The sequence below is a fragment of the Schistocerca piceifrons genome, chromosome 3 (assembly GCF_021461385.2).
Source record: "Schistocerca piceifrons isolate TAMUIC-IGC-003096 chromosome 3, iqSchPice1.1, whole genome shotgun sequence".
Taxonomy (NCBI): Eukaryota; Metazoa; Arthropoda; class Insecta; order Orthoptera; family Acrididae; genus Schistocerca; species Schistocerca piceifrons.
Window position 1 is genome coordinate 887,435,980 of NC_060140.1, and position 72,089 is coordinate 887,508,068.

The 72,089-nt window shown below is 42.0% G+C and overlaps 1 protein-coding gene across 1 annotated transcript; it reads right to left on the reverse strand.

Annotated features, from left to right (window-relative positions):
• Positions 1 to 16,609: 16,609 nt before the first annotated feature.
• Positions 16,610 to 49,667, reverse strand: LOC124787867 (putative inhibitor of apoptosis). Its single transcript, XM_047254835.1, has 2 exons — positions 49,470 to 49,667; positions 16,610 to 21,573 (listed from the first exon to the last, which is right to left on the reverse strand). The coding sequence occupies exons 1-2, from the start codon at positions 49,650 to 49,652 to the stop codon at positions 20,743 to 20,745; spliced, it is 1,014 nt and encodes a 337-aa protein (XP_047110791.1). The 5' UTR covers positions 49,653 to 49,667; the 3' UTR covers positions 16,610 to 20,742.
• Between the last annotated feature and the right edge of the window lie 22,422 nt (positions 49,668 to 72,089).

Below are 72,089 nucleotides of genomic sequence, written 5' to 3' on the forward strand. Positions count from 1 at the left end.
TCATGAACAAATAAAGCGAGTTGGGTCCCACACGATCGCTGTTTCCGGAATCCATATTGATTCCTACAGAGTAGATTCTGGGTTTCTAGAAACGACATGATACGCGAGCAAAAAACATGTTCTGAAATTCTACGACAGATCGATGTCAGAGATATAGGCCTATAGTTTTGCGCATCTGCTCGACGACCCGTCTTGAAAACTGCGCCTATCTGTGCTCTTTTCCAATCATTTGGAACCTTCCGTTCCTTTAGAGACTTGCGGTACACGGCTGTTAGAAGGGGGGCAAGTTCTTTCGCGTACTCTGTGTAAAATCGAATTGGTATCCTGTCAGGTCCAGTGGACTTTCCTACCTCTAAATGCTTCGTTCTCATGCTACCCTTCTGTCTGACAGTCGACATTCTTTCATCTCTTACTCATCATGTATCTCTTTTAATCAGTCAACACATCAGTCTCTTCTTTTTACTTTATGCAACTATCTATCTGGCTTTATAGATTCATGCGCGATACTCATTTTCCATTGATCTTTGTCTATATTTTAACAATTCACCAAATCAACGTTTTATATTTTAACTGACGATCGCTCCGTTTATTGTACAAAACATTTATCTATGACAACCACCTTGCCCAGCTCTTATGTCATGTTTTTTAAAATCTTCCTCTCAGGTGGCTGAAGAGTGGCAAATTGTATCCACCGAAAGCCCACCTCTTGCTAGTATGTGGCTGGGGGATGAAATAACAACAAAGAAAAAAATTACTGATGAAATAAACAAGAGCCCTTCCTCCAAGCGCACACATCGCGCCCACGCAATCCATCTGGCAAACTTGATCGTACAAACCGGATCTCAACCATCTGTATAGAAACCAACAAAATGTCACTCAGTGCCAGTGACTCGCAACATATACTCACGATTGATGTTGTCTTGTTACATCCGCAACATTGCTTCTTAATGAAACTTTAAGGAGATGACTTGTGTGCTATGTTGATGATGGGACCAAGACATCTAAGTGTTTGGTGCTCACACATCCTGAGGAATGAAGGAATCGTCAATTTAGTAATGAAGGGAAGTGTGGAGGGTAAGAATTTTTTACTACAGTAAGCAGGTTGAGATGGGTGCGTGTTGCAGCAGGCATGAGAGGTGAAAAGGCTTGCACATAATACACTACCGTAGAAAAACTGCATCGGACTAGTCTTCCGAGTAAAGACCACAAAAACAACAACAACTCTTATTACAACATGACGCATGAAAATGAATGAAGAGTTGCATCACTACACAACAGCGTGTCAGTAAGCGTCACGATGTAATGATGACTTCTTAGTTTTGAGAGCTATCTTGCTATCAGCTACGCAAGTAGCGTACTTGGAACCAGCTACGTCATCCTTAGTTAATCGCTTGACAGCAATGCCATATTTCAGCCTGACGAAATTCTTTGTTATACGCCGAAACTTGAGTGACAAGGAGCTAATCGCTGGGATATCGCGAGGAACAATGCTTGAATACAAGTCTCTTTGTTGAAGGAATAAGGGGGAGAGGAAATGGGGTGAACAAATCCTAGCGAGCTTTTTTTTTTAACTCCATTGTCTTCGTTTACAGTTGGAATTTTTACATACATTTAAGCATTTTTACAATGAAATGTTAACTGGATATCATAACTAGTTCCAGTCTACCGAGCGAGGCGGCGCAGTGGTTAGCATACTGGACTCGCACTCGGGAGGACGACGGTTCAAATCCGCGTGTGGCCATTCAGATTTAGCTTTTCTGTTCAAAAATGGTTCAAATAGCACTGAGCACTTTGGGACTTAACATCCTAGAACTTAGAACTACTTAAATCTAACTAACTTAAGGACGACACACACATCCATGCCCGAGGCAGGATTCGAAACTGCGACCGTAGCTGTCGCGCGATTCCAGACTGAAGCGCCTAGAACCGCTCGGCCATAGGTTTTCCGTTCAAATGGCTCTGAGCACTATGGGACTTAACGTCTGAGGTCATCAGTCCCCTCGAACTTAGAACTACTTAAACCTAACTAACCTAAGGACATCACACCCATCCATGCCCGAGGCAGGATTCGAACCTGCGACCGTAGCGGTCGCGCGGTTCCAGATTGAAGCGCCTAGAACAGCTCGGCCACAACGGCCGGCAGATTTTCCGTGATTTTCCTAAATCGCTCCATACAATTGCCGGCATGGTTCCTTTGGAAGGGCACGGCCGATTTCCTTACCCATCTTTGAAACAATCCGAGCTTGTGCTCATTCTCTAACGACCTGAATGTCGAAGAAACGTTAAACTTCAAACGTCCTTCCTTTACAAGACCGTTTGTAGCAAGGATGCGTGCAAGTTGACGTCCTGTTTGCGTGGAAATTATTAGAAACGAAGAAAACGGTCATTTTTACATGGATGTAGGTTGCCCTACTGTTGTTAACGGAAGCCTCAGGCAATGTAATGAAACGGCGAAAAACCTAAATCGATATGACCTGATGCGATATGAACGCAGAGGCTCCAGACCACGGACTCAGTACTCAAATACTGCGCCAGCTCTCTTGATTACATCTGAGACAGTTTTAATGATGACGTGTAAGTATTTTCCTTTGCTGGAAGTTAGAGATTAAATTTTCTGTGATGTTAGGCTGTATAATAGGTACTTTACACGGTTGCTGGGATCTTCCTCAGGATCTAGCAGTGCCCACAGTTGACGGCTGACTGAATGTTCTCTGCCCAGGACATCGCTAAATCTTGAAGAAGATACCAGCAGAGGGGTCGAAACGTCAACTGTGAAGAAGTAATATGACGCGGTCTAACAACCCAGAAGACTTTGCCTCCAGTGACAGAGCCCACGAAAGCCCACAGACGTACACCAAATCAGTTGTGGATAAATCAGTCAAGGTGCTGTAACAACATACTCAGAGTAGAACAGAGGATGAATTTCGTCAGGAGAAAATTCGTGCTGCCCTCTCCAGATTCTCACCACAGTCATAGTATTTTCAGAGCCTCTTTGGGTCATAGGAGGATGGGATGGAAATATTTCCTGTAAGTAAGTTACATGAAACTGCAACCAGTCACTTTTTTGAATAATTTGTTTTATTCCATGAACCGGTTTTCAAACCTTTTCAGTTTATCTTCAGATGGTTTCTGGAGGTTGCATCATTATTTCTAGCAAAATGCTGGGTGCTGGTTCTGTGACAAGATGATGGAACACGTTTTAATGTATCGCCATGACTTTTGTTTATCTGTCGATACGGATACAAATTTAGTTTTTTATTTACTGCGACAGTATGGGCGGCTTTTTTCCCGTTAGTCTCCATCTGTCTGCTTCCATTTTGATGGCCAGTTGGTATATCACTTGACACACTTTTACACAATCGATATTAATTTACACTCTGACAGCGAAACTTTGCCAGCATCCAGCATATGCTGTACAACTGTTGCTTGTAACAAAGATCTTGACAAAAAAATATGGCATAGGCCTACTTTGCACAGAGATGTGATTTCTTCTTTTTTACATGTATTACAGTCGATATAAGGGCAAATATTTTAATCAGACTGGCGATAACATGAGAGCACAAAATAAAATAAATAAATAAATAAATTACAAGAACAAGCTTCAAATGATCTGATGTATTATTTCTGTCTGTATATTAACGTATAATACATTTAGTTTATAGCAAATATTTTAATCAAGATTGGCGCTGACATATATCCCAGAAGTCAATAATACAGAGTTATTGTATCTGCAATGAGATACTGCTGTTTGTATGACCATGACCTCTATATTTAAATTTTAAATAATAACAAACCTTCAAATGAACTATTAATTTATTTTTGTTCTTACGTTAATGTGATCTGGAATATTAGTAAGAGTAGGTTCTATTTATTTTAGGTAAAGGTAATATGTAGAAAAGTTGTAGCGTTTGTAATGGACTAAAGCTGTTTGTATGACCGTACACTTTATATTCAAAAACCAAGAACATTTCTGTTTATGTGGTCTTCAATCCAAAGACTGGTTTGAACCAGCTCTCCACGCTAATATGTCCTTGTAACCCTCTTCATCTCTGCAACCTACATCAATTCGAACCTGCTTATTGTAGTGAAGCATTGGTCACCCTCAAAAATTTGTGCCCTCTTGCTTTCCTCCAGGGCGACATCATGATGCCTCATAATGTGACCTATCAACTGAACACTTCTCTTAGTTAAATTTTGCCATAAATTTCTTTTCTCCACAGCTCGATGGCCTTAGTTGTCGGATCTACGTCAACTGATCTTCATCATTACTCTGTAGAATTGCATTTCAAAATCTTCTGTTTTCAACTTGTCTTATCTCTTTACCGTCCTTGTTTCACTTTCGTACAAGGTCACACTTCAGACTAATCATCCTAACACTAACAGAAGATGTTACCAAATTTCTGTTTTCCGTAAACGCTTTTCTTGGTATTACCAGTCTACATTTCGTATCCTCTCTACTTCTGCCATTATCACTCATTTTGCTTCCCAAAGAGCAAAACTCATCTACTTCTTTCAGAGCCTCATTTAATAATGTGATTTTCTCAGTATTGCCTGATTTAATTCCACTACTTTCTATTACTCTCGTTTTACTTTTGTTGCTATTCATCTTATAACACCTGTTCAGGACACTGTCTATTCATGTCAACTGATCCCCAAAATTTTGTAGTTTCTGACAGAACTACAGTGTCTTAGGTAAACCTGAAAGTTTTAATTTCCTCTTCCTGCACTTTACTTTCCTTCTCAAACAGTTCCTTAGTTTCGCTTGCTCAATGTACAGACTGAATAACATCGGGGATTAGCTACAAACCTGTTACACTCGTTGTTCAATTACTGCCTCTCTTTCCTGTGCTTAGGGTCTCATAACTACAGTTTGATTTCTCTAAAAGTTGTAGATAACGCTTGACTCCTTGTTTCTTACATCTGCCACCTTTACATCTAAATCTACATCATACTCCGTAAGCCACCTAAAGGTGTGTGGCTGAGGGTATTTGTGGTACTAACTGATTCTCCCTTCCTTGTTCCACTCGCGAATGGCGCTTGGCAATAATGATTGTTGGTAAGCCTCTGTATTAGCTATAATTTCTCGAATTTTCTCGTCGTGATCATATCACGGGAAATGTTGTTGTTGTGGTGGTCTTCATTCCTGAGACCGGTTTGATGCATCTCTCCATGCTACTCTATCCTGTACAAGCTTCTTCGTCTCCCAGTACTTATTGCAACCTACATCCTTCTGAATCTGGTTAGTGTGTTCATCTCTTGGTCTCCCTCTACGATTTTTACCGTCCACGCTGCCCTCCAATGCTAAATTTGTGATCCCTTGATGCCTCAGAACATGTCCTACCAACCGGTCCCTTCTTCTGGTCAAGTTGTGCCACAAACTTCTCTTCTCCCCAATTCTAGTCAATACTTCCTCATTAGTTATGTGATCTACCCATCTAATCTTCTTCTGTAGCACCACATTTCGAAAGCTTCTATTCTCTTCTTGTCCAAACTATTTATCGTCCACGTTTCACTTCCATACGTGGTTACACTCCATACAAATACTTTCAGAAACGACTTCCTGACACTTAAATCTATACTCGATGTTAACAAATTTCTCTTCTTCAGAAACGCTTTCCTTGCCATTGCCAGTCTACATTTTATATCCTCTCTACTTCGACCATCATCAGTTATTTTGCTCCCCAAATAGCAAAACTCCTTTACTACTTTAAGTGTCTCATTTCCTGATCTAATTCCCTCAGAATCACCCGACTTAATTCGACTATATTCCATTATCCTATCACGGGATATACCTGGGAGGAAATAATATGTTGTCTGTCTACTCCCAGAAAGTGCTCTCTCGAAATTTCAGTAGTAAACGTCTTCGTGATGCACAACACTTGTCTTCTATCGTCTGCCTGCGGAGTTTCGCTGAGCATCTCTGTAACGCTCTCGTGCGAACTAAACGATCTTGTGACGAAACGCGCCCCTCTTCTTTGGATTTTCTGTACCTCTTCCATCAGTCCTACCTGATAAAGATCCTAGACTGATGAACTATACTCAAGAACAGTGGCGGATACAGAAAAACCTCAAGGAGGGGGCGCTAAAGATATCTTGAGCTACCTTTACTTTTACCGTAATAAAAAATAATCAAGTCACGTGTAAAGTTTAAGAAAGTATTATTTAAACTGATTATACACATATACAAGACAATGCCATTTCATGATATCAAAAAGTTACAATTGTCGCTCTCTCCCTTAAATTATGAATTCTAGGTGGGTCGATGCAGGGAGCACATAACACCTAACAGAAAACAGCATTAGCATTAGCTTCCGAGTACTAGCCTTTTTTCAAATAATAACATACACATTCAAACACACCACACAGACACCCCAAATGCATACTTCCATGGCCATGGCATTACTCTTCCATCCTAAAAATCATCATATCACAGGTTACAACCATGTCTTTGTACGCCGCAATGTTGAAAAACTTCTTTCTACTGTAGCAATAGATGCAGGTAGAAAAGCAAATATTTTGTACAGCGTGTTCAAAGTAGGATAGTCAATTCTAGTGCAACAGACAACGTTTGCGTAACAGAATCACAATCAACTGACCACTCTCACTCTTGACTAATCTTCATACTTGCACCTTCTACAACAAGGACTTTCTACTTGTTCATCCTTCAGTCTTAATGTTTCTGCTTCTGAATGTAACCTAGCATCCTATTCGGCAAATAATCCGTATGTATAACGCTACGTACCGAAGGTTCTCTGTACAAGAAAACAGTAGAATATTCGCGACTTTTGTCCAACAAATTCCCGACAGAATAACGTATCGAGATAACTAGAATAGCCGCGACTTTTCTCGTAGGTCTGTGTAAGCTATCTACGTACTAGACAGAAACGTATAAATACGATGACGCGGGCGCGCGTGCTACATAGGAAAGTACAATTACTTGATAACTCGCACCCCCACCCGCCCCCCATATGTAAGAATCGCTCAAACAAACGCCTTGTAAGCCATTTCCTTCGTGCACGAGTTACATTTCCGTAAGATTCTCGCTATGAATCTGAGCCTAGCACCTGCTACTATTTGTTTTACATAGTCATTCCACTCAATGTCGTTCTGGACAGTTAGTCTTAGATATTTTACGGCAGATATTGTTTCCAGTTGAGAATTCCAAACTGTGTATTCCAGTTATTTTTAAAAGCTTTTTGTAAATCTACAAGTATTGCTAGTGCCGAACGTTGAACGGAAATCACTGAGCGTATTATCTGCATACCACAGACATATCACCATAAAAATGGAAAATAAAAGAAATGCGTTTCGCACGATGTAACAAGGACAAAGGCGCTCTGTTTCAAACGAGCGCTGTAATCGCGTTTTCTGGGGAATGAGCTGACAAGTCCTCCTTCTAGAAATGAATGTCTGGCTTGTCGTCGATAATGTATTTCGCGGACGATTCTATTTTTTTTTTTTTCGATGTGGCCCCCCATGATTTCTTTTCTTGTGTTAGCGCCAACCTCTCCATCTCGGAGTAGCACTTGTATTTGTTTGGCGTATTCCTATCTCTGTCTTTCCCTACAGTACGTGCTACTACTCCCTCTAGAAACATGAAAACTACTTCCTGATGTCTTAACACAAGTCCCATCATCCAGTCCCTTCTTCAGAGTCAGTGTTTTCCATAATATTCCTTTCTTCGACGATTCTGCAGAGAACCTTCTCATTCGTTGTCTTATCACATCACCTAATTTTCAATATCCTTTTAACATCCCGCTTACAGAAGACAATAGACAGCTGACATGCGATTTGATGCCCAAATTTTTCAGTTATTGCGAAATGTTTGCGCTATAAGTAGGTGCCGTGCACGCCATTTCTATCAGCAGAAGAAATTTAACAACTGCAGATTTATAAAGACCTTTCGATCATTCAGCATAGGCTTTCAAGGCTGGTATTTGCATCCTTACTTATTTTTGCTATAGAATGTGTGTGAAATCTTATGGGACTTAACTGCTAAGGTCATCAGTCCCTAAGCTTACACACTACTTAACCTAAATTATCCTAAGGACAAACACACACACCCATGCCCGAGGGAGGACTCGAATCTCCGCCGGGATCAGCCGCACAGTCCATGACTGCAGCGCCTTTGACCGCTCGGCTAATACCGCGCGGCTTTTGTTGTATGGGTACACTGTCGTGGTCTAAGGGACGTTTGTGTGCCTAATGTTTCGTGTCCTCGTGCTGGAGGCATCATCACAAACTGTAAAGATGCAGTTGAAATTTAAAATTTAAGGAAGATGAGCAGGTAGAATTGCTCTTCCGTGACTGCCAAATGATCCGATCGTGTCGTCATCAGACCGCTACAGTGTGTCTGCGATACATGTTGTGGAACTTGCACTGCTGAAGAGTTGGCGCGGTTTGCTTTATCACTAGAGCCCAAACGTTATATAACTTCAGTTCTTTTTCTTTCATGTTAAAGCTTTTTTTTGTGCTTTTGAATTTCCGCAGAACAAGCCCCATGAAACACTGCGGAGCGACTCCGCGATCATAGACAGCGGTCTGATGACGTCACGACCCCGTTGTTACACGATTACGTACAAACAATTCGGCTTGCTGAGCATCTTTATGTTTGAAAATACTAGTTACGTCATTATAGCGTCTGCTGATGTCACAGACAGTAGGAGACGAAACGTTAAGGTTCCCACATGATCAAAATTATTTGTCAAATTCCGTTTTATCTATTCACGGATTTGTCAAACAAGTTTCTCAATGTAATCTCAGTTTTAAATCAGAGCTGTTCGTGTATGCTGTATTTTACCATTCGTGGGAATGGCAACGAACGCATATAAAGCATTTCGAAGACTGGCTCTAGCACTGTGCTAAAAGAAAGAGAATATGAAGAAGAACACAAGAGGCTGGTCCAGGCAATGGTTTAAAATGAGAGAGAAGTATACACCTTTTAAAGAGAATGTTGTCCTCGGAACCTAACGGTTACATAATTGTCTCTGAATGGAGAGAAACTTTTAATAATTTCTTTAGTTTTACTTCGCCCTCACATTTTTAAAACAAGACACAAGTATGTGAAAATATATTCTCTCTTACTTGGCCCTCTAACGTTGTTGTTGTTGTTGTGGTCTTCAGTCCTGAGACTGGTTTGATGCAGCTCTCCATGATACTCTATCCTGTGCAAGCTTCTTCATCTCCCAGTACCTACCGCAACCTACTTCCATCTGCATCTGCTTAGTGTATTCATCTCTTGGTCTCCCTCTACGATTTTTACCTTCCACGCTGCCCTCCAATACTAAATCGGTGATCCCTTGATGCCTCAGAATATGTCCTACCAACCGATCCCTTCTTCTAGGCAAGTTGTGACACAAACTCCTCTCCTCCCCAACTCTATTCAGTACCTCCTCATTAGTTATGTGATCTACCCATCTAATCTTCAGCATTCTTCTGCAGCACCATATTTCGAAAGCTTGTCTAAACTGTTTATCGTCCATGTATACAAATACTTACAGAAACGACTTCCTGACGCTTAAATCTATACGCGATGTTAACAAATTTCTCTTCTTCAGAAACGCTTTCCTTGCCATTGCCAGTCTACATTTTATATCCTCTCTACTTCGACCATCATCAGTTATTTTGCTCCCCAAATAGCAAAACCCCTTTACTACTTTAAGTGTCTCATTTCCTAATCTAATTCCGCAGCATCACCCGATTTAATTCGACTACATTCCATTATACTCGTTTTGCTTTTGTTGATGTTCATCTTATATCCTCCTTTCAAGACACTGTCCATTCCGCTCAACTGCTCGTCCAGGTCCTTTGCTGTCTCTGACAGAATTACAATGTCATCAGCGAACCTCAAAATTTTTATTTCTTTTGTTTCCTCTACTGTTTGCTCAATATACAGATTGAATAGCATCGGGGAGAAGCTACAACCCTGTCTCACTCCCTTCCCAACCACTGCTTCCCTTTCATGTCCCTCGACTCTTATAACTGCCATCTGCTTTCTGTACAAATTGTAAATAGCCTTTCGCTCCCTGTATTTTACACCTGCCACCTTCAGAATTTGAAAGAGAGTATTCCAGTCAACATTGTCAAAAGCTTTCTCTAAGTCTACAAATGCTAGAAACGTAGGTTTGCCTTTCCTTAAACCTAAGATAAGTCGTAGGATCAGTATTTCCTCACGTGTTCCAATATTTCTGCGGAATCCAAACTGATCTTCCCCGAGGTCGGCTTCTACCAGTTTTTCCATTCGTCTGTCAAGAATTTGCGTCAGTATTTTGCAGCCATGACTTATTAAACTGATAGTTCGGGAATTTTCACATCTGTCAACACCTGCTTTCTTTGGGATTGGAATTATTATATTCTTCTTGAAGTCTGAGGGTATTTTGCCTGTCTCATACATCTTGCTCACCAGATGGTAGAGTTTTGTTCAAAAATGTTCAAATGTGTGTGAAATCTTAAGGGACTTAACTGCTAAGGTCATCAGTCCCTAAGCTTACACACTGCTTAACCTAAATTATCCTAAGCACAAACACATACACCCATGCCCGAGGGAGGACTCGAACCTCCGTCGGGACCAGCCGCACAGTCCATGACTGCAGCGCCTTTGACCGCTCGGCTAATCCCGTGCGGCTAGTGTTTTGTCAGGATTGGCTCTCCCAAGGCTGTCAGTAGTTCTAATGGAATGTTGTCTACTCCCGGGGCCTTGTTTCGACTTGGATCTTTCATAGCTCTGTCAAACTCTTCACACAGTTACCATATCTCCCATTTCATCTTCATCTACATCCTCTTCCATTTTCATAATATTGACCTCAAGTACATCGCCCTTGTATAGACCCTCTATATACTCCTTCCACCTTTCTGCTTTCCCTTCTTTGCTTAGAACTGGGTTTCCTTCTGAGCTTTTGATATTCATACAAGTGGTTCTCTTTTCTCCAAAGGTCTCTTTAATTTTACTGTAGGCAGTATGTATGTTACCCCTAGTGAGATAAGCCTCTACATCCTTACATTTGTCCTCTAGCCATCTCTGCTTAGCCATTTGCACTTCCTGTCGATCTCTTTTTTTAGACGTTTGTATTCCTTTTCGCGTGCTGCATTTACCGCATTTTTATATTTTCTCCTTTCATCAATTAAATCGAATATTTTTTCTGTTACCCAAGGATTTCTACTAGCCCTTGTCTTTCTATCTACTTTATCATTTGCTGTCTTCACTATTTCATCCCTCAAAGCTACCCATTCTTCTTCTACTGTATTTCTTTCATCCATTCCTGTCAATCGTTCTCTAATGCTCTCTCTGAAACTCTCTCCAACCTCTGTTTCTTTCAGTTTATCCAGGTCCCATCTCCTTAAATTCCCATCTTTGTGCTGTTTCTTCAATTTTAATCTACAGTTCATAACCAACAGATTGTGGTCAGAGTCCACATCTGCCCCTGGAAATGTCTTGCAGTTTAAAACCTGGTTCCTAAATCTCTGTATTACCATTGTATAATCTGTCTGAAACCTTCGAGTATCTCCAGGCCTCTTCCATGTATACAACGTTCTTTTATGATTCTTGAACCAAGTGTTAGCTATGATTAAGTTATGCTCTGTGCAAAATTCTACCAGGTGGCTTCCTCTTTCATTTATTACCCCCATTCCATATAGACCCACTACGTTTCCTTCTCTGCCGTTTGCTACTATCGAATTCCAGTCACCCATGACTATCCTCCCGAATGCGAGCCCAAGAGGATGCCATCATCATTTAACCATACAGTAAAGCTGCATGGGAAAATTAGGGCTGTAGTTTCCCCTTGCTTTCAGCCGTTTGCAGTACCAGCACAGAAAGGCTGTTTTGGTTAGTTTTACAAGGCCAGATCAATCAATCATCCAGACTATTGCCCCTGCAACTACTGAAAAGGCTGCTGCCCCTCTTCAGGAACCACACGTTTGTCTGGACTCTCAACAGATACACCTCCGTTGTGGTTGCACCTACGGTACGGCTATCTGTATCGCTGAGGCACGCAAGCCTCCCCACCAACGGCAAGGTCCATGGTTCTTGGTGGGGTGGTTTTTGCTATATCGCTGATTTGTGACAACGACACAAATAAGGAACTTCTGGTGTCTGATCTGATACAAGCAGCTCTGCCATGCCATCGACGTCAGCACCTATTTGGCCTGCCACATAGTCTTGTGATCCACGCCCTCTCCAGGAAGGATGCAGCCTGCACACTGAAGTCTCACACTGGTATTCACACCTGATGCTGCTTGCTTTGATCCTCTGGTCTGGAATTATCATGACGACTCAGCAGTCCACAGATTTCTACCTACAGATTCGATTAAAGCTCTGCAGTTATCAACCAGTGCCAAAAACGCTGTAGCATTCGACTTCCACTTGGCACCACTGATCCCCATGAATGCACCACCAAGATATTATTATATATACAGTAAAGTGTTCACATGGAAATTTCCCTCTATAATGCAAAAATTTGCGTCTCAATAAACATCTGACGAAGCAGAAATAAAACTTTAGCCCCTGCGATGCCACACTTAAACGCAGTCAGTGTTTTATTTCCAGTGGGGTATCATCCCAGATAATTCATTTGATAACAGAATAACTCCTGTTCGGTTTTTGAGCTCCAAACGGATTATGAATCGTTTGGGAATCAATGTACTGATGGCTACTGCGTCCCTGCAAATCACAGCAACTCCTCTTATTGGTGTAATACACGCAATGAAGAACGGTTGTGGGTGGGTATTAAGTCGTATAAAGGTGTTTAGAGCTCATTAGAATGCGATACCTGAAGCATAGTCACAAGCAAATCTAACCAAGAAATTATTCATCTGATGTAATTTAGGGAAACATTTGTTGACAGTAGTAGGGTGCGTCAACATGTTCTACCGAGCTGTACGGAGTCTTAGTAAAGTGAATCTTATTTTTCGCTACAGTGTACTCATAAAATGTTATCACACCAGAAAGATTCTGTATTCACAGCATAGTGTTCTAGTAATATGATAAGAAAACGTAACTAACTGCATTTTCAATGTTTATTGAAGTAAATTATGTTAACCTGTTCCATACAAGGCATATTTTTGTATGTACATAATGCAAGGCAAGATAAAATTGCGTATCTGTTTGCCGAAATGTGAATAACTGCAAGTAGTCCACTGAAGGTTGCTGATGTTTTAGGTGCACCTAGAAAAATAGTTACTTGTCTGATAATGTCATATATGTGTGAACTGCTGCAAAATGTCGTCGACTAACTTTAGTACTCGATGGAAGCGAATCTTCAGAGATGAAGATCACATAAAATTCAAAAGGAATGTCATAAAACTGTTTAATGCAGCAAAAGAGAGAAGTTTTGTTTTTTGCTATCAAACTCAGATGTCAGCAGTACAAACTGCTGGTGAATTACTGGGCAGTAATCTGTGGTCGTTTATGCCAACACATCAGCATGAGTGAAATAATACTGATATAATATTAGGCCAACCAATTACGACTGAAAAATACTAGCACAGTGCACAGTAATCTTAAACCTCCATTTAACAATACATCAGGATGGCGTTTACCCCTACTCTTATACACTAACAGTGAGTGATGCTTCCCTAATATGTCCAACATCCTTTTCCCACTGTCAACGCAACAGTAACACACCGTACCAAGTATTCCATAAGGAGACGAAATATTAATGAGCTGTAGTGATGCACAAATGCTGATTGGCCACCCTCAAGTTCGCAATTTGGTATGACTGGGATCCAAAATATCCATGTCCTAACTATATCATCCCAGATGGGGCTGGTTGGAGTGCCTTCTGTTAACATTGTGGCCAGACAGTACCATAATATGTTTATTCAACCACAGTAACAGACATAGTATTGTGCTGATTGTAGATTACTGACTAGGTGCAACAAGTGAGCATGAGTGCAAATGATCTGACAACAGGACACTGTGCTCCTATAGTTCACATGTGAGAGTGTGAGACACTATGGCACACATAGTAGGGTTACAGTTCTGTTATCTTTCTCATCTTTGATGTAAAAATTGCATTAATTCTACAAATTGTAGTTATTTTAAAAACAGCAGACATTATAATCTGAACAATATTAACAATATTCTTCATTTTAGAGTTTAACATTTTGCTTTTATATAGGTTTTCGTTGGTCTTTCTATATTTAATGATAATGTTTTGATGGTGTGACATGAAGAATAAATAAACTTTTCAATATTTATGTTTGTTGTTTTGATCCATTCCACATAAACAGTCCCCAACCAGGCACACAACAGCAGATCAAAATCGCCACTTGCTGGCATAAACTGTCATTTAACGCAGACTCATGTAACTTTTGATAAAGTGATACCTTGCCATGATTATCATCTGTACTATGACTCAACAGTCTGAGTGATGTTTACCCAAGGCTGGAGAATCAATAGTGGCGTTCCTTCATTCGAGATTAGTCTGCACTGAGTGATGTGTGTCTGGCAGACCTAATTGTGTGGGATGACAACTTCTATAGTTTTTTAATGAAGTGGTGTTTCTGGATAGTAAGAATTGATGTTTATTGAAAGAGCTGCTACTGTGTGACCATCTACACGATATTAAAATCTAGCACAAGCAGTAGCAACTTTGGTCACTGGCTTATTGCTGATGAAGTATGGGTTGTGTAAAGTCCAGTGCCAGCAAGTATTTGTGTTTGAAGTTTGTCATAAATCTAGTCCTAATATCATGTGGTGACTAAATGTGCCACATATCTTATACATGCTATAATCAACTAGTACACTTGCTGACAAGGAACTATTTATAATCTAATGGCTCAGTAGTGACCAGTGGGTATTTACATTGCCCAGCAGCATCCTCACAGGCATTCAGATCTTTCTTCCAATCATATTCGTGTCATTAACATTCCTTAGTAAGCATTTTGACCACACAATCCTTGAGATACACAAACCAGCACACAAATATGTTGAATGGACATCTATTCTTAGTTCAGTATTCTTTGGTGTGAAATTCAACGAAATAGCTGCACTTTTAACTGTAAATCTTTTTCTTCTAAAAAATAGTTTCATAAATCGGTAAGAAGCAATTTGTAATGTATGCAGTTGTCATTGTAGTAATGCCTTGTCTGATAGAAACCATCACAATATTATGTATTTACATACCCAGGATGACTCAGCATGAAAAAGATATTTGTAACCATGTGCAATGGATTGCTTCCTGTAACATACTTTTGGGAACCATATTTTTGCTGATTCTAAATAAAGGTTGAAGGTAATGGAACTAATAAAGTGTTGTATTAATATGAAAATAACCTATGGAAGATGGTTAACAGTTCATGCCTCTTGTAGCTCCTGTAATGTATTTGTGTCGACTAGTTTTGATTGAGAGAATTCTGTGAAAAACACTGTTTACTCTCCTGTATTTATCTACCAAGGCACAGGCAATAGGTGGGGGAGCAAGTTAGGAATTAATCCTTATTGATATAAAAGTGATTAGTCACTCATATTACATAAATTATTCCAAGTTTTGCCAAAACTTCAAATTGTATACTCCCACTTGATTTGCTTCACAACAGCATTCTGTTTACAACTGGACCAACTTAGTAGAAAATATGTGGGACGTTTTACATTTCTTGGAACTCTAATTACATTGACTGTGGTGACACTGGACCTAGAGCTGTCGAAATGTTTCTCTGAGATATTCCATGTGTATTACTCAACTATGTATGACCTCTGGCAAGATACGATCAGAAGCACCAAAATAGCAGTTTAGAAAACCTAGTACACTCCTAACACTATAGACACACTTGATTGGGTGCAATAACATCTAACTCTACTACACTCACATTCAAAGAACATACATTTCTTTCAATAATGAAAGTTATATGAAACACTGATGGAAATATCTGTCATTGTTGTATATCCTTTAAATTGTGTTTTACCTTTTTTGCAATTATAACTCCAAAATATTTTTGTCAATAATATCAAAATTTAAAAAAGAAAAGAAATATCATTTTTTGTTGTATAACTCCTGTATTCACCACATATATAGTTTGCTATTTGTTAGGTTTGCTTCTAATAATAATTCTAATGACAGAATCAGTTCCTCAGCATTCAATGATTTATGTGCAAACTAAATCATCACAATTATAAAAGGCTAACAATAAACATACATTACTTTCTTCCATTTTAAGTTGTCACTTGGTATCCTATAGTTACTTGCAAATTCAAGAAATTCGAGAAGTATTGTAAAATAGTTTTTTTATGTTTTCAATTAAAGATTATTAACCTACATTATATAAGTGGTCATTAAAACGATATTTCATGAATTTCTTCACATCTCAATGATCGGTCTCTGCTTACTGTTTGCCAGTATCTAAGTATGATCTTGCAGAAAAGTGAAAATAATATGAATGTAAGGAAATGTCAACAGATTTGTTTTACCAGTAAGTAACCACAGTACTTTTGAAGAGATAGTCTGAACTCACACAAAGGAAATAGGGAAACAATATGAAATAAAACCTTATGAATTTTAATACAGAATATTTGACAGCTATTCTACAAATTTATTTGTTTATTTTGAAAATTAATTAATAAAATCAGAATTTATTCAGATTTTGAAGGAGAAAAATTATGAAGGTTTGTATATAAGTTCAATATGTTTAATATACAAGACACTAGTACAGAATATTGTAGTTTACTACGGCACTAACTTCCAATCACTCAAAAGTTATGTAGAGACATATTGCTCCTCAATTGAAAATTGTAATGAACTTGAAATTCGCTTCAGTCAGAACAGTTTAAAGCAGCAAATTGTTCCAGTGAGCTGGACTGGATCTATATCAAGAACATTAGCCTACCATGTACGTACCTGAATGTACCTCAGTACATGGCACATGTATCTGAGCTCTTCTGTACATGCTACTATTTAAGCTCTACTGAAATTTGCAAATGTAAGGTTATGTCAAAGCGCCTTTTCTGCTTGAAAGAGTAACTGGTATCTATGAGATTTCTTGCAGATAAATATATTTTTTGTGGGTTTAAACTATATAAAGAAACTGGTATATTGCTGCAATAGAAGCGAATACAGAATGCCTCCTTCATGAACCAATCTAAATAACACCAATTAGTACTTTTGAAAGGTAATATCAAACCATATTTGAAATTGAGCGTGTTGAATTAAAGCACTACAATTTCTTTTCTTTTGTTAAAAAAATATATATTTACATATTTTATTTAACACATGTAAAAAATATTTTACAAGCAGGAGAAAATCCAAATGTATTACATTTCTTGATGCACTGTTATGTGACTATAAAATATAACATAAAACTGTTATACAGTTTAGTGTATTCTTTAACTATAAACTCAGAAAATTGTAAAATTTTCAAAAGGAAATTACTGTTACATTCTTCAAAGTAATAACAGGTATGATGTTTGCGACAATGACAAGAAAGTAAAAATCAAGGCACCCAATAACTAACTATTTCTTGTACTTACATGTAACGTGATAACAGTATCACCAATATTATAGACCCTTTTACTTATCTATTTGTCATTAGAGAAGTATTTAAAGTTGTGTGTGGTTTTGCCCATTTTATATGTGACTGTAAAATAGACAACATACACTATTCAAGAAAAATGAGATACTACAGACATTGTTTTTACTGGTATCCAGTTGTGTCATGTAGTACTGTCAGTAATGTTACTATGTACTATGCTACTTGACAAAAGCCAACAAACCTATCTTATAAAGGTAATATGTTGTGCAAAGCATTTGTCACTTATTGATAGTAAATTATATTTATATTCTGTAGAGTACACAAAAACAGCAAATTATACTTGCATTCTGTGGACTACTGACATCATGCATTTGATACTGCAGCAATGTATTTAATCAAATAGTTGCTGCATATGTGCATGTACAGGTATGTTACAAGTAAGATCATTCATATGTTTCTCTTTACAAAGAAATACAATGATGATCCGACATCATCTCAAGAAAATTATTTAGATTAAATTGGGAATGCAGAATTAATGTTTAATACTGAAGCAATATGGTTATAGGAGATTTATATACACCACAGCAATGACAACAACTATATGTTCAGACCCCACATCAGATAAGTTTCAGAACTACTTCAAGTGTGAAGGTATAGATGTCTATATCAAATAAAGAACATTCATGACTGGGTTAATAACTTTCAAAATTTGATATTTACTGTGAAGAAAGTATTGTGATATTCATCTCAAATTCCGAATTTTCTAGATGCACTTTAGGATAGCACCCACCATGCTCTTATAGGAACTAACGTTAGAAGCATATTTTTTATCAAATAAATAGAAATAAAAAGACAAAGTAAAGTTTTGAGAATTACGTAAAAATATGTTTAATATATGCATTTCAGGTACAATATTCAAATGACCAATAAGACACAAATATAATTTTTTACTGTTGATTTATCATTTACTTTTGCATATTTACCAGTAATCTGTTAGATTCCAAATTGGTCTTCGATTTTTAAATGCATGTTCAGATAAAAATTGATTGCATTAGAATCTTAATGAATTATCAGTCTTCCTACAAGGAAACAATGCTTAATGCCCTGAAAGTTGCTTCATGTCCTGATAAAATATCATAGAATATTGACATGTTTGCATTTCAAGTTATGAATATGATTTTATTTTATCTAGCACCAAATCAATATATAACTAAAAAATCATGAACCTAAATGTTTCTTGTTATTAAGGTAGCTGGAGGTATACTTAATTTAGCTAGTCAAAGCTTACAATTTGCACTGCAGAAGATCACTGTTTACTGAGCTTCAACATATCATTTCGTTTCAGTAGTACACAAAATGCTTTGCTCTCATCTGTCAAAAAATAGTGATATCCTAAGAAGACGTGGGTACTTCTGCTGTAAATTATGAAGTGGAAAGTGTACCCACTATGCTAATGTAAGGAATGCTAGAAACTGTAACGACAGGATCTCTAAATGCATGTAAAGCAGTGTTTCAGACAAGATGAATGATTGTAGGGACAGTATTGCATGCGTCCACCACTATAATTGAGCAGTCAGTGCAGTGAACTGCCATGCAAAGAACCCGGGTTCGATTCCCTGTAATGCCTAGGAATTTCCTTGGCGGAAGGACTCAAACAGGGGCCCTCAGCCTGGTGATGCCAATTGAGGAGCTTCTTGACTGTGTAGTAGTGGCTCCAGGTCACAAAAACTGACAGCAGTCGGGTAAGCAGTATACTGATCCCACGACCCTCTACATTGCATCCAGTGACGTGATTAGGGAGGGTAACATGCTGTTTACTCTGTACTGATAGGCCCACTAAGGCCTATGGACAGAGTTTATGTTTTACATGAAGAGTGTTTTCAGCAATCAAACAGTTTTATTGATTTTTTTGTATGTTTATAAGCTGTGTTTGTGGTCTTTTTCTGCTTGTATGACCGATAATGACTGGAAAAGTAAAAAAAAGAAGGAAATCAGTTCTTTAGAAGTAAAATCGCAATATTTCTTTTGCATTACATAAGGAAAATAGCAACAGGAAACATGTAACAGATATTTTTAAAATATTCCCTGAAGGCAATGAAGTTAAGGGTATCAAATGGAAGGGGAACATCAAATAAGAAGGAGAAGAGGAAGAAGAAGAAGAATGGATATCAATGTGAATGGTAAAGAACTATAAAAATGTAAAAGCGTGAATTTCTGTGGCACAAATTGTGCAGCCTTGGAGCATTATCTTCATATCTGCAGTTCAATAGACACCAAGTACAACAGCTCTTTTGTGATTCTACCTGTCAGAATTTTCATAAGGCGAGGCGATTTTTGCTAGTTTCTAATTACAAGTCGAAATGCTGTACAGAATCTCAAAGATATCTGCCATTTCAAGATGTCTATCAGGCTGCAGATGAAACTGTTAGAAGGCCGGTAGATGGCGCCCTACAGCATAAAAAGGTGTAATAAAAAACCTTTCTTCTCACTGTAGAGAACCTGCTTCTTATTTTCGTAAAGCTCGTGCCTCATAGCTATTAGAAAATATTTGCATGACACCACATGTGGCTGCATTATAAGCTTTTATTTCTCACACTGAAGAAGTGTTTGGGCAAAGTATATTTTCAACAACTGTGGTTATCAAAGGATGGGCTCGAAGTTATATACACATATATGGGAAAATGGAGCGGAAACGAAAAGCTAGGTTTCTTCTGTCGTTCTGCATGTCACGCCTTTCTCAAGGCGAGGAACTAGAAGATGAACGAAAACAGAACGACATAATTTCATTTGATCAGCTCACAACTTCTTGTAAGTTGAGATAACCAGGTTAATGAAGGTTCTCTTACATTTATTTTATCACAAAAACTGCTGAAAATGATTTTGGTCCGAAATGTATTAAGTGTGAGAAATAAACGATTATAGAACAACCCGTAGGTGTCTGAAGATGTTTTCACTCTGACCCTTCTACTTTGCAGCAGTTGGCGCCTCGGAGCAGCCTCGTTGTCACACACTGTGAGACGGAGTTAATGTGTGGACGCCAGCCGTTGACTCTGGGTCGATATCTGGCTGATCGGTAAGGTGAGACCGCGATATTGTAGGTCTCGTTGCTCCCGTTCTTACTGGAGATACTCGGCTTCTCGCTTCGGTTCCACCCACTGCGAGACAGTAGTCGATGTGTAGACGCCAGCAGTCGACTCTCGGTCGATATCTGGCGGGCTGGTAAGCTGAGACCCAGATGTCATGGGTCTCAGTGCTTTTTTCTACTCGTACCGGGGTCCATCACGATAAGTAGACTCTGGCCGTGTTCTGGAAGGGTTGGCGGCAGACGGGACAATCTGCAACTGACAAGGCGCAGTCGACGCAGGCCACGATGTGCCCACAGGGCAGGAATACGACGCCCATTTCCTTTTCGAAGCATATTTTGCAGAGACGCTTCTCTTCGGTGGCACCGTTTTCCGTCTTCTCGACTCGGCTGTCCGGTGTCTCTTGTCGCGGTTGCGACTTGGAGCTTTCGGCCCGCACGACGGTCGCAGTTTGTTGGGGATCCGTTTTGGCGGCGATTAAGTCGTCCCTCTTCCGAGCAATCTCGTTGACGAAGTCGTTGCCGCGGTGCAGCGACACGTGCCAGCAGCCGGGGAACCAGAGCTCGTGCTCCACCCAGGGGTCGTCGTTGGCGTCCCAGTCGCGCAGCCCCCTGCCACAGTAGTAGCAGATGGTGCGGTCGCCGCTGCCCGAGTAGAAGAAGCCCGCCTCGCTGAGCGCCGCGGGCTTCACGGGGATGGCGGGCGGCCAGTCCTTGAACGAAGCCAGCCTCGCCTCGCGCCCACAGTACTGCGGAAAGGCGGGGCGCTTCGCGTGCACCGGCGTCGGTTTCGGCTGCGGCCGCGACTGCAGCGCCGCTGGCGGCCCGAACGGGCTGCACGAGTCGTAGGAGACGGCGTCGGCGCAGCCGCGCCGCGACGGGTTCAGGAACGGGCACCGGGGCGACCACCTGCGGTGCTCCGCCAACGGGTCGTCGCTGGGTTCCCACTTGTTGACGACGACGTCGCAGTAGAAGCACTTCACCGCGTCGTCGCCACGGCGCAGGAAGTAGAATCCGGCAGCCGCCACCTGTAACACACCAACAATGCACAACCTTAGTACACGACCTCAAATAATCCTACACTTATTTTTATTTTACACATAATCACATTTATAATAAGATTATGACTGAAATAGAAGGGATACAAAATGCAGACTCATACACTACTCGCCATTAAAATTGCTACACCACGAAGATTATGTGCTACAGACGCGAAATTTAGCCGACAGGAAGAACATGCTGTGATATGCAAATGATTAGTTTTTCAGAGCATTCACACAAGTTTGGCGCCGGTGGCGACACATACAACGTGCTGACATGAGGAAAGTTTCTAACCGATTTCTCAAACAGTAGTTGACCGTCGTTGCCTAGTGAAACGTTGTTGTGATGCCTCGTGTAAGGAGGAGAAATGCGTACCATCACGTTTCTGACTTCGATAAAGGTCGGATTGTAGCCTATTGCGATTGCGGTTTATCGTATCGCGACATTCCTGCTCGCGTTGGGTTCTAGGCGCTACAGTCTGGAACCGCGCGACCGCTACTGTCGCAGGTTCGAATCCTGCCTCGGGCATGAATGTGTCTGATGTCCTTAGGTTAGTTAGCTTTAAGTAGTTCTAAGATCCAGGGGACTGATGCCCTCAGAAGTTAAATCCCATAGTGCTCAGAGCCATGTGAACCATTTTTTTGCTCGCGTTGGTCGAGATCCAATGACCGTTACCAGAATATGGAATCGGTGGGTTCAGGAGGGTAATTCGGAACGCCGTGCTGGATTCCAACGGCCTGGTATCACTAGCAGTCGAGATGACAGGAATCTTACCCGCATGGCTGTAACGGATCGTGCAGCCACGTCTCGATCCCTGAGTCAACGGATGGGGACATTTGCGAGACAACAACCATCTGCACGAACAGTTCGACGGCGTTTGCAGCGGCACGGACTATCAGCTCGGAAACCATCGCTACGGTTACCCTTGACGGTGCATCACAGACATGAGCCCCTGTGATGGTGTACTCAACGACGAACCTGGGTGTACGAATGGCAAAACGTCATTTTTTCGGATGAATCCAGGTTCTGTTTACAGCATCATAATGGTCGCATCCGTGTTTGGCGACATCGCAGTGAACGCACATTGGAAGCGTGTATTCGTCATCGCCATACTGGTATATCACCTGGCGTGATGGTGTGGGGTGCCATTGGTTACACGACTCGGTCACGTCTTGTTCGCATTGACGGCACTTTCAACAGTGGACGATACATTTCAGATGTGTTACGATCCATGGCTCTACCCTTTATTCGATCCCTGCGAAACCCTACATTTCAGCAGGATAATGCACGACCGCATGTTGCAGGTCCTGTACGGGCCTTTCTGGATACAGAAGATGTTCAACTGCTACCCTGGCCAGCACATTCTCCACATCTCTCACCAATTGAAAACGTCTGGTCAATGGTGGCCGAGCAACTGGCTCGTCACAATACGCCAGTCACTACTATTAATGAACTGTGGTATCGTGTTGAAGCTGCATGCGCAGCTGTACCTGTACACGCGCCATCCAAGCTTTGTATGACTCAATGCACAGGCGTATCAAGGCCGTTATTACGGCCAGAGGTGGTTGTTCTGGGTACTGATTTCGCAGGATCTATGCACCCAAAATGCGTGAAAATGTAATCACATGTCAGTTTTAGTATAATATATTTGCCGAATGAATACTCGTTTATCATCTGCATTTCGTCTTGGTGTAGCAATTTTAATGGCCAGTAGTGTCAAAGCAAGAGGAGTGTTTACGTAAAAGACAAATTTTTGAGATGTATATAAATAAAAAATCAATTGCCGCATATGAAAGATCATCACTTGGGAATGGCTTGACTCGTTTGGCTGATTTTTTTGTTGTGTTTGTAACTGTCAGGACAGGGTCTGTATGAAAGACATTATTTGCAAAATTCAAATCGTAAGTTTGGAGGGCATTTCTGTATGAAAATCTCAATGAAAGAAGTGTGGCGGTCAGTTTGACAGTTCTGCAGTCACATGCTTTCATAACATTTATTCGTGGATGACATTCAGTGGCATCACACATTCACTGATACTTGTTGCGTCTACTGCACATCAAATTCGATCACATTTTGTCATCGTCATTTAAACGTGTTTTCCTTCGAATCTACTCGTTTTACGGAAAAAATACAAAGACAATATAGCTGAAAACATTCTGCATTGAGTGCGTACAACAATAACGAATGCCGAACTTGAATTTTACGGTGAGATTCACAACGCACCACTGATTTCTATAGAGAATTTGTACCTGATGATGGCGGCTGCTGTGGCCGAGCGGTTCTAAGCGCTACAGTTTGGAACCACGCGACCGCTACGGTCGCAGGTTCGAATCCTGCGCCAGGCATGGATGTGTGTGATATCCTTAGGTTAGTTAGGTTTAAGTATTTCTAAGTTCTAGGGGACTGATGAACTCAGATGTTAAGTCCCATAGTGCTCAGAGCCATTTTTTGTACCTGATGATGTCCGGCACGACGTTGCACGAATTCGGAATGCCAACGGCGAATCGCGTCACGCATGATTCATTCGGTCAAGAAATTGACCGAGAACGGGAATACGGTCGAGATGCTTTGAGTCACGAAAACAGCTCCCACTTTTGAATCAGCAACAGAAAACCACGCACAGTAATACATTGATGACAGCAGCCAAACACGGATACGCAGGAATCTTCTTCCTCGATGCACCTGGTGGAACTGGCAAAACGTTCCTAATTTCATTGATTTTAGCTTAGATTCACCACAAAGTGAATCAGCGCTGGGCATAATATCATCTGGGATCGCTGCCACATTGTTCGAAGAAGGACGAACACCTCACCCTGTGCTCAAAGTGCCGCTGAATTTACAATCGATTGGTAAAGCGACGTGCAACATTGGCAAAAATTCAGCAATGGTGAAAGTACTACAGAAGAGGAAAATAACCATTTAGGACGAATGTACGTTTCCGCACAAACGAGCAATGCGGGAACTCGATCGAACATTGAGAGACTGGTGCAGTAATCTGGACCTCTACAAATACGACCACTGTACAACGTTATTAATATTCAACGAAGAGAATTACTTATGAAACATCGTGGAACATCACTGGAGTCCGCAATGGGAGGGGGAGTGGGAGCAAAAGGAGCCACTTGTCCTCTCCTGATATTTGTGGTACACTTTTTATTAATTCCAAAATTCTAAGGTATTTCGCGAAATGATTGTCTCTGTCACTGATCAACATTGTTTGGTGGTCAGGTTGCTCACGGGACATTATACAGTTTGCTTGTCATGGCGGCAGTTTCGACGTCGTTTTTCAACTTAGGTTGGTGTGAACATTTACACAATACTGCCGAAATGGTGTATCTGATATTTTCTCTGACGCTTCTTTGTGCAGCCCTTAATAAGCTACAGAACAGCACACTTAGCCCAGTATAACCATGGCTGCATTATACCCGTCCAACGCTTTTCCCTAATTCCCACAAGGACAGGCCAGTCACTTGCGCACATCTTAATCTCCACAGTAAGTTTACATTTGACCTGTCAAGGTTTTCCGAGTCTTCATTCAGTTTCACGCGGCAGAGTTATTGTACGAGGGGCGTTCTGTAAGTAGTGCAACACATTTTTTATGAATGTAAACACGGTTTACTCAGGATTCCAATGCACCAATTATTCCCCACTCTTTTGGCTAGAAAGCTCTATTTTTCAACATAATCCCCTTTCAATGCGACGGCCTTACCCCATCTTACTGAGAGTGTCTGTATCTCCGCATAGTACCATTCCATTGGTTGGTGTAGGAGCCAAAGTCTTGCTTCATCAATAACCTCCACATCATGCACATACTGCTTTCTGTGGAGTGCAGCCTTCATTGGATCAAACAGATGGAAGTCGGAGGTGCGAGATCCGAGCTGTAGGTTGGATGAGGAAGAGCAGTCCAATGATGTTCCATGACCTGCACGCAGGTGCGTGGAGTTATGTGAGGCCTTGCATTGTAGTGGAAAAGTAGTCCGCTTCTATTTTACTGTCTTCCATTAGGCGGCGAGGAACCCACCTTAGAGTAGCCCAACTGATGGACGAGTGTCAGCATTACCATCAGAGACGTCCAGTTGAACAGCGAGATGTCTGATTGTGATCCGTCAATCACCTCGAATAAGAGTGGCCATATGTTCCAATATTGCTGGAGTCACAACTGTGTGAGGCCGGATGGCGCACGGGAGATAGAACAGGTTATGCCTCGCCCAACGATTAAAGGCCGGTTCCCACTAGGGCTGCCGCGCGACAAAACCGCGCGTCAGCGGCGTGGTTGCCATGGAAACGGCGTCAGCGGCACGCCGCGGCGGGCTCTGCGTCGCGGTTTGACCATGTCGAACCGCTTCCGCTGCTGCGTGCCGCGCTCCAGGTGCGCGCCGCCAATCACAGAACGCGCTGAGCGTGACGTCAGGAACGAAACCCCTGGCCACACGAACTTTCGCCGAACCGCTGGCGCGGACGCGGCGGCAGCAATGAAATACTTATCATCCGATTCCAAGGAAACTATTCGGCAGAAAAATTTGATTCTTGGGTATGTTACAGCCTGATATCTTCTCTCGATAAAGGACCGAATTTCTTTTCGTTATTCGTCGTGGTTACTTGCTGTATCGCATTTACGTAAACCTTTACACGAAATTTTAATGAGTGTGCAGAGGTAAAAACGCATTGCGTGGACTTTGCGTACAGTTCATTTTAGGTAATACATTATTGCGTATGAAATTTAGTCAACATATCGAAAGGAATACAAACGTCTCAAAAATGAGATCGACAGGAAGTGCAAAATGGCTAAGCAGGGATGGCTAGAGGACAAATGTAAGGATGTAGAGGCCTATCTCACTAGGGGTAAGATAGATACCGCCTACAGGAAAATTAAAGAGACCTTTGGAGATAAGAGAACGACTTGTATGAATATCAAGAGCTCAGATGGAAACCCAGTTCTAAGCAAAGAAGGGAAAGCAGAAAGGTGGAAGGAGTATATAGAGGGTCTATACAAGGGCGATGTACTTGAGGACAATATTATGGAACTGGAACGGGATGTAGATGAAGATGAAATGGGAGATATGATACTGCGTGAAGAGTTTGACAGAGCACTGAAAGACCTGAGTCGAAACGAGGCCCCCGGAGTAGACAATATTCCATTGGAACTACTGACGGCCGTGGGAGAGCCAGTCCTGACAAAACTCTACCATCTGGTGAGCAAGATGTATGAAACAGGCGAAATACCCTCAGACTTCAAGAAGAATATAATAATTCCAATCCCAAAGAAAGCAGGTGTTGACAGATGTGAAAATTACCGAACTATCAGCTTAATAAGTCACAGCTGCAAAATACTAACACGAATTCTTTACAGACGAATGGAAAAACTAGTAGAAGCCAACCTCGGGGAAGATCAGTTTGGATTCCGTAAAAACACTGGAACACGTGAGGCAATACTGACCTTACGACTTATCTTAGAAGAAAGATTAAGGAAAGGCAAACCTACGTTTCTAGCATTTGTAGACTTAGAGAAAGCTTTTGACAATGTTGACTGGAATACTCTCTTTCAAATTCTAAAGGTGGCAGGGGTAAAATACAGGGAGCGAAAGGCTATTTACAATTTGTACGGAAACCAGATGGCAGTTATAAGAGTCGAGGGACATGAAAGGGAAGCAGTGGTTGGGAAGGGAGTAAGACAGGGTTGTAGCCTCTCCCCGATGTTGTTCAATCTGTATATGGAGCAAGCAGTAAAGGAAACAAAAGAAAAATTCGGAGTAGGTATTAAAATTCATGGAGAAGAAATAAAAACTTTGAGGTTCGCCGATGACATTGTAATTCTGTCAGAGACAGCAAAGGACTTGGAAGAGCAGTTGAATGGAATGGACAGTGTCTTGAAAGGAGGATATAAGATGAACATCAACAAAAGCAAAACAAGGATAATGGAATGTAGTCTAATTAAGTCGGGTGATGCTGAGGGAATTAGATTAGGAAATGAGGCACTTAAAGTAGTAAAGGAGTTTTGCTATTTGGGGAGCAAAATAACTGATGATGGTCGAAGTAGAGAGGATATAAAATGTAGGCTGGCAATGGCAAGGAAAGCGTTTCTGAAGAAGAGAAATTTGTTAACATCGAGTATAGATTTAAGTGTCAGGAAGTCATTTCTGAAAGTATTCGTATGGAGTGTAGCCATGTATGGAAGTGAAACATGGACGATAAATAGTTTGGACAAGAAGAGAATAGAAGCTTTAGAAATGTGGTGCTACAGAAGAATGCTGAAGATTAGATGGGTAGATCACATAACTAATGAGGAAGTATTGAATAGGATTGGGGAGAAGAGAAGTTTGTGGCACAACTTGACCAGAAGAAGGGATCGGTTGGTGGGACATGTTCTGAGGCATCAAGGGATCACCAATTTAGTATTGGAGGGCAGCGTGGAGGGTAAAAATCGTAGAGGGAGACCAAGAGATGAATACACTAAGCAGATTCAGAAGGATGTAGGTTGCAGTAGGTACTGGGAGATGAAAAAGCTTGCACAGGATAGAGTAGCATGGAGAGCTGCATCAAACCAGTCTCAGGACTGAAGACCACAACAACAACAACAAATCGAAATTGTTTTTAAAGCTGAGAGCAGAACGATAGCTATCACCGTTCTCGAGATATTGTCTGATATGTCGGCGGACGGGCTGTGCGGTGACCGGGCGCGGGTCGCTCGGCGACGCGACCGGTACTTCGTCCTGCTCGTCGTAAACCATGGGGTTGTATCAACCGCAAATTTCGTAAACGGTTCAAGAAATCGAAACGTGTTTTTTTGCAAACGATAACTTGTGAAAAGTCATGTATTTCGTCGCATGATAAATATCCTAAATCTGTTTATCTACCGCGATATGAAAGTAACTACAGTTTTTCAGAAGGGATAGATGAATTTTTTTAAACAGCATTTAATAGCATGTGGAATGAGAAGTTAAACCGAAACTAATTTGCTGGTATGTCATAAGATGTAATTTACTAAATATCTACAGCTATTGATTATTCCCTTTGGTAAGTAAGAAACTTTTTTTTCTTTATCCAGTGTACTTCACTGATTGAAGACGCGTTTCGCCTTTTACTTTAAGGCACCTTCGGTGGAATCTAGAATGATTCAGTTTTGTTTTGATATGTGATACTTGCAGATTATAAAACAGTTCACATCTTTTTTTACGTGAATGACTGATTACTTACAGTGAACCGAGTTTTTGGCGGACAGGCGGACATATACGTTTCCCTTCACCTGGTCACATGCTGGAGGTTGAACTAAAACTTAGATTATGGAACATAAGCACATTTTCATGTTCGCTCTGTTTTTTTCTGTCACTAGCAGTAGACGTTTTACCGAAAACTCTGATTTGAAGTCCTAACTACAGTGTGTTCACCTCATGTCCCTTCCTGTCTGGTTTGTTTAGGTACATGTTGCCATCCTGCAGAATTATATGCTGAAAACTAATGTTTGTTTATTTTTGTTCTCCTTATATCTGTATGTGCGTGTGGCTAGTCAGTGATAGTTATAGAAAGTTGAAACTGAATCCAGTAGTTGTCAGACAGTGGTTGAAAGATTTGGTGTTCAGCTGATTTCAGTTTTGGTTTAAATGTTTTGTGGAGGAGTGCATGGAAGAGTAAATTCACTGCTTACATTAATAGATAAAATAGTAGAATAGCATTTCAACAGATGATTATTATCAGAGTACTATCACCCAACCCCTTTGTCCTCACTCTTTGACGCCTCATAATATGTCCTGTCAACTTACCCCTGTTGTAGTCAAAGTTGTGCCGTAATTTCCTCTTCCTCCTCTATTTAATTCCGTACCTCTTCATTAGTTACACGATCCTCATATCTAATCTTCAGCATTCTTATTGATCACCACGTTTTGAAGCGTCCATTGTCTTCGTGACAGAACTGTTCATCGTCCACGTTTCACTTACATACAAGGCTGCAGTCCACACAAATACCTTTGTAAAATAGTATCCAACCATTATAATTTATATTCGATGTGAACAAATTTTCTTTTTCAGAACGCTTTCTTGCTATTGACAGTCTTCATTTTATGTCATCTCTACTTCTACCTTCTCAATTACTGCTTCCCTTTCAAGTCATTGAAGTCTTAGAAATGCAGTTTGGTTTCTGTACAAGTTGTAGATAATCTTGTGGCCCTGTGTTTTATCGCTGACATCTCCAGAGCTTCAAAGAATGTTTTCATTTAGATTGTAAAAACCTTTCTCTAAACATGCAAATGCTATAAACACAGTTTCGCAGTTCTTCAGTGTGTCTACTTATCTAAGTGGTAGGATCAGTATTGCTTTGCGTGTTCAGACATTTCACAGGAATCTAACATTGTGCTTATGTTAGTTTGCACAACCCCTCCCACTCTCCTACCTACATATTCCTTCCACTTTCTAGCCTTCTCTTATTTGCTTAGTTCTGGCTTGCCAAATGAGTTCTTGACAGTTGCTTCTCCTTTGAGGAAAGTTTTCTTTGTTCTTTCTCATTTTCATTCCCCTATGTTTTCCAAGTGCAAAATCGCGTTGCAATTTTGGACTTTCTGTCGACGTCATGTTTAGACATTTCTGTTTCCCATGGTCTACTTTATTTGCTGCATTTTTATAATTTTTCCTCTTGTCAAATTTAATATCACGTTTTATCAAACGATTTCTACTGTACCTTCTTCCCGTTAACATACTCTGCTGCATTCACCACTTCTTCTCTCAAAGATATCCATTCGTATTCTAGCGGATTCCTTCCTCTGTTTCAGTCAGTCGTTGCATTACGGTAAATAAGATTATCGAATAACTGTGGTTCTTGACTTATTCAAGTTCCATTTCCTTAATTTGCTATCGTTTACTGTATTTTTGGTTGTAAACTGCAGATCGTAACCAATAAAGTATTGTAGGTTTGCGTCTGCACAGGGAAAATGTCTTATAATTTAAAATCTGGTTTCGAAAACTTTGTTCCAAATATGTATTATTCTTTCGTGAGTGTTAAGCAAGGTGCCGGCGATGATTACATTATGCTCTGTGCGAAATTCTACCAGGTGGCTTCCACTTTCATCCCTTTGTGTTCTTACTGTTTTCCTGTACCTGCTACCGTATCAAATTTTAAATTTTTGTCTCGCTTAACTATCTGAATAATCTCTTTTGTCGTACATTGATTGTTTCAATGTGTTTATGGTGAAATGAGAAAACATGAATAATGAAATATGTGAAAGAGTACATTCTACAGAAAATGAAAATTTGGTATTTCTTCACCCAACTTCGTCTTTCGTTCTTGTAGGTGTAAGATATAGTTAATCAAACGCACCGGGCGTTTCAGTGGGTCCCGCCCCGTACCTCAGTGGCTGTCCGTCATTGGCTACCGCTAGCGTCTGCCGCTTCCAGATGGGAACGCCAATTCCGCGAGCCGCCGCGTCAAAGCGGAAAACGCTTGCCGCCGCCGTTGCCGCACGCCGCGCTGCCGCGCTCTAGTGGGAACCGGCCTTAACAGTGCATTTGTTCACTGCCATCTCTTCATAGGCATTCTGCAAGTGAAACTGAATATCTGTGATGCTATTGTTGTCAGCCAAAAGAAACTCAGTGACAGCTCTCTGCTTGGAAAGCACCTCGGTTACAGATGCCATCTTGAAAGCTACATATAGCTCCGCCACCTATCGGAACTTCATGCAGCTATAGGGGCTGAAGCGGAAATATTCCACAATGTCCCACGACAAAGTCCCAGATTCTGTATTCTTTAAACCATAAATCGCCAAGGAAAAAATCTTGTGTTACATATTGCCTGGAACCGCAAGACCGCTACGGTCGCATGTTCGAATCCTGCCTCGGGCATGGATGTTTGTGTTGTCCTTAGGTTAGTTAGGTTTAAATAGTTCTAAGTTCTAGGGGACTAATGACCTCAGCAGTTGAGTCCCATAGTGCTCAGAGCCATTTGACCCATTTTTTTGTGTTACATATTGAATAGCCCTTACTATATTGCATGTGTATTTAGCTATACTTCATCTGCGGCTCCAAACACAGAAAAATAGAAATTTCGGTACCAGGAGAAAGGAAAAATGGATAAAATCAAGGCTGAAAAGATTTTTGGACATTCATAAAATACATGGTTCTTAAATTATATGAGGTGCAAACCTGCATGACATACAGCCATACGAGGGAGATAAAGACTATTTTAGTTGAGGCCTAGCCTGTTAAGAGTTGGTTCTACTGACCAATTTGATGGTTGTTTCTATAGGTTTCCTACAGTCATTCTCTTATTAAGAAAATAAAAAAAAAATGTATTTTAGATATACAAATGAAATATGCTTACATTTAAGGTATAGGAGAATCGACCTTGAAAAAAATATTGACTCGATAACTATCCAGAGTTTAAGATACAATAATATTTGTGTACTTCAAATACATCTTCACTTAAGCAAATACATCTCTGCTAGCAACTCATTTTTATCCATAGTCGATATCAGAAAGAAAACTAAAATTGTTTGATCTTCTTGTTATGATAGCAGTCATAACTAGTGGATGCATTCAGAAGTGCACCCAGGTTTTGGATCTGATTTTTCCCAGTGTTTGGACAGTTGATAAGAAATTCGTGTTGCCTTCGTTATTTCAAGACCAATACTTTTAATGATATTTATGTCTCAAGCAAGAAGCAGAAATGAAGTGTGATGAGCACATTTCAGATTTGAAAAGATTGGAGATTTGAGGTTTTGACAGATACTTCTTTGTTACATTATAGACTGTATTATGAAATTTGCAAAACAATACTTTTTCTGGTTTTGTCTCATTAGTTTTAAAATAGGACAAGGAGTTTCTAATTACCTTTAGTATTACTGGATAAGCATTTGAACAGTACTAAAGTTAATTATTCATTACTTATCTCATTTAAAAAGTAAATAAAAGTACATAAAAATGAAAACTGAAATAACGCTGTATAACTAAAGTAATGGGTAAACTGCACAATATACCATGAGCCACACTGTAAATTTTGTTTGTACATAAAATGTCTATGCTCCTCATGTATGTATTATTTTAGCTCTTTAAGTGTTTATTATCTTAGTAGTTACAAAATCTTTGGCATGCTCAGTCCACTCAATTGTAAACAACCTTATGACATAGTGTGGAGTGGTAGTGTAGTTTGTGTACTTGTGCTGTGTGTGCCAGATAAGGATACATTTCCAAACATGAAAGTAAAAATATCCCTCAGATTATTTAGATTTAAACCACAGAGAATGGTAAACACTGACACATATTAATTTTTCTGGGCAGGGCCAACAATACTTCAGAACATTACATTACTGGCACACCCAGCAGCAAAACATTTCACATCACTCTAAATCTTAATGAGTTAAACACTAAGCTGAACCGGTAATTATTTGGATGAAATGTATTCGCAATTGCATATATGGACAACCATCAGCTGTATAATGGAATGAAAATTTCTGCTGTACCGGGACTCCAACCCAGATTTTCCACTTGTCACTAGCAGTCAACTTATCATTAGGCTATCCAAGCATGACTCACAGCCAGACTCATACATACATCTTCAACTATGTGTCCACAACCTGTACTTGCACAAGCATTATGTATATTACTGTACAGACGAGGTATTTAATTTCAGAGTCACTTGCCTGGTGTCAATAAATAAATACGATATTACAGTGCTCACGTTACTCTGAATTACAATCAATGTTCCTTTGGAATATGTACAACCTACTGCTAAATCACACAGCAACCACAATGATAATCGACCGTCAAATGAGTAGCAACAGTATTTTAAATAATTCGTATGTCAGCTATTTTAGCAATGTTTCATCTATTGTGTTTTATAATCTCCAAATATTAGCTAACATTGTAGAAAAGGCCAGTAAATTCTGTAATCTAAATTCCATACTTGCATGTATAGAGGGCTCTGAACACCATTATGACATACACAAGGGTTAGCAGTGTAATAATTGTGCACATATTTGGTATTTCGTTTTCCAGTGTATAGCTGGAGACAGGGGAAACTATGAAAACAATCGTTGGTACCTACCGAAGGGTCTGACAACTAGATACATACCTACCTTTCATAATTGCGATGATGAGCCAACACATTATGACTACCTGCTGATATATAAAACAATGGTGAGACGATGAATGATATATATATATATATATATATATATATATATATATATATATATTTAAAACCAGGGCGAGACGAACAATGATCTTTTCAGGGCAGATGTACATGTCGAAAAGATCATACAAACATATACAACCAGGGCGGGATGGCCAGTGGTCCTTTCAGTCCAGATTCACATGTCTGAAAGAAAAGACATCACATATATATAACCAGGACCAGATGGCTATAATCCATTCAATGCAGATGCACAAACAAGTCAAATTCTTATGGGAATCAGCGATTGCTGCGAGTAGTGAAGATACAGACATCACACACACATACGCACACACACACACACACACACACACACACACACACACATATATATATATATATATATATATATGTGTGTGTGTGTGTGTGTGTGTGTGTGTGTGTGTGTGTGTCTGTGTGTGTGTGGTGTCTGTATCCTCACTATATATATATATATATATATATATATATATATATATATGCGTGTGTGTGTGTGTGTGTGTGTGTGTGTGTGAGTGTGTGTGTGTGTGTGTGTGTGTGCGTGTGTGTGGTGTCTATTTTTTCAGACCTGTCAGAAAGAACAGTCACCACATATACAGTGTGTATATTGGTACGTATATGGTTTACTGTCTGTCCTGATGGCATATAACTTCTGGAAAGGGGGGGGGGGGAGGAGGGATGGCAGTATGGAGAAATGCCATATAAAGCCGGAACGCTGTACTTACAAAGTTACTTGTTTACGTAACTGACCACTGCTGTGTAAATAACTAGAGTAGTCGTAAGGAAGGGTTGTAGGTAACGTGATACTACATTAATTTACAAAAGGACTGTCAGATTTCGTGTATAGTATAATGCAGAGCATCAGGTGGTCCACCGTTTAACGGTTTAGAGACATCCCTTACCCACAAAAATCTAGCCATGGTTAACTGGGCATAGCTGCAGGAACTTTGTGGTAACACTCGAGCACGATCATGACGGTTTTCTTGCTTTCATACTTCCCGGCGGATTATAACTGTGTGCCGGACCGAGACTCGAACTCGGAACCTTTGCCTTTTGCGGGCAAGTGCTCTACCGACTGAGCTACAGCTACCCAAGTACGACTCACGCCCCATCCTCAGCCAGTACCTCGTGTCTACCTTCCAAACTTTACAGAAGCTCTCCTGCGAAACTTGCAGTAACAGCTCTCCTGGAACAAAGGATAATGCGGAGACATGGCTTAGCCACAGCCTGGGGGATGTTTCCACCAGTAGATCGTCACCTACGTTCCAAACTTCACAGAAGCTCTCCTGCGAAACTTGCAGAACTAGCACTCCTGGAAGAAAGGACATTGCGCAGGCATGGCTTAGCAACAGCCTGGGGAATGTTACTAGAACGAAATTTTCACTCTACAGCGGAGTGTGCGCTCATATGAAACTTTCTGTGAGATTAAAACTGTGTATCGTACTGAGACTTGAACTCGGGACCATTGCGTTTTCTGGGCAAGTGCTCTACAGACTGAGCTACCCAAGCACGACTCATGCCCCGTCCTCACAGCTTTAATTCCGTCAGTACCTCGTGTTTTACTTCCCAAACTTCACGGAAGCTCTCCTGCGAACCTTCGAAGTAGCAACCCTGGAAGAAAGGAAATTGCCGAGGCTTGGCTTAGCCACAGCATAGGGGATGTTTCTAGACTGAATTTTTCACTCTACAGCGGAGTGTGCGCAGATATGAAACTTCTTGCAGATTAAATTTGTGTGCCAGACTGAGACTGGAACTCGGGACCTTTGCCTTTAGCGGGCAAGTGCTCTACCAACTGGGCTACCCAAGGACGACTCACGCCCTGTCCTCACAGCCTTAACTCATCCAGTATCTCGTCTTCTACCTTCCAAACTTTACAGAAGCTCTCTTGTGAATCTTGCAGAACTAGCACTTCTTTAAGAAAGGATATCGCCGACTCATGCCTTAGACATTGCTGGGACTCAAGCTTATGTAGGCTGTAAAAGAGGTGGAGAGGTGTCTGAGTAGGTGTGGGAATTTTCTGAGTTGGTATAGGGTTTGATGTGAAAGGTAGTCAGATGTGGAAAGTACAGGGGAGTGCATATCATTTCAGAATTTTGAGGGAATGGTAATACATGGGAGGAGCGAAGTTTAAGCTACACCGGCATAACTAAGGATAGGGTACATGATGGTTTTATATGTGTTACCCATACTCATTGGATTTAATCCCCATGTTCGGACATTTAATAGTTTTAGCCTATTGTGGGCTTATTTTGGATGGTTAGTGGGTGAATGATATAGGTTACTGTTTGATCAGTCGTTCATCCATGTTATTTTAGTGTTTCAGATAGGTGGATTTGATTTTGCAGCCCCTATTTGTCCATTTTCCTTCATATAATGTGTCTCCACCTACATAAATTTTATTGTCGTTGGTTTACTATCAGCAACTAATTCCCAGAAATCATTAAAATGGCTGATAGGTGAGAAGGGTCGCATCATAATGGTGCTTAGCGCCTCCCCAGCAAAAGAAATAATTACAGCATAGTCAGTAAAGTAAGACATCACCACAGAGAGATTGCATGAGTATAGTCATCCCATCAGCAGGAAAATATTTAAATTATTTGATGTGATTAGCGGACTGTGTCATGAGTAAAGTGTATTAAAACCTTCTTATTACATTCCTGGTTTTGTGGTATCTAAGTTTAGCATATCATAATCACAAAATTGATAGAATGACAGTGTAAAATATTGAAGGTTGCCAATTCGTGAAGTATCGCTATGTTTACTGAGAAGAGTAACCACTGTTTAACACCGCGAATGTCTGACGTTTCAGCTGCCCCAGCAACAAGCTACAGCAGTAGTTCTGCCGATGCAATCCAAGCTGGAGGATCTGCACCAGCCACAGGTAAACCACAACTACACCATATTGCACCATCCCCAAACCCACAATCAGCAAGAAGCCGTAAAAAGGTCCAATTATGGAAACTGCTCCCAATCCCACTTCCAAAAAATTCCAAATCCAAACAGATAACAATCTGTGGATAGACACAATTCCCTCCTCTGCATCACCTTCTATTATGAACATCTTCTCCCATTCATGCCCAAAATTCCTAAACCCTAAATCCCTAATCCTATAAATCAAGAAAATCCTATCAAACCTCCCAATACAAATAATAATATTCAGAGTAATCTCTGCCTCAATGAAGACTCCAAATCCCAATTTTTCCACTTTTATATTCCATAAATTGCCACATATTACTTTTGGTCCCAAATCGACCTTACCTTCTCTACCATTCTACCAGCCTTGGGGCCAAACAACCTCGACCTTCCACACTTACCATTATCGTCATGGGTTGATTACAGCGGATGAGGTGGAATTTGAACTAAATTTCAATCCAGATGCAGAATTCAGGAAGGCCCTCCACATCAACAATGACTCTCACTTTCCGTATCCACATATTCATACAGTCCCAAGCTATCACCTACCAAATCGCAGTTAACTGTGCCTTTATGAGTCTTTGATAACTCTGTTCATCCTAATAACCCCTCCTCTCTGTCCTCCACTGCGGAATACGTTACAAAGTTCTTGTCCATTACACTAAAGAATATCCACACATTCCAATGACAACACTTCCCCCATCAAATCTTCTCTGCAACCCACTCCATATTACAGCAAAACACCCAGGCCACCAACACATGTAACAAAGCATACTCTGTCCTCATCTGCATAACAAACTAGTCTAAGCCTTCTGCACCCACGCAAACCACTCCCTGACACTCATCGTGGCAATACAGTATCCTGTTCCACAACTTTCATTCCCTCCCAACAAACAAATCCCAACTTATGTATACTCTGCCCCAACACAAAGTCCATACCTTCACCCTGAAAAAAAACCTTCCTTCATCCCTACCATACCATCTAAACCTCCTCTCAGTTATACTCTGTACAGATAACCCCCCCCCCCCCCCCCCGCTTCACATGGGCTCAGACAGAGTTGGAATTGTCTGCAATAGAAGCATCGCCACTCAGTCTCAACCTCAACCTCTGTACAATACTCTCATGAACTACTTCATTATTACTCTCTTTTTCAAAACTTTATCTATTACCTATGTCACTAATTGTATTCTCCCTGATCATCCCACCATCTACAGTTTTCTCACTCACACAGACTGTAGCTTTTTCATCTACATCATTATCACAGACCTAGAGTCAATAAAGTACCAACTCCAGTGGTATTGTCAGTTTACTAACTCCCTCCAAGGTGATAGTGTCCTCATCTTCCAGCAAACCGAACCAAGAGAAATACAACTCAAGATGACCTGTTAGCATCATTGCTGAAATACTTTATCCAATCGAAAGTAACCAACCACCCACCTGTTTCCCAAGTGGGAAGGCATGCTAGTCCCTGGCACGAATCTGCCTGGCAGATTAGTGTCGAGGTCCAGTGTGCCAGTCAGCCTGTGGGTAGTTTTTAAGGCTGTTTTCCATCTGCCTCGATGAATGTGGGCTGGTTCCCCTTATTCCGCCTCAGGTACACTGTGTTGGCGACTGCTGTGCAAACACCGTTTCCACGTACGCATACACCGTAATTATTATACCACACAAACATTTGAGGTTACACTCGTCTGGTACGAGATGTTCCCAGCTAGGGTCCACTGGGGGCCGAACCTCACAAGAACGCTGGGTTCGGTGTGGGGCGGCGGTGGGGTGAGTAGACTGCAGTAGCCTGTTGTGGGGTTGTAAAGCACTGAGGGCTACGGTGGGATGAAGCCTCTCTGCCATTTCTAGGTCCCCAGTTTAATACATTCATACATACATACAACCACCTACCTGTTCTATCCACTATCACCTCATTCCCATGCACACCATTCAAACATCCATCCAAAAGTTATCCACGTCTATTACTAAAGGAAACAAATTTCTGAAACAGATCTGTGATCATTATAGACTTACGAAAATAATACTGTCTAGATCGCTTAATGTATTTATATTATCTCGCTGACATGTTATGACAGCTGCAGTCTTTTCAGATCTTGTGATTAAGATAGCAAATGACATAAGAACAAATATACTGGTAGATGAAACATGTCAGTAATGTAATAAACAAAAAATACACAAGGTACCTAGACAGTATCACTCACAAAAAAGTCCAAAACTACTCCCATTTCAACTGGAATATCTTCAGGGAACTAATATGCAGACACTCACAAACCTTCCAACACCCAGACAATATTCCTCACATTGTCTCCTAGCTGCAGCACATCTTGTTAGATGCTGTATCTATCCACATCGTTACCAAACTCATGTATCCCAACCGCCCCTTCTCCACCCAAAAGCTTTAGCACTCTTCTGTGAATTCTGTCGACTGTGCTGTTCCTTCCTTTTGACACCTGACCAAGATACACTCAGAGATCACTGAGGAATATGTATCAGAAACTTACTAAATGCTAGTACTGGCACCAAAGGTACATCAAACTAAGCGCCACACTTCCCATTAATTTCTCCAAAAATAGGAATCTACTCAACCCAATTACCTGTAGTAATTCCATACCTCACTATCTGATACTGCACAAACAAAAAACAAACTGTACTAGGCAGTTTGAACTTAACATATTATCTCTCTGACACCTGCACAATTCCTGATGACCCTCATTTAGGCTACTGCCTTTCCACTACAGTCTCTCAACGTATTAATGCCTCTGCCCCACCCCTTAGTCTAAGCTTCCACTACATGAACTACATAGCACAGACAGAGCTGAATATACAAATTACACATCATGTGATATGGAAACAAATACTACAACAACAAAAAAAACAACAACACAAGCCCCAGTCAACCTTGCAAGACCTACAAACGCACATTCGTTCCTAGTAATCCTTGCAACCGTTTACAAGATGATTTTCTCCACTGGTTACTATCCTGAGCTGTGAAAAGCCTCCAGAACATTACTTTCCCTCAAACTGACATACCTTCCTACCACATTGTCAGTCTTACCCCAATGTTTTGCAAGATCTTTGGTAAATTCCCTCGAAACATGAGCACAAACCACAGACACGTCCACCAGTTACCCCTCTGTGTTAACCAGTCTGGCTTTCATCCCAACTTCTCCTCAGATGACCAACTCCTGTACGTCACCACTCTCACATCCCATCAACTTAACAATTACTAATCCACGATTTTTGTGTTTCTTGTCAACGAAAATGCTTATATCCATCCACAGCAATCTGGACGCCTCCTCCGACTGCAGACATATGTATGCCTTATCTACCTTCAGTTGTTTGTGGAAAATGGGGTGGGGGAAATGGGTGTAGGAAAGAGGATGTAGACAGCACTGGTTTGGTCTTGTGTTCAGGTGTGGACATTACACTGAGGTGACAAAGGTCGTGGGATACCTCCCAATATCATGTTGGACCTCCTTTTACCCAGTGTAGAGCAGGAACTCTATGCGGCATGGACTCAACAAGTCGCTGGAAGTCCCAAACACAAATACTGAGCCATGCTGCTCTATAGCCGTCCATAATTGCGAAAGTATTCCCAGTGCAGGATTTTACGCACAACATTACCTCTCAGTTATGTCCCATAAATGTTTAATGGGCGATCAAATCATCTGCCCAAATGTTCTTCAAACAAATCGTGAACAATTGCGACCCAGTGAAATGATACATTGTCAAGGGTAAAAATTCCATCGTTGTTTGGGAACATGTAGTCAATGACTGTCTGCAAATGGTCTTCAAATAGCCGAACATAACCACTTCCAGTCAATGATCGGTTCAGATGGACCAGAGGACCCAATCCAGTCCATGTAAACACAGCCCACACCATTATAGAGCCACTAACAGCTTGCATAGGGCCCTGTTGACAAGTTGTGTCCATGGATTCGTGGTGTCTGTGCCACACTCGAACCCTGCCATCACCTCTTACCAACTGCAATCGGGTCTCATTTCACCAGGTCACGGACTTCCAGTCATCAAAGTCCAACTGATACGGTCACGAGCCCAGGAGAGGAGCTGCAGGCGATATCGGTCGTCTGTTGCTATAGCACATTAATGAGAGACTTCGCCGCACTGTCCTAACGGATACGTTCGACATACGTCCCATATTGATTTCTGCCGCTATTTCACGCACTGTTGCTTGTCTGTTAAACTAACAACTCTACACATACACCGCTGCTCTCGGTCGTTAAGTAGAAGCCGTCGGCCACTGCGTTGTTCGTGGTTAGAGGTAATGCCTGAATTTTGGTATTCTCAGTACACTCTTGATACCATGGATCTTGGAATACTGAATTCCCTAATGATTTCCCAACTGGAGTATCCCTTGCATCCAGATCCAGTTACCATTCCGCGTCCAGAGTCTTTTAATTTCCGTCGTGCCGCCATAATCACGTCTGAAACCTTTTTACATGAATCGCCTGAGTAGAAATGACAGATCCGACAATGCATTACACTTTTATACCTTGTGTACGCGATACTACTGCTATCTGGAAATGTGCATATAGCTGTCCAACGACTTCTGTCAACTCAGTGTACTGAATAATGCTGATGCACACTGATGTGCCAAAACAGTATGACCACCGTCCACCGCGACGCTGGATGCCTATTGGTGGCGTTGCGGTCACGTGACACGGTAACGAAAGTATGTAAGCGGAGCAGGCATGGACGGGGAATCGTCCTAGCGAAGATATGGGCTGCAAATGGGGAAATCCATTGAGATATGCGACTTTGACAAAGGGCAGATCATTACTACGCAGATCTTTTGAATGAGTATCTCGAAAACGGCGAAGCTGGTCGAATGTTCACGTGCTACTGTCGTGAGCATCTATGGAATGAAGTAGCACAGTGAAACAATCACTAGGCCATAAATGGTTGGATGTCCACTACATTTCACAGAACGTGGGATTTGGAGGCTTGTCTGCTCTGTGAAGTGATCTGTCGCATCTCTGCCGTAAGAGCACAATGCTGGTGGACGCAATAGTGTTTCGGAGCGCAGCTTTCATCATACGTTGTTGAACATGGAGCTCCGCAGCCGACCACCCCTAAGTGTTCATATGTTGACCCAATAACATTATCAGCTACGATTGTAATGGACGTGGACCATCGGGATTCGAACGTCGATCAATGAAAATGTGTCGGATCTTCGGGTAAACCACATTTTTGCTACACTAGATCGATGGTCGTCTCCACAACCTCCATCATCGAGGAGAACCGGCGGCTCGAAACTTGTGGTGCGCCACGGATGCAGGCTTGTGGGAGCAGGGTTATGCTCTCCTGCGCTTGCATGGGACATGTGGTGGTAATGGAAGACAAGCTGGCAGCTGCGAACCACCTGCATCCCTTCATGCTTTATGTCTTTCCCGACGGCGATGTCATCTTTCAGCAGTATAACTGCCCGTGTCTCGGAGGCAGAACCGTGTGACAGTCGTTTGAGGAGCATTATAGTAAACTCACGTTAATGTCTCGGCGACCAAATTCCCCTTATGTAAATACGAGGGTAAGTCAATTATTATCCGCAAAGTAGTTATAAAATTTTATTGTAGTCAAGTAGAAAACTTAGAAGAACATAATTTTTCGACATGATCTCCTTGCGTTTCAACGCACTTGGTCCATCGTTGAACAAGCTTCTTGGTGCCCTCATAAAAGAAGGTTCTCGGTTGAGCTGCGAGTCAGGAATGCATCGCTTCTTCCACTGCTTCGTCCGAGGCAAATCGACGGCCCCTTAATGCCTGTTTGAGTGGACCAAACAAGTGATAGTCAGAAGGGGCAAGATCGGAATTATATGGAGGATGATCCAGTACTTCAAACTGGAGTTTCTGGAGCGTTTCAGCAGTGCGGGCAGCAGTATGCGGACGGGCATTGTCGTGCAACAACACAACACCTTTTGACAGCAATCCTCGGCGTTTGCTTCGAATGGCAGGCTTTAGCCTGGCAGTAAGCATTTCACTGTAACGTACACTGTTTATTGTTGTGCCCCTTTCCCCATAGCGTTCCAGTACTGGACCTCGTGCATCCCAAAAAACAAGCATCGGTTTTCCTGCGGACGGTTGGGTCTTGAACTTTTCCTTGCACGGCGATTTTGAATGTGTCCATTCCATATTCTGCCGTTTACTCTCCGGCTCGTAATGATGGATCCATGTTTCGTCACCGGTAATGATCCTGTGTAAGAAGTTGTCCCCTTCGTTACCATAGCGATCCAAGTGTTTTTTGCGGATGTCCAAGGGCGTGTGTTTATACAACTGTGTGAGTTGTTTTGGAACCCATCTTGCACAAACTTTATGAAACCCAAGTCTGTTGTGGATGATGTCGTAGGCAGAACCATGACTAATTTGCAGACGATGTACCATTTCGTCAATAGTTAATCGTCTGTCTGAGAGAATCTTCATTAGTGGCTGTAATCGGTCGTCCGGTTCCTTCATCGTACGTAACATTTGTGCGACCATTTCGGAATTTTTCAATCCATTCATAGACACTCCGTTGTGGCAAAACACTGTTCCCGTACTGTAACGAAAGTCTTTGATGAATTTCGGCCTCCCGACCACAAAAAACGGATCACTGAACGTTGCTCTTCTTTGGTGCAAATAGACAGCGGAGCAGCCATGATTAACAGCACGGCAGCGATAACGAAACTAACCTAGCAGCTTGAAAATTGGAAAGATATAACAACAAATAAACAAAGCATGCGTGGTCAATGTAAAACGACAGTACTACCAAAATAAACAAAAATATACCTAAATTGCGGATAATAATTGACTTACCCTCGTACTATGGAACCCATCTGGGCCGATATCGGGTGCAATCACCCCGTACACAAATCAGCGGCACGTTATTTACGCGAATTACGTGACCAGTGCGTAGACATCTAATGGCACATACCTCCAAAAGCCTGACAACACACTGTCGGATCCCTGATACGAAGAATCAGTGATGTACACTACTGGCCATTAAAATTGCTATACCACGAAGATGACGTGCTACAGACGTGAAATTTAACCGGCAGGAAGAAGATGCTGTGACATGCAAATGTTTAGCTTTTCAGAGCATTCACACAAGATTGGCGCCGGTGGCGACACCTACAACGTACTGACATGAGGAAAGTTTCCAACCGATTTCTCATACACAAACAGCAGTTGACCGGCGTTGCCTGGTGAAACGTTGTAGTGATGCCTCGTGTAAGGAGGATAAATGCGTACCATCACGTTTCCGACTGATAAAGGTCGGATTGTAGCCATCGCGATTGCGGTTTATCGTATCGCGACATTGCTGCTCGCGTTGGTCGAGATCCAATGACTGTTAGCAGAATATGAAATCGGTGGGTTCAGGAGGGTAATACGGAACGCCGTGCTAGATCCCAACGGCCTCGTATCACTGTAGTTCAATTCTTTTATCTTGGCGGCTCGCGCATGCCCGCCTAGACGCGGGAGATTGCTGCGTTGCCAGTTGCACACGACGCACGCTCCAAGAGAAGCAGCGCCATAGTATAGTATAGTTCGCAAGCTTACGTTTAGGGGGAAGCGCGCAGTTCATGAAGTAAAGCCACCACTGCCGCATTAACCCTTTCGCTGCTACAAAGACGTGCTCCCTGCATTCCGCGCTGTGGGCGATTTTGTCACTGCACTGCTCGCCTGTGCAGACACATTGTGTTCCGACTGCTTTGACACTCTTTATCATTCGATTCCACAAAAACTATTTGGCTCAAAAATTAGATTTTTGCCTATCTTCTTGACTGATACCTTCCCCCCATAAATGACTTAATTTTGTTTTGATGTGCAGCATTAAATGTAGTAAACCATTGCACGAAATTTTGAAGAGTTTGCAGAGGTAAAGTCCATAGAGTATACTTTCCGGATGGTCGATTTTAGTTGCCACAATGTTGAGAATGAAATGTGGACAAGATACCTATATATTTCATTTAATTTAAGTACCACATAAGTGTCGTATGTAATATTGAGAAATATTCCACCTTTCGCGACTGTAACAAAAGTTTTATTTACACTGGGAACGTTTGGCTTTATTTTAAAGCACTTCAATCAATCAAAAGGAAGTAGACAAAATACATTAAACAAAACTGTGGACTTACAAAAACATTGGGACTTGAATATACCGTCTGTCAGTGAAGTGCTCAGAGCTATGTCAAATATAATTTTGTGTGTGGCACACACAAACAGCATTTATTTGCTAAAACACTGATGAGCCAACACAAACGTTGAATATTGTGCTACCGCAGCACAAAACTACGAAAGGTGACTTGGCAATGGAGGACACAAAATACAGTCCTCTTATGATGCTTCAAAAGAGAGAAACGCGTCTGGTCTAAATAAGTCGCTTATTACAGTTGCAGAAGAGGGATATATTTCAATACCATTGGTAAAACTGCGACTGTGGAACAAAAACAAGAAATAGAACATCAATACGATTGTGTATGTGCCATGCCTTTCACCGATGGAAGTGCTTTAAAATAAAGCCAAAAGCGCCCTGTGTAAATTAAACTTTTATTACAGTCACGAAAGACGGAATATTTCTCAATATTACATATGACATCTATGTGGTACTTAAATTAAATGAGATATTGTTATACAGAAAATATTATATGAAATTTAGGTATCTTGTCCACATTTCATTCTCAACATTGTGGCAACTAAAATCGACCATACGGAAAGTATACGCTATGGACTTTACCTCTGCAAACTCTTCAAAATTTCGTGCAATGGTTTACTACATTTAATGCTGCACATCAAAACAAAATTAAGTCATTTATGGGGGCAAGGTATCAGTCAAGAAGACGTGTAAAAATCAAATTTTTTGGCCAAATAGTTTTTGTGAAATCGAATGATAAGTATGTCAAAGCAGTGGGAACACCATGTGTCTGCACAGGCGAGAAGTGCAGTGATGACAAAATCGCGCACAGCGCGGAATGCGGGGAGCACGTGTCTGCAGCAGCGAAAAAGTTAATGAAGAGGCAAAACACTAGAAATTTCATTCAAACGAATAAAATTCGTGAAGTAAGGCACTCCAATATTGTTTTTAAATAAAGAAAATATTACGCACCGCACAAGGTTTGAACTCTTAATTTTTCATTGTCAGCTGAACACCTTAACCGCTCCGCTACCTCAGCTCATCGAACAGTGTAATTCCATAAGGAGTCTAACACCTCACGCAACTACTTATAAACACTGTTGGTATGACTATGAATTACTCACGCTTCGTCGAAGTACAATAGGAAATAAACAATTACCGCTCTTCTTTACTGCGAAAAAGCAGTTCGTGAGATTGAAACAAACACCTTTCCTTGCTATCGCCTGAATTAGGAGTCTTATTGCTTGTTTGGTTTAATTAATTAATAGAATATGAAGCAATTGGTATAAAGAATGCTTTTTCCAAACTTTCTATAAAAGAAAGTCTGCTATCAAGACATTGCTTTTGTTCTATTACTTTATTTATGACAGAACATTTCTAAAACTGAAGACACTCATCCGTGCTCTGCACTGCAGTCGAGATCTGGCAACGTCGTTCTCTGTTCATTGGCTGACTGTGTTTTGTGACGTCAGATGCGCAGAACGAACCTAAACTCGGCCGCCACGATATATGATGCGCAGTCGAGATGACAGGCATCTTATACGCATGGCTGTAACGGTTCGTGCAGCCACGTCTCGATCCCTGAGTCAACAGATGGGGACGTTTGCAAGACAACAACCATCTGCACGAACTGTTCGACGACGTTTGCAGCAGCACGGACTATCAGCTCGGAGACCATGGCTGCGGTTACCCTTGACTCTCGTTTTAGTAGCGAACTTACAACACAGTCATGATTAACTTTCTGGTGAGAGGACAACTCTCATAGCGAAGATTAGAGCAGCTGCAAGAAAGAACAAGGAATCAGAGAAGCGGCTGTAACATTGCGCTTAGGAATTGAAGGCAAAGTGAAGAGAACACAGGATACCATCCTAGCATTTATGGAGCTAGACTAAATCCTCTATACTCTAAAGTGTTGACAATCCCTAGGCAGTTGAGGGTAAAGGAGAAAACAGAAGATACCCTGCAGCACCTCCGAAAACCAAGTGGGAATAACAAAAGTGCAAGATGAAGAAAGGCAAGTAGTTGTTAAGAAAGGAGTATAGCAAAGTTACAACCACTGTTGTTCAATTTGTACGTTGAAGAAGCAACGAAGACAGTGAAAGGAAATTTCAGTGCCTAGGGAACAGATACCTGCGCTAAGGATCGCAGACGGGATAAGCGTTCTAACCCGATGTGAGGCAGACCTGGAAGTCTCGTTTGCAGGAATGAACAGCGTACTTAGCACAGATAAACACAACAGGGACAAAGGCGATGAAGAGTAATAGAGAGGCGAATGGCGACTCGCTTAACATCAGAAATTGGGAACGGAACTGTAGCACATGAGTGTATCATTCTTCTGTCCACAAAGCAAAATTACCGAAGATGGTCAAACGAAGGAAGACATCAGAAGTAGATTGTCATAGGCAAATGACACTCTATTCAATGAAACAGCTCCATTGATATCTAAAATTGATTTGGAACTGAGGATGACGTTGCTGAAAGAGAAAAAAAAAAAAAACTCGACACTTTGGAAATATGGTGCTAAGGAAGAATGTTAAAAATTAAATGGACACGAAGTATTAAATGAAGAAGTATTAAAAAGAATAGATTGGGAAAGATGTCTAAGCAAGACCATTCAAAATGGTTCAAATGGCTCTGAGCACTATGCGACTTAACTTCTGAGGTCATCATTCGCCTAAAACTTAGAACTAATTAAACCTAACTAACCTAAGAACATCACACACATCCATGCCCGAGGCAAGGTTCGAACCTGCGACCGTAGCGGTCGCTCGGTTCCAGACTGTAGCGCTTAGAACCGCACGGCCACTGCGGCCGGCCAGGACCAATACCAGAAGAAGAGACAAGTTGGTTATTGCGACAACTGCTACGGCATTCAGAAACACTTAAACTTGAGCTGGAAGCAGCAGTATTGGGGAAAATTAGTAGTGACAGACAAAGATTACAATAGGTAGGATACAACTTAAATTTCTTCATACTGCATGAAATTGGCTGGGGATTGCGACTGTGTTACGAAACATATAAAATAGCACTTTTTCGGTTTCACTCACGTCTGTTTTCCAATATTTATGGCACAACACGTTTCGGCAGTATCAAGTACCTAATATTTATGCATAAATTTTTAATTATAGATTCCCGCGAAGTACACAAGCTATAAGGATTTTTGGTACTTCGTGGGGCTCTGGTAATAACACTTGATACATAAATATTACGCACCTGATGTTGGTGGTATGCTGCCAAAACGCATACTGCCAATAAATATTTGAAAATAAGCGGGAGTGAAGATGAAAAGGTGCTTTTTATAAATATACAATACAAATTAGTGAGGGTGTGGGACGCAGTAATTAGTTTATTTAGAGACAGAAAGATTAGCACAAGATACGGTAAGATGGAGGACAGAATGAAACCAATGAAAATACGGAAGTTCTTTTTTTAAAAAAAAGATCCACTGAAATGTACATATAACATAAATTACAGTAGCATATAGGGATTCTTGGTAGTCTCTCGGGAAGCTCGTTGAAGGGAGCAGTTGAATCGATAGACATCGGTTACTATTCGCTGGTATTGTTTTCTTGTCGCTGCCGAGATTAAGCAGCACATCGTCTCATGTTACTTGCGCAGGTAGATGGAAATAATTACTAAACGAGTCACGCTAACTTCGTGATCACTAGAGTCTTTCTCTACCTGTTGTGTGATTTTTTATGCGACCTAGACAGCTTAACTACAGATGTACACATATTCACTAGAATGGCAGCTAGTCTCCTATGTTACTTTACGTCGCGTCGTTTTTATTAATCACCCTGTTTTATGGGTGTGATATGTCAATAAATAAGTTTAATTGAGTTGCACGTAACATTACTGAGATCTATAACTCTGCGCGTTATTTCTGCATTTGCTAAACAGTGCTAGCTTCCTGGCAGATTAAAACTGTGTGCTGGACCGAGACTCGAACTCGGGACCTTTGCCTTCCGCGGGCAAATGATCTACCAACTGAGCTACCCAAGCACGACTCACGCCCCCTCCTCACAGCTTTAATTCCACCAGTACCTCGTCTCCTTCCAAACTTCACGGAAGCAGGAGAGCTTCTGTGAAGTTTGGAAGGTAGGAGACGAGGTACAAGCGGAATTAAAGCTGTGAGGACGAGGCTGTGAGTCGTGCTTGGGTAGCTCAGTTGGTAGAGCCCTTGCCTGCGAAAGGCAAAGGTCCCGAGTTCGAGTCTCGGTCCAGCACACAGTTTTAATCTGCCAGGAAGTTTAATATCAGCGCACACTCCGCTGTAGAGTGAAAATCTCATTCTAGAAACATCCCCCAGGCTGTGGCTAAGCCACGTCTCCGCAATATCCTTTGCTCTGAGAGTGCTAGTTCTGCAAGTTTCGCAGGAGAGCTTCTGTGAAGTTTGGAAGGTAGGAGACGAAGTACTGGCGGAATTAAAGCTGTGAGGACGGGGCATGAGTCGTGCTTGTGTAGCTAAATTGGTAGAGCACTTGCCCGCGAAAGGCAAAGGTCCCGAGTTCGAGTCTCGGTCCGGCACACAGTTTTAATCTGCCAGGAAGTTTAATATCAGCGCACACTCCGCTGTAGAGTGAAAATTTCAGTCGAGTGCTAGCTAAAATTGGTAGCGACCAGAAATCTGACAACACTGGTCGATATAGTTTGATTTCTATCGATTCAACTACTCCGATCAGGCGCCTCGTCAGAGTGCGCGTACACACCTCTTCGGCGGCCAGGAAGCTGACGGGCCAGTCGCCGTGCCTGAAGGTCCGCAGGCGGCCTTCCGTCGTGGCCAGCGACGGCGCCGCGTAGTCCGGGACGTCCGCCGGCCGTGGCGGCTGCTGCCGGGGCGCTGCGCCGCCGTCGCCCGCGGCGGCTGTGGACGGCGTGGGTTGCAGCAACATGGCGGCAGCAGGAGCGGCTGTACGTCCGCGTGAGTTGGTCTCTTCTCGCTATCCGCGCCCCAACTGACGCGCTAGCGCTGCGCATTTTCCTGCGCAGCCTCGACGCAGGCCGTTATCTGTTTACTGCTGCGGTGATTAATACCGGGAAGTAGCCACCACATGCGGTAACCGCACAGCAATCGCTGCTGCCAGCGATGACGCCTTCCCAGTGCCTGCTGTGTACTAGAGTTGGGCAACACTATTCTTTTTCCCGATTCGATTCCTACGATTCAATCTCACATTGCGAATCCATTCCTACATTTCGTTCACGATTCTTTCACGATTCATTTCAGTCTGCGATGGCACGATTCTTACGGAATGCAAAAAGCTCTACACCTTACTCACAGATGGCAGGACATGTCTGAAATTTTCAATGGGGTTAGAATCGAACTGTGTCATGATAAGATATGCCAGAAATAGTTTATTTATTATAAACATGTATATACCGTTACAAGTGTGATTCTCGATTTATACGTGTAATGCCTTAATTGATGAAAGATCACGTTTGATTTGATTGCACCCATTGTTTTATTTCAGTATGCCAGGAAAGAGGAGTCGATTTGTGCGAAAGGTGGTGCAAAATTGCTTCCTTTGTTCACACGCATCCTCCAATTGACTGCCATCTGGCGGTCGTAATCATTCGGCACGACTCGGCATGATGCGGAAGTTGCCTTCGAAGCATAGCGTACTAAGAATCGATGAATCGTTGGAATTTGGAATCGTGACGACTCGGAAACACGCAATCGTTCTTACGATTCTTTTGAACGACGATTCGTCCGTATCACGATTCGAGTCTTACGATTCTTTATTTAGAGTCGCTCAAATGAACGACTCATTCACGAATCGCCACAACTGTACTGTGTACAGAGCGCAGTGCTAACCACTCGCGACCTTCTCTCTGCAGCGTTGGCAGCCGCAGCTGCAGCCTGGTTTCTGTACAAGTTGGGAACAACCTTTCGCATCACGTATTTCATCCCTGCTACCTCCACAATTACGGAGTGTTTTCCAGGCTACACGGTCAAAAGTTTCCTGTAAATCTACAAATACCATGAACATAGTCTGCAGAATCTATACTGGCCTAGAAGGAAAGAGTATATTTCAGTTGGACGTAAGCAACTGAGGAATGAAGATTTCAACTGTGCGTGCCGGCACGTTAAAGCGATATTAGCACTTCACTGGTGCAATTCTCAGGCCCCTATACATGAGATTTTAGAGCATCAACAAGTATACAATGTTGATGGTGTTAGGACAGCAACCAGCTACAAATTTACTTCCAGTTCCTTTATTCAAAGGGTACCGTTACCGGTTTCGAATCGTTGTGATTCATCCTCAGACGGTTTACACGCTTTCTTTATGACATGTGGTATGTTTTTCATAGATTAATTGTCGTGAAAAACACACCACATAAAGAAAGCGTGTAAACCGTCTGAGAATGAATCACAACGATTCGAAACCGGTAACGGTACCCTTTGAATAAAGGAACTGAAAGTAAATTTGTGGCTGGTTGCTGTCCTAACACCATCAACATTTGTCCTCAAACAACAGCCACGGTCTCCAACATGTCATTATACAACAAAATTGCATTAAGTATACAATGTAATCAATTATACAGATACAATGTAAGACCGGCAGAGGCCTCTACACGATAAAAAAAATCTAACAAAGGAAAATAAAGAGTGCCATGTAGTATGAGACAGGCGAAATAACCTCAGACTTAAAGAAAAATATAATAATTCCAATCCCAAACAAAGCAGGTGTTGACAGATGTGAAAATTACCGAACTATCAGTTTAATAAGTCACAGCAGCAAAATACTAACACGAATTCTTTACAGACGAATGGAAAAACTGGTAGAAGCCGACCTCGGGGAAGATCACTTCGGATTCCGTAGAAATATTGGAACACGTGAGGCAATACTAACTCTACGACTTATCTTAGAAAATAGATTAAGGAAAGGCAAACCTACGTTTCTAGCATTTGTAGATTAAGGAAAGCTTTTGACAATGTTGACTGGAATACTCTCTTTCAAATTCTGAAGGTGGCAGGGGTAAAATACAGAGAGCGAAAGGCTATTTACGATTTGTACAAAAACCAGAAGGCAGTTATAAGAGTCGAGGCGCATGAAGGGGAAGCAATGGTTGGGAAGGGAGTGAGACAGGGTTGCAGCCTATCCCCGATGTTATTCAATCTGTATACTGAGCAAGCAGTAAAGGAAACAAAAGAAAAATTCGGAGTAGGAATTAAAGTCCGTGGAGAATAAATAAAAACTTTGAGGATCGCCGATGACATTGTAATTCTGTCAGAGACAGCAAAGGACCTGGAAGAGCAGTTGAGCGGAATGGACAGTGTCTTGAAAGGAGGATATAAGATGAACATCAACAAAAGCAAAACGAGTATAATGGAATGTAGTCGAATTAAATCGGGTCATGCTGAGCGAATTAGATTAGGAAATGAGACGCTTAAAGTAGGAAATGAGTTTTGCTATTTGGGGAGCAAAATAACTGATGATTGTCGAAGTAGAGAGGATATAAAATGTAGACTGGCAATGGCAAGGAAAGGTTTTCTGAAGAAGGGAAATTTGTTAACATCGAGTATAGATTTAAATGTCAGGAAGTCGTTTCTGAAAGTATTTGTATGGAGTGTAGCCATATATGAAAGTGAAACATGGACGATAAATAGTTTAGACAAGAAGAGAATAGAAGCTTTCGAAATGTGGTGTTACAGAAGAATGCTGAAGATTATATGGGTAGATCACATAACTAACGAGGAGATATTGAATAGAATTGGGGAGAAGAGGAGTTTGTGGCACAACTTGACAATAAGAAGGGACCGGTTGGTAGGACATGTTCTAAGGCATCAGGGGATCACAAATTTAGCATTGGAGGGCAGCGTGGAGGGTAAAAATTATAGAGGGAGACCATGAAATGAATACAGTAAGCAGATTCAGAAGGATGTAGGTTGCAGTAAGTAATGGGAGATGAAGAAGCTTGCACGGGATAGAGTAGCATGGAGAGCTGCATCAAACCAGTCTCTGGACTGAACACCACTACAACAACAACTTGCAACAAACCACACTACAGCAGAACATGTTCACATGCTTTCTGACATGAAAAAACTAACACATTACACATAAAAGACATCTAATAGAAACTACGAGAAAAAATATGAGGTGTGACATAACCAGTCAAATGCATGAAATGATCGTAAATCAGAACACATAGTAGTAGAGGGATGAATTTTTTTATATGAAGGTGGGTGGTTTTCTTTGTACAGTTAGGATTGGTTTTAGCCATGTGACTTGAATGCGTCTTACATTCTGTATTAAAAAATGCACCTCTCTACAAGCTGTGTTTTCATTTATGTTCATTTCATGCGTTTGACTGGTTACATCACATATTTATTTTTCCTGTGGTCACTATTGGATGTCTTGTATGAATAATGTGTTTGTTTATTGATGCCAACCAGCATGTGAAAATGTTCTGGTGTAGTGTGGTTTGTTGCAAATTTAACTCTTTATTTCCCTTTATGTTACATTTTGTGTAGAGCAACGAACTTTGCCGGTCTTGCCCTGTATCTGTATTATTACTTTGTGTTATACACCAGATATACTGCATTGTATACTTGTTGATGTTCTGATGCACAAGGGTCTGAGGATGGCACCTGTGAAGTGCCGAATCTATTAGAACTTAAAGAAGAACGGTTGTTGTTTGGTATTTCCTCTACATACTGTTTGATCAGCAACTGTCCCGAGTTCGTGATGGATCCAAGAAAATTTTTCAGAAATGGTTTGCGTACAGCATGTGCTGAACAACCAATTCCTATAAGAAATCTATCTAAATCTCGTTGAACTTTTCTAAAAATATTTTCATGTCCCTTTCTTTTCACACGACCAAAATTACTGTTAGTGTTATCAGCAGTATAAAACACCAACTTGTCTTCACGCACTGCAAAACATATTGAGTCAAAATTTGAGCAGTGTGTAAGGTGCCTCTTACGTGAGGAAGACATTTTTTACCAGTTTTGATAAATTATTGTCTCTTATTGATGTATTCACGACAGTTGGGAAATGCTGTAGTTCTTAGCCGGCCATGAGTCGGAGAGCATTTCCCACGCTGGCTGGCCAGGTGACGAAGCGACTATATGTCGCGCGTAGCGGCGTGGGGCTCGGCGCTGGACCGTAGCCACAAGCGTGAGCCTGGGAAATATACATGATGGGAAGTACCGCCATCTTGGCGCCAAAGTCACCGATTTTGTTTATTTATATTTAATAATTAAAGTCATTTATGACAACATGAATACTAGGAGGAGCCTCTGGATGTAAAAACTATTTATCATAATTTTGCCTCGTTAAAATTGACACCCGTTGATTAACAAATGCATATCTTAGTAAGTACGAACTTGATCGGAAATCCACGAACTGTGACGAAACTAGTAAGAGATACGGACTGCGCGCCAAAGTTGGAAGTCGGCTTGTTCGATGGTAGACATGCTCTCGGTTACGAGTAGTTTGTGGCATGAGTGTTTTATTATTTATCTAATAGGAATGAAAGTTATATTACGGCATTCTGAACGTTAATTTCCAGTAAATAGATATACCAAAGTTGATCGACAGCAATTTCAGATAATTAGCTTCCATCGACAGAAACATCCAATGCGCCAATGAAGAATCTGCACGGGACGACATTTACGAGGGTTGCACCGTGCACAGGTAGGAGGAAATCCGACGACACGACCCACCGAGGCGGATCAAGGAAGGTCCGACTTACACTCGCAAATTCCGGGTGGAAATGCTGGCCAGTTATACTGTACGTCACATATACCACCCTCTACGGACTCGCGGCTAAGCTGAGTAACAACAGTATCAGTTTAGAAGCGAGGGGATCATGCAATTTTCACTTGAAACTTCATGGAAATTTAAAAGTTTAGCTTCTCTTCCCTCCTATAGACTGAAACATCTTACGACGATCAGATAAAGTATTACTTCAGTTCTGTTTGGATTATCCTATGGAGGTAAAAAAAGAAGGGGGATGGCGTTATAGACTTCGCTAAACGTGTTTTGAGGCCAGAATGGCCGAGACCTACCGCCATCTTAAATAGCTCAAAACATTACAAGACAACTGTTGACGACTGCTTCTTATTCATTATTTCTGTCGTGTGCACTCAACAGCTGTTATAAGTACTAAAAATTACAGCGCTTGCGTGAACAACATAAGTGTCAGGTATGCAATTTCGATCGTTTTTCTGTTAATGAATGCGTATTTGCTTAAGTAGTACAACACATTTTGACTCGTTAATGTAACTTGTTTTTTGTTGATATATTTTTAAGAAACAAGAACAGAAGTAGGTCACGTGAGAAGCATTCTTTCGTAACCCATTTAATTTCACATTTACGTTATTTGTATCGATAGAAAATGAAGCAGGATCACCGAAACCAATGCTTGTTTGCTTACTACCGCACTTTTTTCCGTCACATTTTCAGCTTTGAACTCGTGTGCGCAACAGTTTTAACATTCACGTTCCCAAAAACTTATCTTCGTGTTCTTTGCTAGCTCATAAACGTGTGCAATGAGGAAAGAAGCAAGGCATGCTATTGTTATCTTGTGCATGTCAACAAAGTGAACGATTATTATTGAAATAGTGTGAGGAACGGAACCGCATAAGAGGTATAGCTCCATGCAGAATAGAGTTCTTGTTTCATTAGATTGTCAGCGCATTAGTTTCACATGTAGTTTACACATCTTCTTACTCTGAAATCTTACCTACGATGTCTCATTTCAGTGTGTGACCCAATTTGCAGGGTAAAAAAAACCGACATGATTTTTAAACAGGTTCCAGCTCTGTGCAATATTGTAAATGTGAATAAGGAAATAGTTTCAAATGCCTACACCCGTATGTAACATATCAGTCTACCGTTCCAATAACAGCCTACTTGCTTCTTTTCCCAAATAATTCTCGCCAGGAATTCTGTCAGTTTTTTTTAGGAACAAACATATCACAATTGGAATGTACGTCTACTTTGATCATCTGCTTCATTTTACTTTCGAATTCCATTCCGAGGTTTTCAAACTGTATAAGTCTATACCTGCTTAGTGATATATCAATAATTAGTTAATTACTTGGTTTCATGTTCCATCTATGATTTGCACGATAAATCGTAATGATGTGGCGACTCATTTATATTAGCATTAATTTTTTTGCAAATATGCCTCTGTGCTGATACTTTATTATTTTTTTCTTTATTACAGACATATGTTAGTCAGTAATTCCTATACATCAAATAATCCTATCCGTCACAAATTACAATAACAGCCTTCTAGCCGGCCGAAGTGGCCGTGCGGTTAAAGGCGCTGCAGTCTGGAACCGCAAGACCGCTACGGTCGCAGGTTCGAATCCTGCCTCGGGCATGGATGTTTATGATGTCCTTAGGTTAGTTAGGTTTAACTAGTTCTAAGTTCTAGGGGACTAATGACCTCAGCAGTTGAGTCCCATAGTGCTCAGAGCCATTTGAACCATTTTTGAACAGCCTTCTATGGAATAGGCGGCGTTGTCAGAGAGAAACAAGTTCAGTTTAATATCAAATTTTATTTTATATCGCAGGGTTTTATTTTATATCGCAGGGTAAGCGGTCAAAACTTTCCGTTGCAATAGTGTGGACCCCTGTTTGTCTTACTGACAACTTCAAAAAAATGGCTCTGAGCACTATGGGACTCAACTGCTGAGGTCATTAGTCCCCTAGAACTTAGAACTACTTAAACCTAACTAACCTAAGGACATCACAAACATCCATGCCCGAGGCAGGATTCGAACCTGCGACCGTAGCGGTCTTGCGGTTCCAGACTGCAGCGCCTTTAACCGCACGGCCACTTCGGCCGGCTGACAACTTCAATGTGGCATAATGAATGTCATTTTTAAAATTCTGGTATTGTAATTGTTCCTGTTGAAGTAAGGTGGATTATTTACAACAAACTTTATGAGGGGATAAGTACACTGTGAAGAAGATAAGTTGTTCTTCATACACCGAGCAGCAAGCAGACACGACGAGAAGAGCGTTCATACAAGTTTTCGGCCAAAGCCTTTTTCAGAAAGGAAGCAAACCACACACACACTCACTTATATAATCATACACACAAAACTAACACACACATGACCACTGTCCTCGGCTGTTCTAGCCACAATCTTTTTTTAAAGAGGGAGGAAATAAGAGCAATGAATAATTGCCGACGGGAGGAATTTAGGTCATGAAGTGCTGCACTAACAATCATCGCGGTCACACAGCCGTGTGTTTTGCGGGGACGACACCGTTGATACAGTACGGCTCGGGTGCCGGAGCGTTTGCGGATTGGAAGGCAACGAAAAACACAGGACAGAATAAAAGTAGACAGCGCAGCAATGATTTCATGTATACAAAAGAAAATATTGCTTGAACGGCTCCACTTACGAATGAAATGTGATTAGTAAGTAAAGGACGCAAGCTGGCATATATGATGAAACGACTCCGGCTTCACACAAAGCACCAGATGCTATTTGCGATACGACTACAAAAGTCGATCGATGTCCGTAACGGTCGAATCTGGCCATAGGCACGTCAGAGCGACATCACGGGCAAGTATCACCGCGGTGAACCATGGACGTATCAATGCGGTAAACCTACTTTTCTGATCTATGTAAGATGACGGCTGTCGGCTTCAGGTTTGTGGCGTAATGACAACTCCCTTCTGTTTTTCACCTCCATGGGCTGTCCATTGTTACGGTTAGATAATTAATGTTTTCCAAAGAACGCAACACATTAGCAAATGTAAATGCCGAAATAAGGTTAACAAGTCACTGCATCGCTTTTGGTTCTAGCAGATGAAAGTTTTGGGTGATATAACTGTTTAACCAGTTTAGATGTGCAGACTGATGGTTTGAAACTGAGTCGCGTCTGGCAATGTGGTACGAAAATGTAGGCTCCGTAGCAGAACACTCCGGAACAGAAGTCCCATCTTTTGCTTTAAGGAAATCTCTTACGTTTAGTGAAGCAGTACAATTAATAGCACTCCTATGTTTAGTTTTTCTTTGTACATGGTCACTAATATCACCGTTTTCTTTACGTGCAACGGAAAATCCTCCAGTACACAGCGTTTAATAAGCACGGTCATATTTACTGTCATTACAAAGTTCGAAAAATTAGTAAAGCTGTTGCGGGTTTACATTGAAAACACTCTTTCCCTTACCCATTGCTAAACGAGAGTGACACGGCTGTGAGGGAATGTTTAACGACGTTGATACCGAACACCTAGGTCTACAATTAAAAAAAAAAAAATCCTCGCCAGTTAGAACATTCTCAAGCCCAGGACATTTTGGCAACCCCAGACACTAAAAAACCAAGACTGTCTGGGCTAATCCCTGCCGTATGGTAAGCATACTTATGTTGACCTATGGCATAGTCTGACGGCAGAAGGCAAGAAACACGACATTACTTTTGTACTAGGCTCAATGTTTTGTGGAAGTCTCTCACTAGAAATACGAGCATTGATGTAAATACCTCCAGTGATCACAGGCTTCTTTTCTTGTTGTGCCTTCGTCACCTACAAAACACGTATACTTTATTTACACAGAAGAAAGCAAAGATGGCTTATTAGAAACTAATAAGTGCGAAGAAAATTTAAATAATGTGGCCAAGAGTGGAAAATCCACATAATACGACGGCAGTTCAATAAGTAATGCAACACATTTTTTTTCTGAAACAGGGGTTGTTTTATTCAGCATTGAAATACACCAGGTTATTCCCCAATCTTTTAGCTACACAACACTATTTTTCAACGTAATCTCCATTCAATGCTACGGCCTTACGCCACCTTGAAATGAGGGCCTGTATGCCTGCACGGTACCATTCCACTGGTCGATGTCGGAGCCAACGTCGTACTGCATCAATAACTTCATCATCCGCGTAGTGCCTCCCACGGATTGCGTCCTTCATTGGGCCAAACATATGGAAATCCGACGGTGCGAGATCGGGGCTGTAGGGTGCATGAGGAAGAACAGTCCACTGAAGTTTTGTGAGCTCCTCTCGGGTGCGAAGACTTGTGTGAGGTCTTGCGTTGTCATGAAGAAGGAGAAGTTCGTTCAGATTTTTGTGCCTACGAACACGCTGAAGTCGTTTCTTCAATTTCTGAAGAGTAGCACAATACACTTCAGAGTTGATCGTTTGACCATGGGGAAGGACATCGAACAGAATAACCCCTTCAGCGTCCCAGAAGACTGTAACCATGACTTTACCGGCTGAGGGTATGGCTTTTAACTTTTTCTTGGTAGGGGAGTGGGTGTGGCGCCACTCCATTGATTGCCGTTTTGTTTCAGGTTCGAAGTGATGAACCCATGTTTCATTGCCTGTAACAATCTTTGACAAGAAATTGTCACCCTCAGCCACATGACGAGCAAGCAGTTCCGCACAGATGGTTCTCCTTTGCTCTTTATGGTGTTCGGTTAGACAACGAGGGACCCACCCGGGAACAAACCTTTGAATATCCCAACTGGTGAACAATTGTGACAGCACTACCAACAGAGATGTCTAGTTGAGCACTGAATTGTTTGATGGTGATCCGTCGATCATCTCGAACGAGTGTGTTCGCACGCTCCGCCATTGCAGGAGTCACAGCTGTGCGCGGCCGGCCCGCACGCGGGAGATCAGACAGTCTTGCTTGACCTTGCGGCGATGATGACACACGCTTTGCCCAACGACTCACCGTGCTTTTGTCCACTGCCAGATCACCGTAGACATTCTGCAAGCGCCTATGAATATCTGAGATGCCCTGGTTTTCCGCCAAAAGAAACTTGATCACTGCCCGTTGTTTGCAACGCACATCCGTTACAGACGCCATTTTAACAGCTCCGTACAGCGCTGCCACTTGTCGGAAGTCAATGAAACTATACGAGACGAAGCGGGAATGTTTGAAAATATTCCACAAGAAATTTCCGGTTTTTTCAACCAAAATTGGCCGAGCAAAAAAATGTGTTGCATTACTTATTGAACTGCCCTCGTATTTTAATTATTATTTTTCATTAAACTGGCACTATGTTTGTGTGTGTGTGTGTGTGTGTGTGTGTGTGAGAGAGAGAGAGAGAGAGAGAAAATTCACATAATATTTTAATTATTATTTTTCGTTAAACTGGCACTATGTTTGTGTGTGTGTGTGTGTGTGTGTGTGTGTGTGTGTGTGTGAGAGAGAGAGAGAGAGAGAGAGAGAGGGGGGGGGTGAGGGAGGTAGAGAGAGATGAGGGAGGGAGGAGCTGAGATATAGAAAATGAAAAGGAGTAAGGAAGGGAGAGAGAAGAAGAGAGAGAGAGAGCACAGTTTAGATTATGACAGAGTAGTGGGTTGTTAAGCACATGATTTTCATTTTTTTATGAAACTTTTTGTCGATGAATATTTAAATTCTTCTCGCGTGTTCTACCTAGTTGACTCGTTGCTTCTGTGAGAAAATTGTCACAACTGGACATGCTATCATCTCCAGGCGTCTGCTGAAAAACGGAGGGCCGTTCAGCAGGAGGGTCCTTTGCCAAAAAAAAAAAAAAAAAAAAAAAAAAAAAAAGTGAAACTGGAGGAAAACTGACAAACTGTGTTGGGCCAAATACGCTTGTAGCCATCATTCGATACTTCAAAAACCATTCTGACGGCCAACTGATACCATAATACAGACAATGAACTGTGAGGACTTGGAGGAAGCAGTGCTTGCACGAGGACTTACAGCTCACTTCTCTGTACCACATCCCTACCTGGACCATACAATCATTCCTCAGCAGTCATTTAATGATGGTGGCAAATTTCGTTGCCGAAAAACATTTCTTGCGCCTTTTTTTAAATTAAATTGTTGCTCAGAACCTTATGAAATTCATTACACCATCTTCTCTGGTCACTCAACAAACCACTTGAAGCGTTATTCGCTGTCTCTAGTGGATTGGATGTTGTTGCTTATGTGTACTTTGTTCTTCTATCTAAAAGGTATTTTGGAATTAAGCTGAAATTACGAGGGCGAGTCAAATGAAAACCTTAAATTTGTAATAACAAATCGAAATTTCGCGCCGTTATCCTGTAAGTTCGTAAACGTGCTACAAAAAGCGTGCAGAAAGGCCTGTAGGTGGCAGCATAGTCAGATGCACACATACTGTCGCAGTATCAGTATAAAGATGGCCGCCCCACTTGCGACTTGCACCAGGGAAGACCAGCGTTCTGTTATTCGGGTTTTGGGTAGTGAAGGTGTGAGACCTATTGAAATTCATCGACGAATGAAGGTTCAGTACGGTGATGCATGTTTGCCACAGCAGCAGGTCTACGAATGCAGTAGGAAGATCGCAAATGGTGTGACTTCAGTGAAAGATGCTCCTCGTCCAGGTCAGGCACAACGAGTTGTGACTCCACAGAACGTTGCAGCAGTTGAAGCCATAGTGAAGGAAAACCGCCGAGTGACACTGAATGACATTGCAGGATGTTTACAGATTAGTCATGGGTCAGCACACCACATTGTGCATGATGTGCTCCAGTTTCACAAAGTGTCTGCAAGATGGGTGCCACGGCAGCTGACTCCTGAAATGAGAGAGCGACGTGTTGATGCTTGTGAAGATCGTCTTCGGCGCTTTGAACGAGAAGGTGATGGCTTCCTTGCAAGAATCGTTACTAGGGATGAAACCTGGGTTTACTTCCACCATCCGGAAACGAAGGGAGCGAGCAAGGAATGGCGCCATGCCTCATCACCAAACCACAGAAGTTTCGAACAGAACCATCAGCAGGGAAGGTTATTGCTGACTCTCTTTTGGGACGAAAAAGGCGTCATTTTGGAGCATTTCATGCCTAGAGGGAGCACTGTCACCAGTGCATCATCACAGATCTCCTAAAGAATCAACTGCGGCCTGCAATCAAATCCAAGCGACCTGAGTACAAACGGCAGCTTCGCCGATGCACTGCCGTTTTATACGCTCTGTACACGATTCTACCGCCATTTGTATATGTGCATTTAGCTGTGTCATGACTTTTGCCACCTCAGTATAAATGACACTAAGAGCTTACTGCGAGCTGTTCCTGATGTTTAATCATCTACTTGTCATGTCATTCTCAATGGAGAGAAGTCTTCCGAAGTAAGAGTGATTTCAGGAGTGCCGCAGGGGAGTGTCGTAGGACCGTTGCTATTCACAATATATGTAAATGACCTTGTGGATAACATCGGAAGTTCACTGAATCTTTTTGAGGATGATGCTGTAGTATATCGAGAGATTGTAACAATGGAAAATTGTGCTGAAATGTAAGAGGATCTGCAACGAATTGACGGATGGTGCAGGGAATGGCAATTGAATCTCAATGTAGACAAGTGTAATGTGCTGCGAATACATAGAAAGAAACATCCTTTATCATTTAGCTACAATATTCCAGGTCAACAACTGGAAGCAGTTAATTCCATAAATTATCTGGGAGGAGGCATTGGGAGTGATTGAAAATGGAATGCCCATATAAAATTAATCGTCGGTAAAGCAGATGTACGCCGGCCCTGTGACCGAGCGGTTCTAGGCGCTTCAGTCCGGAACCGCGCTGCTGCTACGGTCGCAGGTTCGAATCCTGCCTCGGGCATGGATGTGTGTGATGTCCTTAGGTTAGTTAGGTTTAAGTAGTTCTAAGTCTAGAGGAGTGATGAACTCAGGTGTTAAGTCCTATAGTGCTTAGAGCCATTTGAACTAAAGCAGATGCCAGACTGAGATTCATTGGAAGAATCCTAAGGAAATGCAATCCGAAAACAAAGGAAGTAGGTTACAGTACATTTGTTCGCCCACTGTTTGAACACTGCTCACCGGTGTGGGATCCGTACCAGATAGGGTTGATAGAAGAGATAGAGAAGATCAAACGGAGAGCAGCGCGCTTCGTTACAGGATCATTTAGTAATCGCGAAAGCGTTACGAAGATGATAGATAAACTCCAGTGGAAAACTCTGCAAGAGAGACGCTCAGTAGCTAGGTACGGGCTTTTGTTGAAGTTTCGTGAACATACCTTCACCGAGGAGTCAAGCAGTATGTTGTTCCCTCCTACGTGTATCTCGCGAAGAGACCATGAGGATAAAATCAGAGAGATTAGAGCCCACACAGAGGCATACCGACAATCGTTCTTTCCACGAACAATACGAGACTGGAATAGAACGGAGAACCGATAGAAGTACTCAAAGTACCCTCCGCCACACACCGTCAGGTGGCTTTTGGCGTAGGGATGTAGATGTAGATACTTTTGAAAGGCAAGGTCCGGTTTCATGTCTCAGTCAGGCACACAGTTTTAATCTGCCAGAAAGTTTCAGAACAGCACAGCCCCGTCGTATGATGAAAGATTCATTCCCGTTTCTCAGTGAGCACACGGATCATACATAGTACGCCTCTACGTGTGAATAACATAGCAATGTAACAGGAATGTCGATAGAACGATGTCAAGATGGTGTTGTTGATCAGTCCCTAAACATCCTAGATAAAGGTGAGACTTAAATGTCTCGGGGAAAATTTAATTATGAGATCTATATGATTCCCTAAACTGTAAAATGTAAATGGTCCTGAAGTCCACGGGTCTGCTCGCCTCCTCATCGCTGTCTCCAGCTGTTCAGAATTAGTCAAAATCGTGTAGCATGAACTCACGTTGTGTAACTGTCAAAGAGTCACGCTGGCGACGCCTGATGCGAGGCCTCAGCGGCTGATACGCTGACTCGTGTTTGCCGCTGTCTCGGAGTTGTGTCATAGGAGCAGGATCCCAACACGGATAGGTCGCAAAAACGCTTCGTTAACTGTCGCGCTCCGGTGAACCGCAATTTTCAAACAAGGAAAGAAGGAAGATCCGTGACAACAAGGTGACTAAATACGGAACGCAGACTCGGATTGGGGGAGGAATCGAGGAATCAGCAGTGTCCTTTTCAAATGAGTCATTCCGTTATTTCCTGAAGCAGTTTAGCGGAAAACCTCAAAGTGGCATGGCAGATCTCAAATACTTCCAAGCATTAATAATCCATCGGGCCATGAAATAGACACCTGCTTCTGCGACTGAAGAACTGTTCAACATAACATTTCTTGACATTTAGTGTCGTTTATAAATATCAATACGATCACTAAGAAAAAATTTATTTTTTATATTTTTATGGAGTTGAAGGAAATACGTCGTATAAATGACATTTGAATTATGCAGTAGTCATATAGAAATCAAGTTCAAAACTGATATGTTTTAGAGTGTCATCAGTTTCTATGAATAACAATTATCGAGAAAATATTTCATTAATTTTTCTTAAATAGATTTAGTTCCAGTTTTGAAAATATACTTTTAGATTACCTTAATTATTATCTGAAAGCTGCAACCTGTTTGTAGGAGATGAAAAAAGCTGAATTTCCAGGCAATGACCTCACTTAGTTCCCAGTATCTAACACAACATTTTAGGGCCACAGTATTATATTCCTATTACATTTTGTGGTCTCTTGTTTTGTTTTACTATTGTATCCTCACCTAAAAAATATGTGGGAAGTGATGGAGAAAATATAGTATGGCAATTGATGGAAAATGATGGAAAATGACCTAAGAGAAACTGACTCGGACTGTGCACTGCATAAAGCCTTCCGCATTAGCCATTAACATATATTTAAGGTACTAATAACTAAGATAATTATTGAGAGACAGTACTCAAATAGTTCCACATTGTAGGTTAAAACGTCCAATGCTGGAGTTAATAATAATGGCAAACTCATACAAGGAATTTATTTTTTTATTAAGTTGTCAACAAATACTTCATTCAGAACACATTTTGCTGTATACCAAGACACAGGAAAACACCAAGAAGGTGAAAGTTGGATACATCGCACAGCAATAGAGAAACGTATAACTAAAGATCGTAACACATGTGTAATCCTGGAGGATGTCTTTATCGATCAGTGACCGTCGAATGTCTGATGACGTCGAAGTTGGATGCCGAAGTCTTCGAAGTTGTTGCACTCGAATTCGACGACGTCAAGGCGATGGTTCTGTTTACAGTAGGCTGCAGTTCAAATATTCACTGTGCAAGAAAATATGTGGTGCTGGTTGAAATGGAGGCTGTTTAATATTTCTGCATGTCACACGATCTTCACGAAACCCCAGGTACACAACAATCTGTTGACTACCTTCTCGGTAAATGCTGTGTTATCCATTTCAGATGTAGGATGAATCTTTCGCACTGCTCGGAAGCGTGAGCTGTAATGAAACTCTATGACGGTTTAAAACAGTTTGAGGTTCTGGGACTTTAACGTTGATCTTCGGAAGATTCCCACCAACACTGATGTCCAAATACACCCGCAGTCTAATTTAGAACTTCAGTCATACCACACCTCTCACTCTTCCAACCTCGACAAAGGTCCTGTAGGAGGTAAGATGGAAAAGTAACGGCAATTTTTTAATTTTACGGGCTTTATACATTCGACTTTAAAAAAAAAAATGTTTACGCTGCTGGTACACATGCCCCGTTGTACGTTTGCATTTTCAGCTGTTTTGAATATTTAGTTTTTTGCTGATAATCGAAAAGTTTATATGTATTTTCAAGTGCTCGGCAAATTTCTACTTTAAAGAAAGATGGATCAAAGAATTTGCATTAAATTTTCCTTGAAAAACTGGGAAAAGTGCAGCACCGCATTCGAAATGTTTACTGTGGCTTTTTGCGAATCTACTATGAGTAGGCAAGAGTTTACAAGTGGTGTAAACGTTTCAAAGAGGGTCGAAAAGACGTTGAAGATGACGTGACCCTGGACGCCCTACCACGCCAATTACTGACGACAGTGTGGAAGAAGTAAAGAAAAATGGCTCTGAAAAATCGCGAATTACCATCAGAGACGTTGCTGGTGATGTCGGCGTATCCTTAGGCTCACGCCAAGAAACTTTTTCGTATGTTTTGGGCATAAAACGTCTAGGAGCAGGGTTTGTGCGAAATTGTCGACTTTGGACCAAAAACGACGTCGTGTAGACATAGCTCTGAAACTGCTGAATGAAGTCGACAGTGATCCTGAATTTCTAAAGAAGGTTATAACAGGTAACGAAACACTGGTGTACGGGTATAACGTCGTAACCAAGGCTCATTTGTCCCACTGGAAGCTGCCTGAAGAGCCAAGACAGAAAAAAATTCGAGAAGTAGGATCACATGTAAACGTTCTTCTCACTGTTTTCCTCGATTACACTGGTATAGTGCATGATGAGGTTCCTGCCTTATGGTCGTGCGGTCAATAAGGAATACCTGGAAATTATGAGCCGTTTTGCGAGAAGCAATCCCAAGAAAACAAGCACAATTGTGGCGACACCACTTGTGGAAACCGCATCACGATAATGCCCTCACTTACGCCTCAATGCCAACGAGCGCGAGTTATCGAATATCTCCACAAGACACGTAAAACGGGACGTAAGTTTGGAAAGATGGGCGATATCTGGGAGGGTGAGGGAAATAAGTGCATATAAATAACTCGAGCGCTGCAAACTGCAGTGTCTAGACCCAGCAAAAAGGAGGGGAGGAAGACGGGTATACACAAGGAAAGGGGGTGGGGTTTTACCATGGACATTGCAAGAGGGTAACTTTTTATACCGCAGGGTTATCAAAAGGTAGGGGTTCATAACTATAGTAATATGACATTGTTGCACCGTTGCTTATGAGAACAACAATCTATGGACTAGGAAGTATTGCTGCATAGCCATTCAGTATGACCCTGCCTAATTCCAATGAAGAAACGTATCATATAGTGACATAAGAACTCTTGGATGCCAAAAAACAAAACCGTTATGTTGCCTCAGTCACCGTATTCGCCGAAAATGGTCCCTGCTACTCCTTTCTGCTCTCGACGCTGAAAAGAACCATGAAAGGACGTTGTTTTGCCACCATTGCTGAGAAGGGGCAGAACGTCATATGAAAAAGTGAGTTCCAGAAGTGCTTCCAAAATTGAAAAAAGCGCTGGCACAACTGTTTATGTCTGAAGAAGATTACTCTAAAAAGGAAAAAAAAGTTGAAGTTGATGAGTAAATGAAGATTTTTTTAACAAAAATTAAAATTCCCATTTCCTTTTGATAACACCTCGTATACGTTACGCTTGAGAATCTCCCCTCGAAGAAAGTGTATGATGATAAGTAGTTTCGCTGCAGACAAAGGTTTACATCAAGAAAGAGCATGAGATTTATTCATTCTTACCGACAGCCCCGTGGCTGTGGATAAGCCGAAGCTCCTTGCAGTATCCATCTTTGTGCACTCTGGGAGAGCTTCTCCACAGATTGGAAGGAAGAGGGACGAACTGAAGCTTTGAGATGCCCTGAGAAGACACAGTTGGTAGCGCATTCCACCCGAAAGTTTCCTGTCCCCATTGGCGTACATTCAAAAGAGTGTATACTAGTACAGAGTTGAGCTGTTATCACACGGGACGTGTTTCTCATCGTGAAACGCGCGAAACTTGGTTTACATTGTGGTTGGAGCACACTTAAAACGAGCTGGTACCTCATACGGAATGTAGCTGAGTCCGCAGCGCTTTCCAGCGGCAGTCATCGGCTGCATGTGGCGTGCGGACCACAGACTTCGTTTATGAAAACAGGGGCGAGTTCAACCGCTATGTTACCTCTATTAAAGCGCACATTGCTCTCTTGTCCATAATGCTGTCTGCAGCACACATAAATAAAAACTTCAATGTCTATGAACATGGTTCAAGGCAAGAAGAAAAGCTTCATGCCGAGCCAGTTAGGACATCAGCTTTTAAAATACTCATTAGGAATAGCGCGATATGTCTTTGGAATAGTCTTCCACGTAGGATAAAAATTATTTCGTTATTCTTGCTTTTTAGTAAAGCTCTAATGGCATTCTTATTATATTACTGCTTCTGTTCAGCAGCAGAATTCTTAGAATGTGTGAAATACGAGACAACTGAAACGAGAAAGTGTAGTAGCTCATTCTGCAAGTAGTAAAAGCTCTCTTGTACATAAAACAAGAAGAATCATTTATTTGATACAATATTACTATTAAATTTTCTGCACTATGGATAATGTGTGTGTGTGTGTGTGTGTGTGTGTGTGTGTGTGTGTGTGTGTGTGTGTGTGTGTGTATGTATGTGTGTGTTATTTACAACGGAATCACGTCTCCCATAATGTGGAAAGACCTTGGAATGAATAAATAAATAAATATTTATTTGATACAATATTACTATTAAATTTTCTGCACTTATGAATAATGTGTGTGTGTGTGTGTGTGTGTGTGTGTGTGTGTGTGTGTGTGTATGGATGTATGTATGTGTTATTTACAACGGAATCACATCTCCCATAATGTGGAAAGACCTTGGAATGAATAAATAGATAAATAAATAATGAATTGTGAGCGATCAGGCGGTAACATAGATAGCAGTCTTGCAGTTCATTGGCCCCGTGTTCCCTGGCATGTTCACAAAATAAAACAAACTCACTCCCGACATCATTAAATTAATATGAATGTCCTAGAATCTTTTAGAAAATATGAAGGGGAATAAAAAATATATGCAGAAAGCAGGACGCGAGCTTCTTATCAGAGCCATCTCTGTTCAGGACACCACAATTTTTTAAACTAAAAATTATTGATTAATAATTCTCAGATTCGATTATGTCTTTGATCTTATAGTATCCTGAAGGCATTAACTAGCAATATGTCATTGATTTGTGTTTTATTATAACAAATCGTATCAAAAACAGCGCGTTTTTTGGTAAGTCTTCAGCGTACCGATGTTTTGAACAGAAAAGGCCTTTTTGCCACCAATATGTTGTTTCTCGTCGTATTATTACAAGAAACAGCAGCAAAAACAAAGCGTTATCGGGAGATCCTTAAAATTCCGGTGCCTTGAAACAGCATATATTGATAGCACGTAAGCTATAATGTAATCCAAAATCGCGTCTCCTAAGGCTGCTTGTGGCGTAACAGTGATCTTGTATCTCATTCTCCACGTACCTCTCCAAGAAGGAGAAGTCTGACATGTCTTATTCTGAAGTTAAAATCTTCTGGGTTATTAGGCCGCGTCATGTTCCTTCTAAAATGTTTGACGTTTCGACCCCTCTGCTGGGATCTTCCTCAGGATCTTTTGGTGTCCACTACTGCTGGAACACTGTCAGAGACGAGTGTCGCGTCCACTTATAAAAGGGGAGTTTTCTGGCATTCGTGCTGGAGAAGTGATTGTATTGGTTAAAATTCATATGGCTACCATTGGTGGGCCATAGTCATAGGCTAATATTCCCGCTCTGATGCAGAAGAAGGGGCGTTGGTAGCTCATCTCCTGTGGATACCATTGACGGTCCATCGTCATTGGCTAGAAAGGCACTATTCCAAACTTATGCTGGAGAAGGGTTATTGGTTGAAATGCCTGCTAGCGCTATTGGTTGGTCGTAGGTAGCGGGCATTTCAACCAATAACCCTTCTCCAGCATAAGTTTGGAATAGTGCCTTTCTAGCCAATGACGATGGACCGTCAATGGTATCCACAGGAGATGAGCTATCAACGCCCCTTTCTTCTGCATCAGAGCGGGAATATTAGCCTATGACTATGGCCCACCAATGGAAGCCATATGAATTTTAACCAATACAATCACTTCTCCAGCACGAATGCCAGAAAACTCCCCTTTTATAAGTGGACGCGACACTCGTCTCTGACAGTGTTCCAGCAATAGTGGACAACAAAAGATCCTGAGGAAGATCCCAGCAGAGGGGTCGAAACGTCAAACATTTTAGAAGAAACATGACGCGGCCTAATAACCCAGAGATTTTAACTTCAGTGACAACGGCCACGAAAGCCTGGGGATACTCAGCAACGCGAAATTCTACGTTCACATGTCACAAAACTCGGTCAACTGAATGTCGACGTTCTCTTTCACGTTTAGTTTGAGGATGGAGTAAGCTTTCACTTGGAAAATATTGGGGATTTAATGACAGTTTGTGTTTCTTGGTGATTATATTCGTGTCAAACCACAAATACAAGGGTTTGGGTCCAATATACGATTGATCTAATATATATTTCTTAAAATTTCCAGTAAATTCGTCTCTGGCAATGAGTGGAATATATGGATATGGCAAGTTACATTGTAGTTCAAATGGTTCAAACGGCTCTGAGCACTATGGGACTCAACTTCGAGGTCATCAGTCCCCTAGAACTTAGAACTACTTAAACCTAACTAACCTAAGGACATCACACACATCCATGCCCGAGGCAGGATTCGAACCTGCGACCGTAGCGGTCCCGCGGTTCCAGACTGTAGCGCCTAGTGTAGTGTTAGTTAGCCAACACTACGAACACTACCTGAGTGAGGACGCCGATATGCACGCGTTAACCCACGCAGGCTAGAGATAGGTCTGAAACAGGATACGTAATGAATGCTATAAAGAAAAGTACGTAGCTGCTGGAATACTTAACTTTAATCCATCATTGTTCATCGTTCTTGATGAGACATGCTAGACTCTTTAGATACATGCAATATAATGCTAATGGTGCCTTGCTAGGTCGTAGCCATTGACTTAGCTGAAGGCTATGCTATCTATATTCTCGGCAAATGAGAGAGTCTCCGTCCGTGTAGTCGCTAGCAAAGTCTTCCGTACAACTGGGGCGAGTGCTAGTACGTCATTCTAGACCTGCCGTGTGGTGGCGCTCGGTCTGCGATCACTGACAGTGGCGACACGCGGGTCCGACATGTACTAATGGACCGCGGCCGATTTAAAGCTACCACCTAGCAAGTGTGGTGTCTGGCGGTGACACCACATTCCTCCCCCGCAAATCGGCGAACGGTCGTGTTATAAGGCTTCCGCCCGCCGTGGGGAGGACCCCATGTTGACGTATGCGGTGAGGTGGGGAGCCTAACAACAGGCGAGGCTGTGCCACCCGCACCCGGCCATTCGGTCCGAGGGGAGCTAGGAAACGCCGGAAAACCTAGTCCAGGGTGCTCGTCAACATGCGGTGTATGCGCCCGTAGAAGAGGTGGGAGGGGCCGAAGGGTCGACCTCCATGTGGTCGGGGCACCCGACGGGCGAAGACGACGTCTAGTCCGGAGCGGGCAAGAGTTCCATGGCGGAGGACATCTGGTCACGGGAAGCGATCGGCGGCGCGTGACCCAGGGAGGCGCTGTGCGGCTGCAGCGAAGCGTCCACTGCGGGCGGCGCCGGCGGGAGAACAGGCGGCGGCGGCGGCGGCGGCGGCGCGTCGCCATGGGGCAAAATGGAAGGCAGCGTCGGGAACACCTGAGGATGAGGCGAGGCAGTAGATGGGTCCCCAGGGCGCCACTGTAAGCAGACGGGGAGCGGCAGAACCCGTGCGACGACAGAGGCGCAGCTGATTGAGATGCCGACGCACCGCACCAGAGGCCCCCAAACCCAAATACATCGCGCGGCCGAGGCAGCGAAGAATGCGCCCTGCGAGCCAACGCCGTGAACCTCGATAGTTGCGATAGAATACAACGTCGCCTGGAGCAAAAGCAGGAGGCTGCCTGGAGCAAAAGCAGGAGGCTGCCGCTGCACAGGAACCTGAAGCGGCGGATGCAGCAAAGACATCAAGGTGCGATGAGGACGACCGTGGAGCAACTCAGCCGGCGAGCGACCTTCTCGGGGCTGAGAGCGATACGAAGACAAAAAGAGCAACAATGCGTCCTCCCGAGAATGCGACTCTTTCAACTTCAACATCTGTGACTTGAAAGTCCGGACCAATCGTTCAGCGGCACCGTTCCACTGAGGCGAAAACGGCGCGGATGTCAGATGTTGAATACCATTGGCCGTGCAGAATGACTGAAATTCTGCGGACATGAATTGTGGGCTATTGTCGGAAACAATAGTCTGTGGAAGGCCTTCAATGCAAAAGATAGCAGACAGCGCTTGGATTGTGGCAGAAGACGTCGTGGAAGACATCTGGACAACAAAAGAAAAATTACTGAAAGAATCGACCACAACCAACCATCGAGCATTCCAGAACGGACCAGCAAAATCGATGTGCAAGCGTTGCCAAGGGGAAGTGGCTTTCGGCCATACAAAGAATTTTCGCGGCGGTGCGGATTGTTGTTCGGCACACGCCATGCAAGAAGAGCACATATTCGTAATCGCAGCATCGATTCCGAACCAAGTACAGTGCTGACGAGCAAGTTGTTTCGTTCGCACTATACCCCAATGTCCTTGGTGGAGAAGCCGTAAGACAGAGGACTGTAGCGAACGTGGGACCACGACTCTGGACTGATCATTATCAGAACGCAACAACAAAACACCACGTCGTTCAAAAAGTCTCTCCTTGTGAGCAAAAAATCGGCGAACCAACGGATCCTCGATCCGTGACTTTGACAAGGGCCATTGCGCAGCAACAAAACGCAGAACGGGAGCAAGGACAGGATCAGCAGCTGTGGCTGCAGCTACACGACGAAAATCAATCGGAAACGATTC

Bases quoted from the DNA above. Each gene is read 5' to 3' on its own strand.
- LOC124787867 (XM_047254835.1), bottom strand. From the start codon at position 49,652: ATGTTGCTGCAACCCACGCCGTCCACAGCCGCCGCGGGCGACGGCGGC. The intron at 21,574-49,469 runs GTGTGTACGCGC...GGTGTGTTACAG, and splicing joins GCTTCCTGGCCGCCGAAGAG to GTGGCGGCTGCCGGATTCTA.